Source organism: Ornithorhynchus anatinus, chromosome 19 (assembly GCF_004115215.2).
Source record: "Ornithorhynchus anatinus isolate Pmale09 chromosome 19, mOrnAna1.pri.v4, whole genome shotgun sequence".
Taxonomy (NCBI): domain Eukaryota; kingdom Metazoa; phylum Chordata; class Mammalia; order Monotremata; family Ornithorhynchidae; genus Ornithorhynchus; species Ornithorhynchus anatinus.
The window spans coordinates 9,021,091-9,093,179 of record NC_041746.1 but is presented as its reverse complement, the minus strand read 5'-3'; the positions used below and the strand labels follow the sequence as shown (position 1 = coordinate 9,093,179).

The 72,089-nt window shown below is 43.3% G+C and overlaps 1 long non-coding RNA gene across 1 annotated transcript; it reads left to right on the top strand.

Annotated features, from left to right (window-relative positions):
• Positions 1–50,320: 50,320 nt before the first annotated feature.
• Positions 50,321–57,579, top strand: LOC103171279. Its single transcript, XR_486697.3, has 4 exons — positions 50,321–50,552; positions 51,111–51,392; positions 55,935–56,221; positions 57,288–57,579. It is a non-coding gene; the product is annotated as an uncharacterized LOC103171279 (long non-coding RNA).
• Positions 57,580–72,089: the final 14,510 nt, after the last annotated feature.

The following is a 72,089-nucleotide window of genomic DNA, read 5'->3' as shown; positions in this document are numbered from 1 at the left end:
TAAGTGCTTGGGAGAGTACAATCTAACAATAGACAATAAACCCCTGCCCACAACGAGCACGCAATCGATACCGCCGACTGACTGGTTTGGAGGAAGGATTTGAGAGATCTCTGAAGGAAGGAAAGATAATTGTGACCGCGTTTTGGAGCTCCTCAAAAGTAACTGTCTTCCCTGTAGGCGAGCAGATTCAGTGACGACCGTACGTGGAGACACTTTCGAAGTACAGGATGAAGCAAGTGCAGGAAATTCAATGAGAATTTAGCAGAAACAGAGGTAACCATAAGAAACAGAAGCAACCACCCGCTTTTGCTTAGGCAAAAAGCAGCAGCTTTAATAATAATAATAATAATAATAATAATGTTGGTATTTGTTAAGCGCTTACTCTGCGCAGAGCACTGTTCTAAGCGCTGGGTAGATACAGGGTCATCAGGTTGTCCCACGTGGGGCTCACGGTCGGCATCCCCATTTTACAGATGAGGGAACTGAGGCCCAGGGAAGTGAAGTGACTTGCCCACAGTCACCCAGCTGACAAGTGGCAGAGCGGGGATTCGAACTCGTGACCTCCGACTCCCAAGCCCATGCTCTTTCCACCGCTAGAGCTCTATATACTAAGCGCTTGAGAGAGAACAGTACGATAAAGTTGGTGGGCGCAACCCGAGCCCTCAAGAAGCTTGCAATCTAGTAGGGGAGACTAACATATCAAGTGGCTTCAGACCCCAGCTCCTTTCACCCTCCGCCGCTCAGAACCAGCCACGGCCACCCCACCGCCCCGTCTCCTTCCACGGCATTTTCCCTCCACTGTCAACCAGCCGCAACCGCGCCACGGCCCTTTCTCCTACTCACTTGAAGCACATATGGCTGCATTGCAAGGACCACACAAATCATCCGGTAAGTTCATTTTTATTAGTAGCTTCTGCTTAATTAAGGAATGCATCATGCTTCATCAATCAGCTTCTGTGCATCCAAGTCTAGCTCCAGCCACTCGACTACTAATAGATGTAGCGCTTGTGCTAACTGCAATAAAACCTGGGCTAACTGCCTCGAAAAAGCCAAGAGGCAAAGTCTGACAGCTGTAGCCCGGCTGAGGCAGTTCCCTTCTCCAGGAGGGAGCCGCTCCAGCGGTACGGGGTTGACGACGCCTTGAATCTTACCCCTACGGGAAGATCCGGGGGCTCGGAAACCGAAGTCGGAGCTACCGGATTGGCTTCCGGTTAGCGGTTGCTTGATCTGTGAAGCCGTAATTCAGAAGGGATGTCCAGCCACGTTATAGGGAAACCATCCGAGAGCTCGGGGAATCTCATCTCTCCTTAGGTTGTTTCCTTCCTTTTCGTTCCCAGCTTTCTCCTCGTCTTCTCAGCCACTCCGTAGTCCTCCACCCTGAGCGTGACCCCTCTGAGGAAGCCGGACTTTTCAAAATCGATTGTTTAATGAGTCTTCGTTTCTTCCCTCGCCCGTGGTTTCCTGGATTTGGGAAGATTAGAACTCAGCAAGAGCAAAGCTAACTAGACACTAAGCTTGACTCTCCCCTCCGAGGTGAGGTGGGGGTCAAGAACTATTCACTCCCAGCCGGAGGGAAAGAAACCCTGGATTTTTTTATGTAAGTTCAAACAAAGAAAAGAAAAGATACCGGAGCATGGGGGATTGGGGCCCGGGGTAGGGTTGGAGGGGGGAGTTTAGTGACCTGGAGAGGATACAGGAAAGCCATTTGGCCACGGCTTGCCTCTGCCATCTTACTGCCCCTCAGAGCCCCTGCCCCTAGGTATCTGCTCTTACTCTTGTAATGATTCACACTGTGTGTGCTTTTACTAGCCAAGTCTGCACGGGGAAGACCTCGACGCGGGACTAGTAGAAAGGCTGCAAAAATGCTATTTTTCCCCAAAGCGATCCCTGTCGGTACGAGAACAGAATTAAATTTAAATTTGTCCTCTACAGAACTGTGTCCAAAGCGGGTTCTTCTACTGCAAAGATAGTTGCAAATACCTCTGTCCCGAGCAACCAGTCACAAGAGATTTTCTATCTCCCCCATTAATAGAATGGCTGGTCCTTTCCTACAGAAAAATAAAAAGAGTCCTTCCTTGGTAGAAGATACAGGCTACTGGCTTTTAAATTATGCTTCATTTTTTTTGTCACAGTGTCTCTAAAAACTCTCTTGGTGCCTGTTATTTTAAATGTACCTGCAAACCTCATTTGCTAGGGAAAGGGCTGGGGCCAAAGAGGGAGGAAAGGCAGAGGATGAAACTCTGCCGTGTGATCTTGGGTAAGTCACTTCTGTGCCTCAGTTTCCTCATCTGTAAAAATGGGGTTAAATATCTCTTCTCCCTCCCCCTTAGATCGTGATACCGCTGTGGGACAGGGGCAGGTCTCTGCTGATTCCAAGAGAAGCCGAATTGCAACCCATATTCATCAAGTTCTCACGTTTCACCAGATTGATTTTGAAATGGAAATCAAATCCTCCGCGATAGTAATTCGCAATCCCAGGGAAATGACGATCTTCTAAATATGGGTGGACAACCGCTTGCCACCACAAATGATCAGCTGTAACTTCTGGTCTGGCATCGTAGAACCGGCTCCAGGAGTATCAGGGGAACTCAAGATGAATCCCCAATCTCCTCTTCCCCACCCAGCAGAGGAACGGGAGCCTCCGGGAATGAGTTTCCGTAACCTCCGACTTTACTGGCTCTCACTAAGTGATTCTGGCTGTGTCAATAAATTTGTTCGCGGCTCTAATTGTGTTAATGAATTGAACATAATTAAACTTACAACACGCCTTGAGCTTCTTCTGGCAGGAGCCCGTAGGTTTCTCTGGAAGACCTCGATGGGAATGCAACCCCGTGTGGCAAGATAGCGGGGATTGCACGAAACCCGGCTCCCATTCAAGAAGGCGGTCCACAGTGAGTAGGGGCAGAAGCAGGTCGGGGAGACTGCTTACGATTTAAGTAGGAAGGACAGGTGCTGGACCCCCATTTTACAGACAAGTAAACCGCGCCCCAGAGCGGTCGAGTGACTTCCCCAAGATGACGCAGCAGGCGAGTGGCCGAGCTGGGATTAGAACCGAGGTCCTCTGCCTCCCGGGCCCGTCCTCTCTTCGCGAGGCAACGCTGTTTTCTTGGATAAGGAAACTTGGACACTGAGTACACATGTTGCTTGAGGGCCTGGGACTCCAACCCTGCATCCCAAGGTGACCTTCACCGCCTTTCTTTACAGAGGCAAAAACCCACTGGAAAGGCAACTGTTCCAAACAAAAATAAAAATGCTACCAAAAAGAAAAAAAGCCTTCTCCCCGAAGGGATGTGTTGTCACTCCTTCCTCCCACCATCCCTCCCAACTTGTCATCATTTAGAAATCGGTTTGCAGCAGGGTTCGGGTTTCCCGGAGCCGTCTGACACCCTGTGAAGGGGGGGGGGGGGGTGACAAGGGGACAGTTGGATGCCAGCCATTTCCCAACCCTCCTCCTGCCCTCACCCTCCTCCCCGCTACTCGACAGCAGTGGGAGGAAGCTTCAGCGGAGAAATGAGGCAGCGAGGCCTCTGGGTATTGAGAGAGACTAAAAGGATTAGAACATAAAAGGCATAATTGAGGGCAGATCGGATGGCAAAACAGCTCAGTTTGTCTGGGGAGACCAAGGGAAATAATACAAATTAGACAAGTAATCAATAGGATTCAGACATCTAAGTGAAAGCCGCAGCCCAGAAACCTCAAGGCCATTTAATTCTGTCTCGGGAAAGTTCTCTTGTGGGGTAAAGTGGAACAGCCGGGCCTGCCATTTGTAAATAGATATTTTCATTTTGGGTCGGAACTTCTCCCCAAAGTGTTGAAGGGAAAGAGCTGCATTCATTCTGAAGCTCCTTATGAGGGGAAATTGAGCCATTTCGGGAATTAGTTCTTCAGTGAAAATCTAATTATCGATTCTCCGTTCTTGTGAAGCTTCAGTGGGCTTATCCCGTCTCTTGGTACTGCAGCTAAAGAAACAGTTAAAGCAATGGTTCACTAATTAAGTGTGTATATAGAATTGTCCTTTGGATCTGATGGGTTTGCTCCGGATGGTAACGTTTTTATCCATCTGAGCAAAGGGGGTTGATGAGTCTTTCGCACGACCGACTGTCTCTTTCCTTCCATTGAGAAGCAGCGTGGCTTAACCTATCTTCTGATCCCAGCTCCGCCTCTTGCTTGCTGTGTGTGACCTTGGACGAGTCACTTCACTTCTGACCCTCGGTTTCCTCTTCTGTAAAATGGGGATTCAGTGTCTGTTCTCCCTTCCTCCTCAGACTGTGAGTCCCATGTGGGACGGGGACTGGGTCAGGCTGGATTGTCTTGTATTTACCCAGCTCTTGGTAGAGTGCTTGGCACGTCGTAAGTGCTTAACAAATACCTCCAGTAATAGTGCACCTCTTGCTGCGCTTATGCACCTGCTAGACTCGGGAACTGGAGCCACTTTCGACTCTTTCCCTCGGTGCTGAGGATCTTTTTTTTTTAATGGCATTTATCAAGTGCTTTCTATGCACCAGCGCTAAGCGCTGGGGTAGATACAAGCTAATCACGTTGGACTCCGTCCACATCCTACATGGGGCTCACGGTGTTAATCACCATTTTACGGATGAGGTAACTGAGGCACAGAGAAGTAAAGCGACTCGCCCGCGGTCACACAGCAGCCAAGTGGTGGATCCAGATATCGAAGCCAGGTCCTTCTGACTCCCAGGCCCGTGCTCTATCAACGAGATTACACTGCTTCTCAAGGTCTTCTTGAATAAATGTTATACAATAGAAGGGTCCTCTGCTATCTTGACCCACTCTTCACTTGCTTGAATTTCGCATACTGCATTTCCCTCTCAAAAATAGCAAAGGTTCTCTGACGGGACAGAAAAGGCAACTACCATACTTAGAAAGATCAATAACCTCGACCACACTTCTCTCAGATATTAACCTGGATGTTGGACTCCCCCAGCCCTGCAATATTTCCCGTGCCCAGACTTTAGAGTCGTTTCTAGAAGAGTCAAAAATATACCCGTCTGCACATTAAAATAAGTTAATAGCCCTCCCTCAGACTCACAACACTCATAGCCCCAAGCATCACAGATGGATCCTTCCTCTCCTGGATGTACCTTTATCCTGAGACCTTGCTTGGGAGCTGCTGCTCACATCACCGACCCGATTCCCCCTGAATTCCCCTTTTTCAGGTTTTTATTACTGAGCCAACCAATTACCCTTCATCAACTCTGATGGCTTTCAACGGTGTCTTGTTAAAATCTAGGCAGATGGAAGCCTGATAAAGTCAAAGAGTCATGTCAGAGCCTCGTCTCCTAATGCATCGTAGACATCTATATTTTTATTCCCTTACTCTCTTACTAATTCAATGTTGGACTCAGTGACGGACTTAGATGGCTACATTACCCAGTGACAATCAGATGGCTTTGTCTCAGACCCTCGAGCTCCTTTCTTGTCACAGAGACCAAACCACAGTCTCCTAAGGGATTAAAAATTTGATTTGTAGGGTTTTACTGGAGCCTAAATTTTTTTCCAGTCACAATAATATTACCCCTGAAAGCTCATATTCAAAGTGCCTGCACCTAACAGCCCAAATAAAGTTTCCACCAAACTAATATTTCTTTGTCTTTTGGCCTGCTTGAGGAATTCTCTGAATTCATTAGTCATTTCCTCGCAGATGAAAAACAATGGTAAAATAACAGTAAGAGTGCTGCCACTTTGAAAGAAGAAAAGAAAGGCACGAGAGCATAAACAAGGCAACTTTGAAAGCTTAAAAACAGCCTTCTTAGGGCTATTTATTCTCCATAAATGACATAGTCCCATTAATAAAAGCTCTTTCACGACCACTAGTGATGATCCTTCAACTTGAAAATTATTCTGCTTTGCTAGATTCAAGACCTATTACATAGCATAAGCAAACCCATCACTCTATTCTTCGATGAAGCTTCTGAATCATTGAAAAACTAAAGCCAATAATCAGGCTAAAAATGAAGTAGTATTATTCCCTTCGAAAAGACAACATTTGACATCAATTCCAGGCAATTCTACTGGACCGCGAAGATGATATCCACAGGCAGAGAGGGGGAAAATCTACACAACCCCCCGATTTTTATAATGAAAACATTGCTTCTTACCAAATGGATTATTTTAAGTTTGCACACTCAGTGTAATTAGTGCATATGGTCCAGCTGTGAAGCAATAGCTGAGGACTCCTAACTTATTATTAATTAGGTTCATTAAAATGCAAGCAAGACAACGTTGCCTAGGTAAACAATACCTTATGTCAAAAAGTCATTACTTGACAAGAGCTAGTCTTACTAACTGAAGTCATTACTGATATTTTGTGGAGTTGTTTTTTTTTAAGGCTCCATAGGTGCCAGTTAACTACTCTTGACTGACATCAAGGACAGACACGCAGAGCTGAAAGGAGGCAGAGATACATCGCGGCCATTCTTTGCACAGCATTTCAAAATACGTCTGGGAAGGGTCAGAGGTTGACAGTCAGATGACAGGCCTTCTTCAACTGCCGTGGTGTCACAGCAGGATATGTCAGGTCAATTTTCCTAGGCCCCTCTGAATTTCTGTACCTTCCTCCTCTCTCACACAGAAAGGGGTCGGCGGATTCGCGGTGCCCACTTCGGAAGGTACGTTGCGCGTGATCCTGGTCGGCAAGCAGGCGGGCCTTGTGGTGAGAAATCAACTCAGTTGAAGTGGTAGAACCCCCTGTTTTGCTTCTCCTAACAGGAGCTAGAGATCAGGGAGGAGAACTGTAGTGAGCGAAGGGGGTGTTGAATCCGCACACCCTGAACCTCATGAACGGCGACGCCGGCACCCCCAACTAGATGCTCATACTCCCCCGAAAATGAGTCGAAGGCCTCGGCAACTCCATCCACAGACAAGAAGAAGCGGCCTTGAAGGAGCTCCCTTTTAAAACAGTGACGTCCAAGGTGAACTGTTTTTCAGAATTTCAGAAACGTTCCTTGTACGCTCACCAATAGATCGCCCGCAGTACTGCACGCTCCAGTATAAATGGATCAGAAGATGATATTGACAGAAGCTGAAATGAGTGTTTACCTTAACTCCATGTCAACTGATAAGTTTCTCACCTAGATTTTTGACAGACATGAAGAGTTGTCAAGAAGCAATCATATTTACCAATAGTGAGGAGAAAGAGATATAAAAGAGATTTATCTTTATTTGCATACGTACATCTATGTACCAGGCTCCACTGCATGTTTTAAGGGTACATTTTATACTACTTTGAGCTCAGAACATGAAGTAGGCCAGGGTTTGAGAAAATTAAAGTTTGATCCAATGAGGACTGTCATCATTTCTTCTCATCGTGGCCAAAGGTAGACGTAGGGAATATGTCGTCATTTAGGGCAAAACCCACAAATTCCTCGAGTCACTTTTGAAATTAATTTTGAAATGAATGAAATTAAAACAAACCATCACTTCCCTGAAATAAAGTGTGTGATTTCTCCTCCGGACATCAAAGCTATCTGTGAGGGGAGGGGATTTTTGAAGGAGAAGTTGAACTCTAAATGTATTAAGCCTGTATGAACCCTGTAGTTGTGACTCCACGGCTGGCGGCTACGCATTCGCAGAAGTGAAGGAGTGTTTGCCCAGCTGAACAAGTAACATGTCACTTCCTTACTCTATGCTTTCCAAGTTTCTAGTTCAGAGCACCGCGCCGAATGAGAAGTAGGACGACCTAGTGGAAAGAACATGGAACTGGTAAACAGGAGGCTTGGGTTCTAATCCCAGCTCTGCCACTTGGCTGCTATGTGGCCTTCAGCAAGTCATTTAACTTCTCAGTGTCTCAGTTTCCTCATCTGTAAAATGGGGATTAAAGACCTGTTCTCCCTCACCCTTTAGACTCTGAGCCCCTTGTGGAACAGGGACAGCATCTGATCTGATCGTATTTTATGTGCCCCATTACTGGGCACGAAGTGCATTTTTAAGCACTTAATATTATTAAGTGGGTGTCGAGTAAATGTTCCTATTAGTACTACTATTTACTATTACTGCTCAGCCCCCGATTCTGAGTGCATCTGTTTTAGGGTTAGAATTTCCAGGTCCTCAGGATCACCTTGCGTTCTGGCTGAACTCCAGCGAGTGCAACAGGAAAACAGAATGCATCGGTGGACTCAGCCAACATTTGGGAGCCCTGTGTAGACAGGTGGTAGCCCAGGAAACCCCGGACCTTCTCCGAATGCCAGGTCCAAGGGCACCCGGACTGAGATGGACCGATGCCTACTTCACAGACCCCAAAGAGGGACTGGGTTGGACCCAGGTACGGTCTTTTAGCTGAACCATCCTTGGTCCCCAAAGGGTCTCGGGACCAGCGATGGACAAAGGGACATCCAGATGGGCATCAGGGAGAGTAGTAGCCACCCCACCCCAAGCCCCACCATAGACAACCCAAATGACCAATCCATTGGATAGTCTATTGAAAGACCTAATATAATAACAAACTCATTCTCTTCCCCTCTTCAAAACCCTACTTAAAGCTCACCTCCTCTAAGAGGCCTTCCCAGACTGAGATCCCCTTTTCCCTCTGCTCCCTCTGCCCACCCTTCACCTCTCCGCAGCTAAACCCTCTTCTCCCCCCTTTCCCTCCGCTCCTCCCCCTCTCCCGTCCCATCCCCTCAGCACTGTACTCGTCCCCTCGACTGTATGTATCTTCATCGCCCTATTTATTTTGTTTAATGAGATGTACATCACCCCGATTCTATTTATCTGCTATTGTTTTAATGAGACGTTCTTCCCCTCGATTCTATTTATTGCCATCGTTCTCGTCCGTCCGTCTCCCCCGACTAGACCGTAAGCCCGTCAGAGGGCGGGGACTGTCTCTATCTGTTACCGATCTGTACGTTCCAAGCGCTTAGTGCAGCGCTCTGCACATAGTAAGCGCTCAATAAATACTTTTGAATGAATGAATAATAATAATATTTGTGGTATCTGTTAACTGCTTACTATGTGCCAGGCATTGTACTAAGCACTGGCGTGGGTACGAGCAAATCAGGTTGGGCACAGTCCCTGTCCCACGTGAGGCTCACAGTCTCAATCCCCATTTTACAGATGAGGTAACTGAGGCCCAGAGAAGTGAAGTGACTCACCCAATGTCACACAGCAGACAAACAGCAGAGATGGGATTAGAACCTGACCTTCTCACAACCAGTGCACAGGCTGAAAGTAAATAAATCCCTCAGAAGATGGACTGAATCTCCATAGCCCAGCTCCTCTCGCCACCACAAAATCTGATTCCCCAAAAGCTTGGGAGAGTGACCAGGAATGAGAGGTGAGAAACTCCATCTCCTTTCTACATTCAGGCAGGTCAGTGACTCCTCTCTCAGAGCATCCTCTAAACTGCAAGCTCACTGTGGGCGGGGAACGTATCTACCAACTCTGTTATATTGTACTCTCCCAGATGCTTAGTACGGGCCTCTGCTCACAGTAAGCGCTCAATAAATACGACTGATGGGGTCCCAATAAGCAACAGGGTGACCCCATTGTTTGTGCTGAAATATCTAGGACATTACGTCCGAGAATCTGAGAAGGGAAGGACTTCGTAGATGGCAGAAGAGCTGGGAAAAATAAGTAGGTTTTTAAAACGATGATGATGGTGTTTGTTAAGAAGCATGGGAAGCAGCCTGGGAAGCAGCGTGGCTCAGTGGAAAGAGCCCGGGCTTCGGAGTCAGAGGTCATGGGTTCGACTCCCGGCTCTGCCACTTGTCAGCTGTGTGACCGTGGGCAAGTCACTTCACTTCTCTGGGCCTCAGTTACCTCATCTGTCAAATGGGGATTAACTGTGAGCCTCACGTGGGACCACCTGATGACCCTGCATCTACCCCAGCGCTTAGAACAGTGCTCTGCACATAGTAAGTGCTTAACAAATACCAACATGATTATTACTAATTATTAAGAACTTACTACGTGTCAAGCACTGCTAGGGTAGATGCAGTCAATCAGTCATAATTTATTGAGCACTTTATTAGGTGCAGAGCACTGTATTAAGCCCTTGGGAGAGTACAGTAATTGACCAGGCAATTGGCAGGATTGCCTAGTGGATAGAGCACAGGTCTGGGAGTCAGAAGGACCTAGGTTCTAATCCTGGCTCTGCCACTTCTCTGCTGAGTGACCTTGAGCAAGTCACGTCACTTCTCAGTGCCTCAGTTACTTCATCTGTAAAATGGAGATTAAGACTGAGCCTCATGTGGTACAGGGGCTGTTTCCAATCTGACTAGTCTGTATCTTCCCCATAGTAAGCATTTAACAAGTGCCATTAAAAAATGGACAGGCCCGGCATTAGAACCCAGCGCCTCTGACTCCCAGACCCCACGCTCTTTCCACCAGGCCACGCTGCTTCTGTTCAAAAGGCATTAAAGGTAGGAAAACCTCCGTAAAAATATTGAAAATGGAGCCTGTGATTTTCAGGAGAGGCCAAGATGAAAAACTTTCCAAGGAGGTTAGATAAAAGTGCGCAGTTGGAGTTGCCTCTGGGAACGTCTCTGACTGCCAACAGAGGCATGAAGCCAACACTGATACTGACGGGGAGGCGTGGAGTGGCTTTTGCAAGCACACATGTCCAGGTGCATCTGTTATGCGTTTCTAAAATTATTCACTCAAGTCAGAAATGCCCAACAAGATCCGAGCCTGTAGCTCAAGACTGAAAGACAGAGCCGCGGCGAGTTTGCGGCCTCTCAAGAGAGAGAGAGACCTATCTTGAGAAGATGCGTGGAACCGCGGGCAAACCCCATGTCGACATGACGGCTCTTTCAAGACTTGCACACCTGATCTCTAATCCCGAGCACCCCCTGAACTGGTCCTTTGCCCCAGAAATGAGAAATCTGTATAGCGTCAGGTTATTCTCCTGCCGTGATCTGCTTTCACTGGTCAATTGGTCCTTTTGATATTGCATTTCATAGTCATCCTGAGTACTCGAGTTGTCATTGTCATTATGCCGGTCTTCTCTGTTAGAGCGTAAGCTCCTTGGGGATCGGGAGTGTGTCTTTTGCTTCTGTTTTTCCCAACTGCTTAGGACAGTGCACTGCACCCGATAGCACTGAATTCAAACATTACCGCTATTCCATTTCAGACCAGTTTCATCTCCCCAGTGAAGCCCCGCTCTCACCTCATTGTTGCTTCGGAAAATCCGAACGCCTTACTCTTTACCGAAAGTACTTCCGACGCCCATCGATAATAATGTGGCGGGAAGCCTGGATCCGATACAACTTGATCACCCTCATTTCCTCTTCTCCCACACCCTTCCGCATCATCCTTGCCTTTGGATTTGCTCCCTTTCTTTCACCCCACCTCCATCTCCACGCCACTTATGCACATATCCTTAATTCATTTGTTCATATTGATGTCTGTCTTGCCCTCTAGACTGTCGACTCCTTGTGGGCAGGGAGTGTGTCTACCAACTCTTTTATATTGTACTCTCCCAAGCGCTTAGTACAGTGTTCTGCACACAGAAAGCACTCAATGAATAACATAAATTGATTGACTGATAAATGCTTACGGGTGGCTAATAAAGGCTTCGATAATGGCCACCATCTTTTTAGTTTTACTTAACATTACAAGTGCCCTTTCCATGTTCTCTTCCTTCAGGTTTAATTTTCCTCTCCCTTCACCAAAGTGCGATATCATTCATTCCAAATGCTCCACTTTCAAATGAAGAGGAAGGATTTATTATGAAAAGAGCTACTCCTTAAACTTTGGATGTTTGCTTAAATAAAAGAGCCTCTCTTCTGTTGGCTGCTCTCAAAAACGACTATTCTAATCTACAAATGGGGACAATAATGCCTGCCTCTCCCTACCTCACAGGGCTAAAATGCGTTATCTGACGTGAAAGTATTTTGGAAAGCGAAGGTCCTAGCTACGCTGAAGGTATTAGCATTGCAGAAAGAAAAGAGGTCCGGTTCAACGCGATAAGGGAACACGTCAACTTTGTTCTGCGCTCCAGATTGGAAACCGTGGTTGCTTCAGTAATCTTTCCCCTTCTCTCCTAAAGCCGTGAGCATTGTCGAAATACTCCCGTGACCTTCTCCTTCCCTTCCCATCACACACTGACACATACAGCCTAAATTTGCGTCTTGCATCACCTCAGGAAACTCATGGCTAATTTCATTATTTTGGAGAGAAAATGCAAATGAAGCCAGACAGCTGGTGCTTTCCTTGTGGCTAGGAGTGATGGAGGGGCCCGAGGCCTACCTCATCAGAGACTCGCATACCCTTTTGCTTAGACAGGCCCTGGCGGGAGGAGAGCAGGGAGGCTGCTGGAGCAGCAGGAACAGATGGCAAGAAAGGTAAAAAGATGGAGAAGCGAGGCTTGCTTTAGTTATTTAGAGGGAGGCTTAGTGTCAGTTACCTGCGTAAACAGGGATGGCATTCAGGACAGCGTGGAAGTGCTCACATCCTTTAGACCCGATCCGTCAGTTATTTAAGGTCAAACGGGCTTCTTAAATTCAGTTTAATTGCTACTGCCTGTCGATATCAATTATAACAGGGAAAGACCAGTGTCATCTCTCAGCTCTGGCCTACCCAGTGTGAAAATCCAAACTGGCTGTTGCCAGAAACGATTGCCCAATTTTGTTTATCTTTTAATAAAAAAAACTTTTAAAGAGGAAAATCTTCATCATATATTCTCATTAAAATAAAGCAAGAAAGAGACATTCTCTTTGAACTAGTGTGGTGGTTTCAGAATTATGGATCCAAGAACCTGCTGGAGAATACCCATTATTCACCTGTTTCTGGGTCATCAGGAATCTCGTTACACCTAAAACATTAGCCTTGTGGCCTAATGCAAAGACCATTGATTTAGAAGTCAGGAGACCCAGGTTCTAGTCCCAACTCTGCCCCTGGCCTACTGGGTGACCTTGGGCAAGTCACTAAGCTTCTTTGGGTCTCTGTTTCCTCATCTGTAAACTGGGGCTGATATGTATTCTCTCTAATTATGGTATTTATTAAACATTTACTAGGTACCAAGCACTGTTCTAGGCTCTGGGATAGACACAAATTAATCAGGTCAGACACACCCCCTTTCCCACATGGGGCCCACAGTCTAAACAGGAGGGAAAACAGGCAATGAACCCCCATTTTACAGTTGAGGAAACTGAGGCACAGAGAAGTGAAGTGACTTAGCCAAGGTCACCCAGGAGGCAGATGCAGAGGCAGGATTAGACTCTAGGTTCTGTGGCTCTCCAGCCCATGCCTTCCGCTAGGCCACGCTGCTTCCCCCTTCCTCTTCAACTGTGAACCCCATGACAGAGAGGGACCGTCTGTGATCTTTTATCTACTCCAGTACTTGTTACATAGCAAATACTTAACAAATGTCAACATTATTGTTACCAAACACATTTATGTAGAATTTTATAACTCTCCTAAAAGAATGTCTGTGATGAATTTCTTGTCCAGGTAGCCGCCTCGTCCAAGGAGCACTTTTCTATTGAAATACTCAAAGCATTTTACCGAGTTCGTCGCTCAGTAATGGAGCCACAGAGAAGTAACTTTTCCAGAATCTCTTGGAGACCTCAGTGTGGGTGAAAGAAGTCTCCAGAGCCACTTTCGCTCATTACAGAAGTCTCCGGATCATTCATGCTAGAAGGAACGCATCTCTTGTCATTTTCCCAGCCCTTCCGAGCTCCTTTCGTGCAGACGTTCAGTGGAGAGGACCTATGATACAGTTCTGAAACTAGACAACCTCTCCAATATGTAAGCCTACATTGTGAGCGTGTGCGTGCGTGGGTGTGTGTTTGTGCACGAATATGTATACGTGTGGGCCGAGTGAAATCGTGTGGTTGTGTGTGTGAATGGCCCGAGGAGAAACGCTAGGGCTGAGTGTTTAAATGACTATAAGAAAAGTGAACAAGTGTTTTTATGGGACTTATTATACAATATGTTATCTATTCTAGCCCATGATCCAGCCCCAGAACACAACTGTGTTCCATTCCATCTCAAGGAGAAAGAATGACAAGCGCACACTTCCTTCAGCAAGGGCATCGTCCACTCTGGGGATACTATTTGTTTTTAGCTACACGTTCACATATTCAGCTACCATCCATACTCCATGGAGAGGCCTTGGATGTTTGTGAAATATCAAGGCTTAAAAATGATTGCAAAAAGCAGAAAAGTAGAGACTTGTGATTCTTCTTCCTTGTTCTCCCTCTCCTTCTCCTATTGCTCTGAAACCGGAGTAAATGGCAAACATCTCGGGTCTGTGTACACCATTCTGTAACGTGGTCCAAGTCAGAAACCCGTTTAAAGTTTTCAGCTCCAGATTATTGTTTAGTTCCCATTATTTTATTTACCGAAACTCACCCGGTGGGTCCGTAGAGGCAACGGCAAGCTTCTTTCTTCCCCCTTCTGGATTCTCTGCTTGAAGCAGGTTGAGGAGGAATGCCTCTCAGTCATTCGATCCATCAGTGGTCTTTTGTGAATGCTGACCAAAGAGGCCTTCCGTGACGAACCCCTTATCTCCGTACCCTCCCTCTGCGTCACTTAGGCGCTCAGGTCTCTGTTTCTTAATTATTTTGATATCGACCCTAACCCCCGTCCCACAACACGTATGTACATATCCTCATATTCGGCCACTTCCCCTAACTGAAATTAATTTTAACGTCTGTCTCACCCATTAGATTTTAAGCTCTGTAAGAGCAAGGATCATGTCTGTCAACTCTACTGTACTGTACTCCCAAAAGAGCACTTAGTATAGTTCTTTACACACCGTAATTCCTCCCTAAATGCCACTGATCTTTGACTGAATACTTACTCCCTTTTCCTTCTTCCTCCTCACCGGAAGGAATTTTAATGTCTTTGTAAGCTCCTTGAGAGCAGGAGTTTTGCCCACTGATTCTTTTGAACTTTCCCAACCACTTAGTACAGTGGTCAGCACCCAGTAGGTGCTTCATGAATACCACTGATGGGTGACTCGAATCAGCCCGGGTCGTCAAGCCAGTGAGTGGCGGGGTTAGGATGAGACTTTATAACCTCTTCCAGCTTCCAGCACCTGTTTCTGCATGCAGTCCTCATGAAATCCAGCCCAGGTAATTAATAGGTAATCACCTAATAATTATGGTACTCGTCGAGCATTTATTAGGTGCCAAGCACTGTTCTAAACTCCGGAGTAGACACAAATTAATCGGGTCAGATTAGAGTCTAGGCGGGAGAACAGGCATCGAATCCCCACTTTAAGTTAAGGAAACTGAGGTACACAGAATTTTGGGGCCCTGCTCACACGGCAGACAAGTGGCGGAGTCCTGGACCTCCCAGGCTTGTGCGTCTTCTACTAGGCCGTGCTGCTCACCTATAGGCATCAGGAAACACTGAAATACTTGAAAAATGAACTCACCTAGCGATAAATGGGGAGATGAGTAGCTATCACGTGTTAAACACCAGGCTTCTACTTCACAAATAAAGGCAATGTCGAAAAAGCCCAGGCAAACTGAAATGTCATCTCTTCCCCCAGGAGTGACGGGACAAGGTTGTGTCAGGGAGAATTCAGTCCGGTCCAGCCAGCTCCACCGGTGGACCTCTCCCCTCCGTCACAGGGGAGTCCCCTCACCACATCCAGCCAGCTCAGAGCTCTGCCAATCACTGGCCTCCCTGCAGAGGCGGCCAATAAGAGCACCAATTAGCGCAGAATGTGATGTGGAGACTGGTCCGCAGAGGCCACCCGAATGGCCACCAGGTGTCAACAGCTTTCGATCACTCCCGACCCGAGCCGGGCTCCTTCCCCAGACCAAGGGCGGCTTCAGACAGTTGCTCGGAGCCCCTCCCCAGATGCCTCTCAGCCACCAAGGCCCCTCCGATCACCCCCTTGCCCTTCAGCGCCTCTGCTCCTCTCTTTAAAGAGGAACGAGACAGATGATGGGACATTTGGCTTTCAATCTGAGGCTAGGTTCTGGGACGAAAGGGTAAGGAAAGTGAACCGATAGATTCCCGGCCGTTCTCTTTGGTGCCGTGTAAGCAAGTGGAAGACCTTGACATTCGCAGGGACTTACTGTTCAGGGGCGCCATAGACTACGGGCAAGAGAATCCGCAGAGGCAGACGGAAGACTTGTTCGTACAGCTGAGGATTGACTCCGCGTGCTAACTGGAGAGAAGATTTGGCTGGACAGTTTCTCCACCCAAGGGACGGGTCGTGGACACACCGAGGACTGTCCCGTGTCGGCCACGGGAGCAGGCAAATAATATCAAGATGGTTCAGTAAAAGACTAATCAAGGAAGATACTTTAGCTTGGCTCCGGAAGCATCTTCGTTGTAATATTCCTGAAACGCCTTCCCCGGTGCAAAAGGAACTTTGTGGTCACCATCGTCATCATCTTCGTCGTCCTCAAAAAATTACGAAAATGCCTGTGGAAGCCAGGGGCCGAGCTAGGCACCCAGTGAACTAAATCAAAGCAGCCAATTTGTCCCTATCCTCTAGGAGCTTACGGTCGAAGAGAAGCCAATTGACATCCAGCTTTTGTCAGTCGATAGTATTTAAGTGTCTACTATCCACTATCCACTGTCCCTATCCTCTAGGAGCTTACCGTCGAAGAGAAGCCAATTGACATCCAGCTTTTGTCAGTCGATAGTATTTAAGTGTCTACTGTGTGCAGAGCACGACACCGGATAAGGGATGAGTTAGCCTAGTGAGCAAGGTGACTACGTCTCCGTGAAATAGGGAGGTTGCCTGATTTATCAGGGAAGTAGTCCAACACTAGTCTCCCAACTGGGTATATGTGGATAGGGGAAGGGAGTCAGAGTCCCCCAGAGCAGCAGATAAGGTTGAGGTCCAAGCCACTGACTGTTGCATGCCCTCCTACCACACTGGCTACAGACAGAACCCCGTGAGTCCTTCAGATGCCATCCAGGTCTTCGGATGGAAACCTATAAATCCGTTCCGATCTGCTCAAATCAAAAATTCCCACTCCTCGGTGCCTCGGTTACCTCATCTGTAAAATGGGGATTAAAACTGAGAGCTCCGAGTGGGACATGGACTGTGTCTGAGCCCATTAGCTTGTATCTACCCAAGCGCTTAGTACAGTGCCTGGCACGTAGTAAATGCTTCACAAGCACCATTTAAAAAAAAATCCAGTCAACGCCCCCTTCCCCTCCAGAGTTCCCTTGTACCCTGTTGGATGTTTCTTGGATTTCCACGCTAGTCATCCGAGTGCACTGATGGGAAATGCATCCATCTTGGCTCAGATTTCCATTTCCTTTAATCCAATTTCAAAGGGGAAGGCACTCAGAGTAACAGGACCGCTCTTGATCTAATTCCCATAATATCAACGTGATCTCCATATTAAGTAAAGCAGAGGTACCGACCCAAGATGAGAAGCTACCTCGCCGATGCAACTTGTATCTGTAATTCTCCCTTTTTCGTAAGTCCGGCCGCTGTTCTCGGCGGGAAACTCCGGCACTTTCCATTTTTAATCCCCGGTCACAGTGCCGCACCCACAATTTGAAATCTCATTCAGAGCCCATCTGTGTACAACTCTGTTTTGTGCAAAGCTTTGCAAAAAAAAAAAAATCTTCTCTCATTTGACCATGAACTTTAGATGATCTAGTTAGCGTTACTGTCAAGCATCCCGCCGTCTTTTTGAAAAGCAGGACTTGTCCGTGCTGCCCTCTGGCCAACTTCAGTGGGACTAGAGCACAGGCAAGAGCCATCAAACTGCCTGACAGCTTGTCACCAGTGAGGCTCCATTAATTTACACACATTTTCCACTGTTTGGCATCTACCATGATAACTCTTTTCTCTTCCAACCAGCTCCTGTTTGCATTTAACACTTGGGTTAATTTTCATCAGAGTTTAAATTTAGCCATCAGTTATTTCAGGGGAGCTGTCAGCCAGCATATGGAGAGAGGGGAAAAAAATCCTTCTGAATTTATAATAAAGCGGAATCTGTTGAATGTGAAACAAAAACCAACTGCAATATACGGCAGGGCCCTGGTGGGGAGACCAGGTCAAGAAGGAATTGCAGAGTGGATTAGCCGTTCTATTCGCCAGAGTGGCATCTGAGCACCTCAGGAGCTTCTTGATATATCAAAAAATGATGGAAAGACACAGTTCAATTTGTCCCCCTTTTATAAAGGATAATTAACCTGTCAGTCTTGCTACTTTAACAGCTTCATTAAATTGGAGTGGAAATGGGTGCCAGGAACCCTAAAAGCAACACGGGGCACTTGTTTAAATGGTTGGAAGGAAAGAAAAGCCCACACACGCGCACATACCCTGATAATATCGTCTGGTTACCAAAAAATTGAACAGGTTTCTTCCAGTGATGTAATAATCCTGACTTTACAATGACCCGCTAGAAGTCATTTTCTAAACTCGGAAGGGGGAGAAAATAATGCGACAACCCACCTCTGAAATCAAAGCACACTGCTCAAAAATTGAGGTTACAAGGTTGAAAGTGTGGCTGGACTGAACTCTTTAAGAACCCCAGCGGCAGCTCCCAAAGGTGAAGTGCATTTCACAACTAATAAAGGAAAACAAAACCTCGGCTCCTACAAGAGGACTCTGGAGTTGTCCAACGAAACAGTGAAGTCCTGTGAAGCCCATAGCAGAGAGCGGAAACTCGGTTTCCGAAAAGGGCAACTTGACTGGGAAACTCGAAATCGTTTAAAGGGATCCTTTCTCGGCTTTGGGGAATCTGAATACAAATGGCAAAATAGCACATCTCTTGGCAAATCAGAGAAGTCAATGATTGACTGCCTTTCGGCAATTCATAAAAGAAGAGTACGTTCATTTTGGTTTCACAGATGCGGATGTGTCACAGAAAGAGACAAAAGGGTTTTTCTTAGAAATCGTTTCTTTCGCATGAAAAATAATTTACAATATTAAAACACCGCCTTATCCTTTCTTATCACATAAAAAGTAAAATTATTTTCCAGTGACATATTGTGTTATGCTTATGGCATTTTTCCTATCCTTCAACTTTGGGCGTCTTAATTATAAAATTTTTCAAGATTTTTTTTTCCATTTCTGAGGTCGAAGAATACAAGCTACATTCAGTACTTGAAATTCGTTTACTTTTTAATGTTGTGTCTGGGAGGTTTTCTTCCAGAAATTTTAAAAATAAAATTGACATCTGTACAACTACAGCAGATATTACGCTTTTGGGCCAGTGGCCAACATATACACATAAAGATTTGATTACTCAAACTGTATCTATGGGTGACTACTGGAAGGAGCAGAAAGAAGGGGTGGGCAGTTAGTTATTGGCAGGAGCTCAGCGGTGAATAAATGCAAGGAGGATGGGATTAAGACGAGACTACAACTAAAAATTACAGTACTGTGGCAAGTTATCCTTGCAAGTCAAATTTCACTTCATTCATTCATTCAATCATATTTATTGAGCGCTTACTAGGTACAAAGAACTGTACTAAGCACTTGGGAGAGTACCACTGAACAATAAACAGACACATTCCCTGCCCACAACGAGCTCACAGCCTAGTTCTTAGAGCTTACTTGGGTGTCTGATATGTCAGAATTCATTCCAACCAATCTCATTTTGATAATTAGCAAGCTTATCTGATGGGGAAGTATTGAGAAATTCCAATTTCTTTTGAAAGATTTCACATAGCTTCAATTTCTTCTCCATGGTCAGAAACTGTAGGAAAGAGATTAAAAAGATATTGAATTGAAAGAGTGGTTTTTCTTCTGGGAATGCAGAAAGAGAAATTCAAAATTATCAATTAATGGAATATGCTTGTTCTGGCCAGGGAATCTTTCTACCAAGTCTGTTGTATTGTACTCTCCCAAGTGCTTAGTACAGTGCTCTGCGCATCCTAAGTGCCCAGTAAAAACCACTGATATCTAGTTACTGGAATTTTTTTCAAAAAGTTTCTTAGAGAATCGATAGTAACAGAGGGGATTGGGCCAAATTACAGCTATGTGCACCTGCATTAGTAGGGTCATATTTTTTAAATTAAAAATAACTAATGATACCAGAAGACAAAAAAATAGATAGAGCTTCTTTAGGAAGGACCGTTTCAGAATCTGAAGATTTCCATGACAGTCCCTACCCTCACACCCACCTCCCCACCCCACTACGATCCCTCCCTTCTGCACCTGCTTCTCCACGCTATGCAGTAATGGTTCTGGCATATGTCGATTCGCTCCAAACAGATCACTGCCGGCATGCATCTGTAGACGGAAACGAAGAGCTTGTTTATCTCTTTTCTGGCATTGAAAAAAGAAGGAACACGATTCAACATGGCAGCTGTTCTTGCCACTGGTGGTTTTCCAACTTATACTCCTCCTCAAAAATCTAAGCTGTAGACGTAGGCTGTCACCGATGCGTCGGAGCACTGACGGCCTGCCTTTTTATGTAGCCTGGCATGCGTGTTTGACGTTTCTCTAAAGGAGAGGCCCAAGGGCCGTTGAGATGAGAAGGATCTTCAGTTGTGTCGACCTCTCAAGCCAGTCTGGTGTCGTTGGTACTGCGCAGTCAGAAGAGTAACTGACTCTGACTCCCTGCGAACTAATCTTGGGCATTTGGAAATGTTATGCGGGAAAGAGGTATCTGTCAAGGTTTATTGGGCATCCATTACATATAAATAAAATAAAGCAGGTGTAAAGCAGGCTGTTTTATGGAAGAGATCCTGCATTATACTCCCAGTGTAGAGCTGTACTGTTGGGCTTCCAAAAGAGTTTACTGTAACAAACCACAGAAAAATTAGTTAAAAAAAGAAAAGAAAAGTGAACACCCATTCCTTGGCCTTGGCAGTGACAATATACATAATTTCATTCGCTAGTCACTGGCCAAGCTAGGAATGGAATGGGTATGTCTCTGTTTGACCCTTCTTCCTGTAGTCGAGGCTGGAAGAGTACCGGAAACTCCAGGTGCGACCCTGAGAGGATCGATCTAAATATAGATGACAATATAATGATTTTCATCTCCACCGATTCACTTCTCGTTTTGTCTTCCTCGGCATTAAATTAAGCTTCGGAGTCTGGGCGCTGAGTGTGTGAGAAACGTCCGGTGCTACATTGAACTTGTTTCAAGCTCCTCCCCCAGGAGGGTGGACTGGAGAGACTGAATAGGCCAGCTCTTGCTAGATTGGCAGGGGATTGTAATGACATTAAAATGGCTTGGAATCGTGGCTTGAGACATTTTTAAATAACTCAGAATCCAACATTCCCACGAAGGTTCCGAATAAATATAGAATGTTCTACAAAAACCTCTTTCGAAAAATTCAGCCTGTCCCAGCAGACGTGGTCATTAGCCAAAGCTGATGCCTGATTTCTTTCTTTTAGTGAATCCCCATCTACCTTATTTGTCACATTTTAACAGTCCAATACATCTCTTTCTCTCTCTCACACACACACAATTTTTCTCGCTATAATTTTCAACCAGAAGATTATTTTTTAATGTCTTGCAATTCTCTGAAATGCAACCAGGAAAAGTACTACCATCCATTTCAACCCTTAAGTGGGTTCAATTCTGATCCTTTTGGAAAGCCAAATAAAGAAAATAAAATCAAAATAAAATATTCAAAATAAAACCTATAATTGCTCTGCTCTTCTCTGTGCCATTCACAGTATCCTTGACAGATGTAGCAACACTCACCATCTGAAGAGCTCCCTACTCTCAGGAACAGCTATATCTTCACTATTCATTCAATCGTATTTATAAAGCGCTTACTGTGTGCTGTACTGACAAAAACAGCCAAAAAAATGACATGTCTCCAATTAGTCAGTAGCTCAAATGTGTTTTTAGAGTTCACTGCGGAAAATCTATCGGCCCCAGGGTAGGTTTGGGGCTACTTGACTCGCCTAGAGAAGTTAACTGCTAGATTTGTGTTTTCTTAACCTCCTCTCCTTAATCTTCGAGGCTTTCACACATCTGGCCAAGTAATGGTCCTTAATTTATATCCCTCCTTGCCAACAAACTGTTACTCTTTCCTTATTATTTTGCAATTTGGTAATGCATAAGAAAAACCCACATGCAAAACACTCAACTCATCCTGGCACCTCGTCCAACCGACCAGTCCCCAAACCATTCGTGACAGGCGCCGGGATGGACGTCATCATTTCAGAAAAACCTCAGAAAGAACAATCATCTGACAACTTTGCTCATTTCCTAAGTCAAGAGGCTCTACTTGTTTTCCCGGTGAAATGAATCCCTTCCACTGAGGTGAAGAAATTATGCCTTCTTAAGCCATGCAGGGCTGCAGTTCAGAGAGAATGCCTCTCTCTCTCCCTGAATAAGGGGAACCAAAGGAAGGCACCTGTGGTGAAGAATGAATATTCTAATGCCTCTGAACCTTTTGGTGAAGGTGAAGGGGGCTTGTTGAAAACATTGCTGTGAGCAGATGGACCCCTGAAACCATCTGCTATCGAAGCAACTAAATGTTCAATGATGCATTACGAAATTATTTAGCTCTCAAAGAGCCTGAAAGTAGTTAGTAATGATGGCATCTGTACTGAGAGCAAACAACCTATTTATATATGATCTATCACTTCATGAACTATTTGGAAAGCCTCTTTTCTTAAAGAAGCAGTATTTGGGCTGATGCTGGGTCTAAAACCCTTGAAAAATTAGAAATGATATTGTCACAGATGGTATCTATTTAATATCGCCTTCTCGTAGTAAACTTTTTCCTCGAATAGTAGTCTACCTAGAGAAGTCATTGATTCATTTTCATAACGGACTCTCCAGTTTTCCGCTGGACAGTTTTCAGTTTTCCCCAGTCTGGTAGAGATATGGCAGTGGACACCTTTATCCGTAGCATTTTTACTTCAAGTGCCAAGCCTTGGCTCTTGAAACTGACTTTCACGGCTTGGAAACGAATACTGCATTCAGAGGGCCCAGAGAGGGACACAGAGGCTACGAAGCAGAACAAACACACAACCGCCTCCCCAACCCCGATCCCCACCCCACACCCCATCCCCCTGCAGCTAGGCAGCCTTGGGCAGAGGACTGCGAAATGATGTCATTACATTTCACTGCATTACCCAATGTCACACTTGTGACATCACATCCATCTGTGTAGCCAATATCTGTGAAGGCCGTTGTCGGTAGCCACCCTAAATTTGCTTCACTTTTTTTTCCTAACTATATTTCGCCAAGATCCGCCCTTTCCTCTCCACCCAAACGGCTACCTTACTATTACGGGCTCTCGTTATATCCCGGCTAGACTACTGTGTCAGCCTTCTCTCTGACCTCCCTTCCTCCTCTCTCGCCCCGCTCCGGTCTATTCTTCACTCCGCTGCCCGGCTCATCTTCCTGCAGAAACGATCTGGGCATGTCACTCCCCTTCTTAAACAACTCCAGTGGTTGCCTATCGACCTCCGCTCCAAACAAAAACTCCTCACTCTAGGCTTCAAGGCTCTCCATCACCTTGCCCCTTCCTACCTCTCCTCCCTTCTCTCTTTCTACCGCCCACCCCGCACGCTCCGCTCCTCTGCCGCCCACCTCCTCGCCGTCCCTCGGTCTCGCCTATCCCGCCGTCGACCCCTGGGTCACGTCCTCCCGCGGTCCTGGAACGCCCTCCCTCCTCACCTCCGCCAAACTGATTCTCTTTCCCTCTTCAAAACCTTACTTAAAAATCACCTCCTCCAAGAGGCCTTCCCAGACCGAGCTCCTCTTCCCCCTCTACTCCCTCTGCCATCCCCCCTTTACCTCTCCGCAGCTAAAGCCTCATTTTCCCCTTTTCCCTCTGCTCCTCCACCTCTCCCTTCCCATCCCCACAGCACTGTACCCGTCCGCTCAACTGTATATATTTTCGTTACCCTATTTATTTTGTTAATGAATTGTACATCGCCTTGATTCTATTTAGTTGCCATTGTTTTTACGAGATGTTCTTCCCCTTGACGCTGTTTAGTGCCATTGTTCTTGTCTGTCCGTCTCCCCCGATTAGACTGTAAGCCCGTCAAACGGCAGGGACTGTCTCTATCTGTTGCCGACTTGTTCATCCCAAGCGCTTAGTACAGTGCTCTGCACATAGTAAGCGCTCAATAAATACTATTGAATGAATGAATGAATATTTCAATGCTACCTCACACATATTTCATATTCAGGATAGCTAATATCACATGGACCCTAACAGAAGACACTTCTTTGGTCAGTGGCTAAAATTACTGTTCTATACAGGGATTACAAATATCCCATTTTACTCTGTAGAATCAATCCCCCCAGGAAGATGTACCTAGTTAAAAAGTATGGTCTTAATGTTTGGATGCACATACAATTTGAATACATTCTCTCGTGTTGGTATTATAAGACAAGAGACTTTCTATTTTCAGGGTATGCAGTGTGTGCATTGTTCTTTATTGATCTGTTTCTTTTTGACATTTTATCCAGCTATGAGTTATCTTCAGGTTGTCCCTTCCCTTGGTTTGGTTTGCAAATATTTTGCTAAATAACTGTGATATTTGTTAGCACTTACTTTGTGCCAAGCACTGTAATAAGCACTGGAGTAGATACAAAAGAATTAGATTGGCCACCGTCTCTGTCCTACAAGGGGCTCACATTTACAGGGGAGGGAGAATTGACTGATTGATTCATTCATTCATTCATTCAGTAGTATTTATTGAGTGCCTACTATGTGCAGAGCACTGTACTACACGCTTGGAATGTACAAATCGGCAACAGATACAGTCCCTGCCCACTGACGGGCTTACGGTCTAATCGGGGGAGCCAGACAGACAAATATTTAATCCCCATTCGACAGATGAATAAACTGAAGTTCAGAGAAGTGAAATGATTTGTCCAAGAGCATACGAAAGGTGGAGCAGTGATTGGAACCCAGGTCTCCTGACTCCCAACCCTAGTTCCATCTAGTAGGCCACACTGCTTCTCTAAATATATTTCTTCCCTTTCTCATTCACCGTAACATCCAATAAATCAGATAAAACACTACAAAATAATTGAAAGCTCCTCTAGGGCAGGGAATAGGTGCTTTGATTCTGTTGTACTCGCAAAAAGCTTAATATAGTGCTCTGCATTCAGTAAGAACTCAGTGAATACCGTAGATCACATGACTGGTGATTGATTGATTTAGCACTGTGCAAATAGTAGATTTTAAAGTTGTTTTGTATTTCAAAGACTTTTTAACATTTAGTACAGAATAATGAATTGTCCAACCATCACCATCTCAACTTCATGACTAACAATTGGAATTTTACTAAAATGACAACTCAATCCCAACCCTTCAAAAACACTGAACATTTGATTTCACAGATGAAAAGAAAATTATAATGCAGCAATATATTTGGAAAATGAATTTTTGCAAGTTCTTCTCACGGATCTCAAAATTCAACTCTGAATATCCAGTTTGAAAGATTGGGACTCTGCCATCCTTTCTGCATTCTTCCGCAACTAAAGCCCTGGAAATATGGGTTGAAGTGTGGGCTCAGTGAAAAGGGAACACTCCCTCATTCTGCCTCCCACTTGCTCCAAAACACTCCAGGAGTTAAGTGAAAATCTCTCATGTCTTGCTGACACATGCTACACCCCTTTCCTCTCTTTCCCACCTGTCAATCAATCACTAGTCAATCACAGAGCAAGAAGCACAATCAGCAGCTTAACGACAGCCAGATGGCCCTTGCTTCTCATGGACCGTAATCCTAAATCGGAGCCAGGGCCCGAAACAAACTGCATCTCCAACCTAGTGCAATAATGAGATGTTTTTTGTATTCAGGGTGAGTTGTAATGGCTCACACCTCTGACAGGACCCTTCTGTGAACAGAATATTGTGTTTCATATACATCAATTGGTTCGACTCAAACAAACAAAGAAATCAACGGAGCTCTAACGACAACAACGGAAACCCTCCCCCCCCCAAAAGAAACCAAACCAGATACTCCTTACAAGCTCTCCTCAATTGTAAAGTCAAGAACAGTGATACTATAATTAGCTTTGTTGAGTCGAGCTACTTTGGGGAGGAGGGTTGAAGTATTCATTCCGGAGCTCAGCATTTCACAGATAGAGCACGGTGCTGGCATCTCCATACAAACTGATGTGATCTCCTTCACACGGGCTCGCCAGTGCTTTCAACCTTGACCTAAAGAGAACACCTTTTCTCGCAGTGACAGGTAATTTAGCCTTCTTGCTTAGTTCTGGGGCTCTCTTGTGGTGAATTATGTATGGTGCTTCTAGGATACAGACATGTCCCCACAGAGGACCAAACCAAAACTGAGAGATTTCTTTTAAAGATCATAGATTAGCTACTAACTACTCCTCCCAACCCTGTTCGATATTTAGCTATATCGTCAGTCACCTATCAGTCTGATAAGTGGGATTTCAAGCATTCCTGTAGTAAGAGGAGGGCAAGATAATTAGCCTTTCCCTTGGGAGACTATTCCACAGGTCATGTTACAATTCTCAGTCCAAGGTTCTCCTCAAGGAGTTGGGGGTGGAAGAGAAGGGGAGGGTGTGTACATTTGTGTGTGAATTTGAGGACTAAAATCTTCTCCACAGGGTGGACAAGTGAGTGGCATTCCAGTATGAGAGTCGGGAGCCTCCGAGAGATGGTTTCAGGCTTGTCCCCAGTTTATAATAATAATCATGTTGGTATTTGTTAAGCGCTTACTATGTGCAGAGCACTGTTCTAAACGCTGGATAGATACAGGGTAATCAGGTTGTCCCACGTGAGGCTCACAGTCTTAATCCCCGTTTTACAGATGAGGGAACTGAGGCACAGAGAAATGAAGTGACTTGCCCACAGTCACACAGCTGACGAGTGGCAGAGCTGGAAATTGTTTATGTGAGTTTGGGATGGTAGCAACTATTTTCAATAGCGGATGCTGTTCCCGAATGGGGGGGGGGGGGGGAGGGGACAATAAAACAATAGTAGTGCCTGTCCTTTACTTGTTCCCAGGACCAAGGTGTTACCTGAAATCTTATCTAAATAGAGGGTTGCATAAGGTACGGTGATGCTCATGCTGCTTTACGGACAGCAATCCTCCCGTTTGGCGAATTCCTGAAAGACCGATCAGAGCTAGCCGGATCATGTACCCCGTATAGATTTACTGGGTTGGGTTTATGGATTGGCTTGAATCTCTGTTAGCCACAGAAAGGCAGAATTTATTAGTGTTAACTCACAGAAGCAAGAGATTTCCCCAGGGCTATCTCCATTTTCCTATCTTGTCAGGGAATTTCACAAGATAGTTTGAAAAACACACAAAACCCCCCATTCTGAATGGATCCCACCTGCTGTGCCATGGCCCTCTCCGTAGTTCCAACTTTATTTTCAACCCAACAGAAGGGAAACTGATTGGTAAGAGCACATTTTATTGGTGTTCAGGACAGGCCGGCTTCTGTAGAAATGCTCCCTGTAACTCCCTACTCTATTGTTGCACTCTCCCAAGCACAGTGCTCTGCATATAGTAAAGTGCTCAAGAAATACCACTGATTGATTGATTGATTAGAAAATGCCATAGGTCGGGGAAGGGTTCTAGTTTGGCCCCGGGGTCGGCACAGCTTTCTCCCACCATCATCCTGACATTTACCCCGGATAGACTTGGCAAAAATAGAGAAATTTAATCTAGTGTAGACATAAAAGAGTATTTGGTCAAATATTTGATACCATTAATCTAAGAGAAAGGAGTTCCGTAGGAGGCAGTTAAATCATATTTGGAAAGTCCGTGCCTTGAAAGCAGTTTCTGGAAAATACGTTTAATATCACTGCTTAATATTTACTAAGTAGCCACCGTGTTCATGGCACCAGGAAAGTATGAGCTTAATACAGGGTTCTGCAAACAGTAAGTGCTCAATAAATATCATTGATAGATGAGGGAATATTTTTACTAGCATTATGCTCAAAGTTCTTGTAGCTTGGTGAAGGACTGTGCGTCTTAGAATCGACTACATTGAAGTAGTTTTCTCTCGGGAATATGAAACTGAAGAAAGAAGATGGAAGATATCTGGGTCTAGTTCTGGCTCGGCCATTTGCCTGCTGTGTGACCTTGGGCAATTCATTTAACTTCTCTGTGCCTCAGTTTGCTCATCAGTAAAACGGGGATTCAATATCTGTTCTCCATCTCCTGAGACTGTGAGCTCCATATGGGATAGAGACTGTGTCTAACCTGATTATGTTGTATCTACCCCAGCAGTTAGTGCACAGTGCTTAGCACACAGTAAGCATTTAACAAATGCTATATTTAATTACTAAGAACCCGTTCCTCCACACCTCCTAAGCTCCCTTTCCCCTTGGCCTGGGAGTCAGAGATCTGGGTTCTAATCCCCGATCGACTACTTGTCTGCTGTGTGACCTTGGGAATGACACTTAACTTCTCTGTGACTCAGTACCCTCATCTGCAAAATGGGGATTCAACACCTATTCCCCCTACTTAATAAAAATAACAATTATGGTATTTGTTAAGCGCTTACTATGTGCCGAGCACTGTGAGTCCCTTACGGGACAGTTACCTTGTAACTACCCCAGTGCTTAGTACAGTGTTTGACACACAGTAAGCACGTAACAAATACCACAATTATCATTATTACATAATTCTCCTTCTGGGTTGCTTTGTCACTTCCCTTCCCTCTCAACCCTATGGCAGTTTGAGAGTGAAAAATGGCACCCTTAAACTCAATAGTAATGGCATTTGTTAAACGCTAACAAGGTGTCAAGCACTATGCTAAGCACTGGGGTGAATACAAGATAATCATATCACATAAAACCCTTGTTCCACTTGGGCCGCCCAGTCAAGTAGAAAGGAGAACAGGGATTGAATCTCCATTTTACAGATGAGGAAAGGGAGATCCAGAGAAGTGAGAAGCAGCGTGGCTCAGTGGAAAGAGCACGGGCTTTGGAGTCAGGGCTCATGAGTTCGAATCCCAGCTCTGTCACTTGTCGGCTGTGTGACTGTGGGCAAGTCACTTCACTTCTCTGTGCCTCAGTTCCCTCATCTGTAAAATGGGGATTAAGACTGTGAGCCCCATGTGGGACAACCTGATTCCCCTATGTCTACCCCAGCGCTTAGAACAGTGCTCGGCACATAGTATCCAGCGCTTAGAACAGTGTCCAGCGCTTAGAACAGTGTTCTGCACATAGTAAGCGCTTAACAAATACCAACATTATTATTAAGTTACTTGTCCAAGGTCAACACCGCAGGCCAGGGGTAGAGCTGGGATTAGAACCCAGGTCCTCTGTTCTCCCAGGCCAGTGCTCTTCCCAGTAGGCCACCTGGCTTCTCAAGGGCAGGCAAGACAGGTCTGCATCCATTAAAGATGGGATGCAAATGGTAGACATCTCCCATGGGATGAACCACTCCCAATCCTACCCCTGTGCTCTCCTCCCTGTTGCCGGAGTGCAGATGGAGAATCTCATTAGGCATCTAATACAATAAGGGCATGTAGATCCTGGGAAGGGGCTTGGAGGGGAAATCAGATTAGCTTCATTATTTTATTCTGCACCTCACAGCGCTTCTGCCACCGGACAATTGCATTAGATCAGAGAGGAGATCAAAAGGCAAAAACTCTCCTGAAATGTTGCTATTCATTGTTTGAAGCAAGAATAGGAGGTGCAGAGCGAAGACCGGGAGGGGGACTAAATTGGGTTGACCCAGGACATGAATTTACCACACGTGCCCACATTCAGCCCTTTTCTTTGCCTTTCCTTTGCCAATCCAACGTCTGTAGCTGCCTTTTCTGGTTGCGAGTGGGACGCGCAGAGGGGAGATTTTAAATGGGGGAAGAGGAGAAGGGAAAAAGGGAAGGGAGCTTTGGTTTCTGTCTTACACCCAGATCGATGTTTCCGTCTTAACCGCCACTTGAACTACAGGAAGTTTGAACTTCGAAGCAGCTTCTTGAATTTGAGGTTGCCCTTGGAGAATGAACATCGCTTCGAACTCACACGTCAGCGGCTAGACTCATTCCCTACAGTTTGTTTGCGGGTTGTGGCTATAGAAAAGGAGGCAGAGGAGACAGAAATAGACAGGGCAGCCACATCCAGTGATGCCCGGTTTCTCTACTCAGAAAATCAGAGTTAGTTCTCCTTGAAAGGTACAAGAGTTGAGAAATTAACTCCAAAGTAAAAGAGGTTTCCCTAATTGGAAGTGATTGAAAACTAATTCAAAGAATATTTCCTTAGATCCGAGCCCCTTTAGGATTGCCAGCAAGAAACAGTGTGACCTAATGGAAAGAGCACTCACCGGAGAGTCAGAGGACCTGGATTCTAATTTCGGCTCTGTCAATTGTCTGCTGTATGACCTCAGGAAAATCACTTAACTTGTCTGTGCCTGAATTAACTCATCGGTAAATTGGGAATTTAGACAGTAAACTCAATGAGGAACAAGGACTGTGTCTAAACTAATTATTTTATACCTACCCCAGAGTACAGTGCCTGGGACAGAGTAAGCATTTAACAAATACCATTAGAAAGAAGAGTAACAAGGAGTTGCAACCCACACAGAATTAGCCAAACTGAACCTCCATGTGATCATTTCAGACAGATGGAAAGAAAGTGCAGAGTTTCCCATTATTATTCATGAACTTCTAGGCCAACTTTTTAAAAATGGGCTTCAGGAGCCTAGTCTCGGATTTTTCTCCTAGAGGCAAGAAGAGGTATTTATTGTCATTGATGATTCAGTCGCTTTCTCTGCATACTCTTCTTATGTGCCACACAAATACACATACAGACACACTCATGCTCTCACCTAGATTTTCCAACAGAGCACACTTTTCCTGTGTGACAAATCCCCACAGGATTAGTTATCTTTGTGTTTCGCAAACATATTCTTCACCTAGGAGCAAGGCTTTCAGAGAATTTTGATAAACCACCATCTGCAAAGTATACTTCCAGCTCCAGGGGGAAATCTCTGAAATACATAACTAGCATAAAAGAAATGGAAAGATGAGTATTATTGATTTCGTAATGTATTTTGTGCATCCCGCTTCTGTCCCGAGCAAGGGAGTTGTTCATTTAATATACAACTGGGGCCACCTTTTCTTTATCTCATTTTTCACTTTCGTTCCCTCCCTGTGGAAGCCCTGTGATTTAAGCAAGAAATAGTCATCCAGATTGGGGAATACATGAGAACAACTAGTGATACTCAGTCAATAGATCATTCCCTCCCATTCCAGGATGAGATGGGTTACGAACCTTTGTCAACACACTCTGCCTTCTGCTCCTTGGGAATTAAAACCCTCCAAAACTCAAGTCCTATTTTTGCCAATTCAAATACGGAGCCAATTCCGTTTCTAAGTGTTTCTCTTCCACACTCAAGGGACGCTGGGACCGCAGGGGTAGAAGAAAATGTCATCGTTATGGGCTAAATAATAATTTAGTCCCGGATTTTCGAGCCTGCAATTTTGTGGCGAGGAATTTCTGGAGGAAGGCTGCAAAGGTATTTTTCCCACTTTATTTGCAAGGCCTAGAGGATCTTTTACTTCTTCCTGAACATTCATTAGAGTTCTCCCATTAAAATGAGAAGTCTCTGTAGGCTGGGAACATGTCATTTCATTGCTTTAAAATCCCTACCCGCCTTGTATAGTGCCTTGTACCAAGAGAGGGCTCAACGAATGCTACTACAACTCTAGAGCTTCAGAAAGCAATCAATCAATCAATCCACAGTATTTATTGAGCATTTTCAGTGCAGAGAACTGTACTAAGCAATCAAATCGATCAGTCATATTTATTGACATCTGCTGTGTGCAAAGCACTGTATTAAGCACCTGTGAGAGTACAATAAAACAGATACATTTTCTGCCCAAAGTGAGCTTGCAGCCTAAAGGAGGAGACAGGCATAAAAATAAATAAATGAGTCATGGATATGTACATCAGTGCTGTGGGGCTGAGGGGTGAGGTGAATAAAGGGAGCAAGTCACGGTGACGCAGAAAGGAGTGAGAGAAAAGGAAATGAAGGTTTAGTCAGGGGAGGAGATGTGCCTTCAAATAAGGCTCTGAAGTGGGGGAGAGTAATTGCTTGCCGGATATGAGGAGGGAGGGCTTTCCAGGCCAGAGGCAGGACATGGGCAAGAGGTCGGTGGCGAGATAGAAGAGAGAGAGGTAGAGGGAGTAGGTTGGCATCAGAGGAGCGAAATGTGCAGGCTGGGTTGTAGTAGGAGAGTAGTGAGGTGAGGTAGGAGGGGGCAAGGTGATTGAGTGCCTTAAAGCCGACGGTGAGGAGTTTCCGCTCGATGTTTAGGCACTCGGGAAAGTACAGTACAATAGAGTCGGAAGGCCTGATCTGTGCCTACAAGGAGCTTTCGGCCGAACGTTGAAAAAAATTACATTTAGGGGAAAAAAAGGATATTCACATTAGTGCCGTGAGGCTGGGATGAGTATTAAAGTGCTTAATCAATTATTTCATCAGTCATATTTATTGAGTGCTTGGCTGTATACAAAGCACTGTACTAAGCGCTCGGAGGAGGGGAGGGGCATTCCGGGCCCGGGAGAAGGCGCGGGCAAGAGGTTGGCGGTGAGATAGATGAGATCAAGTTACAGTGAGTAGACTGGCATTAGAGTAGATTGACATTAGAGGAGGAAGTGGGCAGCCTGGCTTGCCGTAGGAAATCAGTGAGGTCAGGTAGGAGGGGGAGAAAAAGAAATCCATTCGTTAAGGTGATGGACAAAATATCCACTGAGTATTCCATTCATTCTTTTGTCGGCACCTGAAAAGAATTTTCTAGTATCAGAGTCAATATCTGCAAATTTTATTCTGTTCCTGAGAATGTCCCCCTTCCTCTGAAGAAGTTGGTGGCTCTTGAAAATCTCCTCCTCATTTTCCCCTCAACCTTCTTTTCACCTCGGAAAGGCACCAGTGGCAAAACCACTCTCCTCCATTTCCCTGCCTGTTAACTGCTGAGCTGCCATGGTACAGAAAGAGTTTAAAGGGGAGATGAACTGACAAGGAGAATTCCTTGTCTGGAGGCCTCAGCCTATGATGCCCTTAATTAAAAATGGTATTGATTTCTCTCTGCTCTTAATGACAGTCCCTTGGTCCAGGGCTTCCCATTGTTGGGAGCTGACAGTTTAAGTAGTGAAACAAAGGGCACTTATACAGCACTTAATGCAAAATTATGACTGATTAAAAAGTGATTTATCATGAGAACTGTATCCGCTTAAGCTTCGGTAGCTTGTGAATGCGCTTGGGCTTGGGATTCTGCAGTGTGGAAACTGGGGTTACTCGCTGGTTAGGTAAATCTTGTCTCCATTTGTTGAAAGTCTAAGCAAGCTATCGCTTGTAAATCCACCTCGTTCCCTTGGGACTCTGGTCAACTTTAAGGAAACACTAATCAGAATACTCGGTATTTAATGAGAGCAAAAAAATCATAGCCAAAAGGATTTCTTTTAATTCTCTGGATTTGCTGCCACATCTTCCATGTCCTTGCATAACTGTAAGTGTTAGTCAGTCAAAGGTTATTACTGAGTACTTACTATGTGCACAGTGCTGTACTAAGGGACTTTGGGAGAGTGCAATAAAAGACATCCCTGCTCTCAAGGAACACTGAGTCTTGTTGTCAGAAGCTAATTTTACTCGACATTTTGTGAGTGTCTACGCTTCTAGATGATGTGGGCTCATGCTGGCTGTAGAAGGTCATCCACAGACTGAATTCAATCAATCAATCCATCGATCTATTGTATTTATTGAGTGCTTCCTGTGTGCAGAGCACTATACTAGATGCTTGGGAGAGTATTATATAACAGATTTGGTAGGTATGTTTCCTCACCACAAGGAGCTTACAGTCTAGAGGGAGCCTAAAACTTGCAACATATTAAAGGCAACTTGCTAGAATGCATAAAGTGCTAAATTCTTGTTTATTCCTGCACTTTGGTAAAAGTCTTAACAGGCATCCACCTGAGGAGGTGAGAGGCAGAAGAAACCACCCAAGCTTTCACTTAAAAGCTAGACCGTAAACTCGTTGTGGGCGGGGAACCCCATCTCTGTTATTCTGTGCTTTCCCGAGCTTAAGTACAGTGCTCTCTACACAGTAAGTGCTCAATAAATACAACTGATTGATTAAAATTAAAAAATGGATCGGAAGAACATTTTGCTAAAGAACTTAATTTTGATTCTGTTCATCTCTTGTCTTGTTCTAAAATGGAGGAAGAATCGAGATCGTCAGATCAAACAATAGACTAGAACTGTGGGGAAGAGACACTGTATGGATAAAGCAGAAACATTCCATTAGGAATTTTTTTTCCAGCAAGATCAGATTCAGCTGCTTAGTTCTGGTTTCTTCATTCCTCAAAAATCACTGACACTGGCTTCTATCTTCTTCTTTCCTTTATTTTCTCTCCCCTTCTTTTCCTTCCTCTCCTCTTCCTTATCCTCGCCTCCCCTCTTCCCTTGTCCCCTTTCACTTCTCCTTTTTGTCCCTTTCTCACCTTTCTTCTCCTCTTTCCCCTTTTATTTTCTCTCTTCCTTTTCCCTTTCCTTCCCTTCCATAATACAAATTCCAACTATCAATGCCCAGAGGGGAACCGACACTGCTTATTACGGCCCAGTTTAGTCATAGCTTTGACTGCGTAAAGATCTGATTCTCTGGCAGTGCAACTAAAAAAAACAACAAAGAAAGCTGTTCTCACTTCCCTCTTACATCGTCTGCTAATTCTGCTGGATTGTACTCTCCCAAGTGCTAAGAACAGTGCTGGGCATATAATAAGCACTCATTAAATAACCACTGATTGACTGATAGTATTAACTTACTATCTTAATTAGAGTAATTAACTTTATTTTTAAAGTTAATGAAATGATTTTCAAAATATGAGGGGAGTATGAGAAGCAGCACGGCCTAGTGGAAAGACAATGGGCTTGGAAGTCACAGGACCTGGGTTCTAATCCCTGCTCCACCAGGTACCGACTGGGTGACCTTGGGCAAGTCACTTAACTGGGGCCTCAGTTTCCTCATCTGCAAAATGGGGATTCAGTACCTATTTTCCCTCCTACTTGGCCTGTGAGCCCCAAGTGGGGCCTGGTTATCTTGTAACTACCCGGCGCTCAGTACGGAGCTTGGCGTTTATTATCACCCACTTCTAGGGCTGACAGTGAGTGGCCTGATGCCTCCAAGTCAAAATGAGTCTGGAAGAAGACTCCAGAAAAGCTGTTTTTCTGGCCCTTGAAAACTTAGTCACTATAGTAACCATCCCCTCACCCTTCTCTCATCCCTCCAATTCCCTGTTAGGGGCGATTTAGGCTTTGGATGGAAGTCAATTCCCACGGGATCAGTCGGGACCATCCAGGCCTGGTGGCCCGGACCTAACTCTGACATGGATCTCAGCGCCCCTTAAGTCCGTCACTGGCTAATATTAATGGCCTATAGGTCTCTGCCTACCCCAGATTCTAAAAGGACTGACAGATGAATAAAAACCGTAAAATGAATCCTCTCTTAGTGAACTGTAATTATGTATATTTTGTATGTGGTGCAGAAACCTGCCCGATAAATGATGACAGCTAATTATATACAGCCCTCCTGGGTGTTATCATCCGTCTCTCTGACAGGAGAGTCGTCTTGAAGGCCGCTTTGTGTCTTCATGCAGCGGGCTGCTCCCCACGCTCTCACACGCTGGCAATCAATGATACCGGTACCTCCGCACTCCCGAAATTCAAACTTTCATTTTTAGGGCAGAAATCCTTGCGGCAATCTGACTAATTTCCCCATATTGTGACATGGACTTGGCTCTCCTGAGAGTCCCTGAAATTACAGCAAGGAGTGGAAACAGCGGATAACATTGTTACCCTGCCTGCAGTTCAGCAGAGACAAGCCAGATCCATAAAGCTATCTGTGAGTGCTTCGAACAGGAAATACACCGAAGGGGCCAGGCTTTCCCTTGGCAGGCCAGAGAGACCATCGCCGAGGAACTCGTGGGACCCACCACCGGAGTCAGGAAATTGTTGCAATTGCGTTAGAGCGTCACAGGAGGGGGAATGAAATACCTTCAGTTTTTCTCTCTTTCAAAGAAAAAGGGATAAAACGACCGCTCTGATTTACAGGCCTCCATATGGAAGGTAATTTCCTTGATGGAAATGTGTTACAAATTCACCCGTTGGTCTTTCTGGATGGAAAGCTTAAAAAGACTTGTGAAGAGAATTAATTAGAAAATAAGGACTGGGTAAAGCTGCTACGGTTAAAAACAACAACAACAACCTCAAACGTGATTTACAGTGCAAATAATGTTCTCTCATTTTTGATTGATAGATTGATTTGGACTTTCATCTTCGTTTCATTTATTATGAGAAACCAATCAACCTGGTTTCATGCAGGGCAGGGGTCTACCAGATCTGTTATGGTGTCCTCTCCCAAGCGCTTAGTACAGTGCTCTGCACACAGTAAGGGCTCAGTGAATTCGAGAAGCAGCATGGCCTACTGGGTAGAGTACGAGCCTGCGACTCAGAAGGACCTGGGTTCTAGTCCCAGCTCCGTCACTTGTCTGCTGTGTGACCTTGGGCAAGTCACTTCACTTCTCCGTGCCTCAGTTCCCTCATCTGTAAAAAACGGGGATTAAGACTGTGAGTCCCACGTGGGACATGGACTGTGTCCAACCTGATTACCTTGTATCTATCCCAGTGCTTAGAACAGTGCCTGGCACACAGTAAGCACTTAACGAATACTATTAAAAAAAATACGATTGATTGATGATCGGTGAACAAATCTGGGGAATCTCCAAGTGGGCTGGGATGGGTCAGAGGAAGGATGGCCAGTCTTCTGGCTTTATACTGGACAGTGGGTTTTTCAGCCGGTCTCTCTCTTGTCCAGTGTGGATTGAGCACTGGGCGCCTTTATGTCCAGCATGGTATTTTCAGCGCTGAGTCTGGCTCTTGCCACTTCTGCCCCTGCCTCTCTCCCGTCCCTGCCTCTACGCCCCCCCCCGTGCAGAGTGCCAGCCACGTTCAGAGGAACCTGGGCAGGGAACATGCTAATTCCGGAGGAATTGGAGGAGGGGAGTCAGAGCATCCTGGAGATGCATTCTAGGTTCAGGTGGATTTGGCCACCATGGATGGATTTCTGCAAAATAGCTTCTGAATGGCATCATCATGTTATGCTGCATCCCTCTGTAACATGTGTGATGTCATAAACCCTCACTTTCTAATGGCATTTAAGCTCTTACTATGTGCCAGGCACCTCTATTAAACTCTGGGGTAGCTAAAAGCTAATCAGGTTGGACACAGTCCATGTCCCACATGGGGCTCACAGTCTTCATCCCCATTTTTTAACAGATGAGGTAACCGAGGCAAAGAGAAGTTAAGTGCTCAAGGACACGCAGCAGATAAGTGGTGGAGCTGGGATTAGAACCCAGGTCCTTCTGCTCCCAGGCCAAAAACTGCTTAAGAATTGTATTCCCTTTTCATTGACTAAAAACTAGTCTAAAATATAACCCCATAGTTCAGCCACACGACAGTTGGGATTTACTTAAGAAAGTAACCGTAAACCTCCCGGGCGTATCATCTTTGGTAACTCACACTGGAGGAATTACCCAGTCAGATTAGTAACCATAAATCCAATTCTTCTCAGGGGGTTCGGATGCATGACTCTTGGAGAGACAGAGGAGAGTGTGATCTTGCTGTGTCCCTTTTGTGGTCCCACCCTTGAGGCGGGTGCTTACGTGTTCATTGCTATTGTTTTTGTCCGTCCGTCTCCCCCGATCAGACCGTAAACCCGTCAAGGGGCAGGGACTGTCTCTGTCCATTCCAAGTGCTTAGTACAGTGCTCTGCACATAGTAAGCGCTCAATAAATACGAATGAATGAATGGATGAATGTCTCTGCTGCACCTGTTTCTCCGGCAAGATTGCTTCGCTCACTTCTAAGGTATCCCTTGGAAAACCAGACAGCCAACCCAGTGGTCTTCGGAAGCGTGGCCGTTCACCTTGGAGTTCCTTGGAAAGAGCCCAACCCGATGCTTCGGTCAGGGGACCGAGGACTCATCATCATTGCCAACATCATCGATGGGATTTATTGAGCACTCACTCTGGGGGGAGCACTGTACTAAACATCTGGGAGAGTACGAGAGAGTTGGCACACACGCTCCCTACTCACAGGTTTTCAGTCTAGCATACTCCAGAGCCCAAGCACACTGACCCAGCATTCCAGAAGGATCACGGGAAGGTTCCTGGAGATTTCTCTTTAAAAAGGTGGAGAAGGTTGACACAGTTCTTGTGCGAATATTTAATTTGTAACCTGTGAGAGTCCAATTTCCCGATCAGTATATATCTGTTTTTTACCTCAGTATTTCCTTGCTGAAGAAGACTGCTGGCTGGCAGCCCCTGGCTCTGTTTTAGAGCAAGAGATGCAGGTGTTTCCATGACTTTTTTTGTTTGCTTTGTGGGTGGGAGGGCAGTTCCAATCCTACCGCAAAAGGGTGATGAAGATAACCTTGGAGACAATCAATCATTTAATGGTATTTATTGAGCATCTACTGTGTGAAAAGCACAATACTTAGCTCTTGGGAGAGTGGATTAGAGTAAATAGGTATGTTCCCCTCCCTCTCCTCAGCCTCCTGGGCTCCGGCAAGAAAAGTTCCTGCCCTGAGGGCCAAGCCCTCAGGAGAGACGAGCCTGATTATTTATTTTGCCCACCCACATTTTAACTAGTGAAAGCACATTCCAATTGGCAGCCAGGACTTAACTGCCAAACCAAGTGTTTTTTACCTCCATTATTTTCTCCCAAGCATTTGGTTTAGTGCTCTGCCCCGCAAATATCTCAGATAACCCTATCTCAGATGTTAACCCCAGAGACGCGATTTCGCACCATCATAGTTCATGGCAGCCCCTTCTTCTCCTTTGCCTCATAATTTTCCTTAGATCCTGGGCATTTAATTAAGACACCCAGATCCGAGAAAAAGTTGCACTTGGCAACTTTCTTACTCCTCTTCAACCCAATCCAGCTTCACCTAACAGACTCTAAACCTGCCCAAGATAGGTCCTTATGCACACAACTGCAGGCACCCGATCTAGCGTAGCTCAGAGGAGAGAGCCCGGGCTTGGGAGTCAGAGGTCATGGGTTCGAATCCCTGCTCTGCCACTTGTCAACTGTGTGACTTTGGGCAAGTCACTTAACTTCTCTGTGCCTCAGTTCCCCCATCTGGAAAATGGGGATTAAGACTGTGAGCCTCACGTGGGACAACCTGATTACTCTGTATCTACCCCAGCGCTTAGAACAGTGCTCTGCACATAGTAAGCGCTTAACAAATACCAACATTATTATTGTTACAAGCCATTGTCTTCTAATAATAATCAATCAATGGTAACTATCGAGCGCCATGTGCAGAGTACTGCTTTAAGCGCTGAATAGTTTTAAGTTTTAAGAGAGTACAATACAACAGAATTAGCGACACATTCCCTGCCCATAACGAGCTGTGATTTTTGTCAAGCGCTTACTAAATGCCAAGTACTCCACTAAGATCTGGGGTACAGCACAAGATAACCAGGTTGGACACGGTTTTATCCTCTTTATGGTTGCTCTCTTGCTTGAACTGGATGTGCTTCGCACAGAACGTTGAAAGGGATGCCGGAGACTGAGGAAAAGTAGTTGAGGACAGGAATTTACATGGAGACGCTACACCGCTGAAGGGAAGGGGGCCCAGGCTCCGGGCGGGAGAAGGAAGCTTCCTTTCAGAGTGTTGCTAATGACCTGGGGAGGAACAGCACAGCAGTCATTTCGCAGATACGATGGCAGGTCACCGCGACAGATGTTACCAACATATGTGGAGAATTAATTACCCACTAGTAAACAAAGTCTGTGATGCGGAGAGTCATTTTGTCCAAATTTCTTTCGATTTTGCTGTTATTAGGAGCTTAATTTTTCTTGATCAGCCAGACCCACTCGAATTAAAGCACTCCTTAATGGGCTCAGCTGAACGTGCTCTGAAGGAGCACTGAGGGGAAGGAGCACTGCTTTGAATGTAGGGGAGAATGGTCTAAGAAAGGGAAACGGGTGGGGGAAGGACTGGGTTAACTGGACGATCTGATTGTTGAGCTGCACCACCGTGAGTGATTAGTAAATTATTTGATTAAAATGTTGGATGCCACTCATATGTTGTTTTAATATTCTAATGGTTAACTCCCATTCAACAGCATTTACACGTAATTGAACTAGGGGCCCTGGAACAGCTGGACTTTCTAGGGAAAATGACAGTGTTCTGACAGAAACGGGCTTTGGGAAAGGTTCTGGCTTGAGGTGCTGTCGAGGTCTTCAGTGTGAGATATTGCCCGAGTCACCAGACGGATACGTGGCTTTTCACAGAACCCCCTCCTCCTACTGCCTCGGTCAGCCCGAAGAGTTGCGCTGATTTTCAGAGAGAGAATACCACTAGCGTCCTGGAGACCTAGCTACCAGTTTTCCCTTTAAGGTAATTATAAATACAACGATTTCTAAAACTGCAAATTTAGAGACCCTGGGCCTTAATTCAGCCCCCTTTCTCAAACTGGCATTTTAAAAAACCACTCTGATTTAAAGAAAAGGTGGAATAATAATAACAATAATAATAATGGCATTTGTTAAGGGCTTACTATGTGCAAAGCACTATATTGGGGTAGATACAATATGGACGGTTTGGACACAGTCCCTATCCCACCTGGAGCTCACCTTCAAAGATGGGGGGAGAACAGTTATTTTATCCCCATTTCACAGATGAGGTAAAACCGAGACACAGAGAAGTGAAGTGAGTTGCCCAAGGTCACACGGAAGAAAGCGGCAAAGCTGGGATTAGAACTCAGGTCCTCTGACTCCCAGACAGCATGGCCCAGTGGAGAGAAGATGGGCCGGGGAGTCGGAAGGACCTGGCTTTTAATCCCGGCTCCGCCACTTGCCTGCTGTGTGACCTTGAGCAGGTCACTTCACTACTCTGTGCTTCGGTTACCTCATCTGTAAAATGGGGATTAAGACCGTGAGCCCCTCGTGGGATAGGAGCTGGCTCCGACGTGATTAGACGCAGGTAGGTGAAATGACTGGTCCAAAGTCACAAAGCCGACAAGTGACAGAGCTGGGATTAGAACCCAAGTCTTCTGACTCCCAGGTCTGTGGTCTTTTCACCTGACCACAGCCGCTCCCACTAGGTAAAATACCAACAGTTTGACTTTTTCAGTTCAGAGCTAATACATGATTAGATCCTAGCTGAACATAACACGGTGTACTTGGTCAAATATTTAGAAGCAGACCAAGACAGGCTTAGTTCAAGAGACAGCTGTATAGTCCTCAGCTGCAGTGATTTATTATTCCTTGCAACAAATGATTAAACCAATTCTCTGATTAATCAAAAATGTACTCTGGAACCAGTCGTGTGAGACGGGAATTTCAAATCACGTTATGCCAACTTTTCCAATACCAAGAACAAAACTGAAAAAACAATTTTATAAGAAAGGTTCAGCGAATACATCTAGTCTTTTTCAGACGTTTCATGGTCTTTGTTAAGAATTTACTATGTGTCGATCACTGTTCTAAGCGCTGGGAGACTCCACTATAATCGATCAATGGTATTTACTGAGTGCCTATGTGCAGAACATCGTATTAAGTGCTTGGGAAAGTCCAGTACGGCCCATTGGGTAGATGCAATCCCTGCCCTGACAAGGAGCTTACAGTCTACAGTGGGAAACAGACATGAAAATAGATCATGGATTTTGGAACTAGTAGAGTATATATACACAATATAGGAATCTTAATGCTAGTAAAACTTTTGGCCTGAATTTTATCTTCTAAAGCAATATTATTCTAATCAAACACTGGCACAGATTAAGATCGTGAGTCCTATATGGTTCGGGGACTTACAATACCCTCCATCTCATCCATCTCGCCGCCGACCTCTCGTCCACCTCCTGCTTCTGCCCTGGAATGATCGCTCTCCCCATCTTCAAAGCCTCACTCAAGGCCCATCTCCTCCAAGAGGCCTTCCCTGACTAAGCCCTCGTTTCTTCTTCTCCCACTCCCTTCTGCTTCGTTCTTACGCTGGGATTTGCTCCCTTGATTCGCCCCTCCCTCAACCCCACAGCACTTATGTACATATCCATAATTGATTTACTTATATTAATGCCTTTCTCCCCCTCTAGGATGTAAGCTCATTGGGGGCAGGGAATGTGTCTCCCAACTCTGTTATATGCACAGTCCTCTACCCACAGTAAATGCTCAATAAATGCAATTGATTAATTGCGTCTAGCCCAATTATCTTATATCTTACCCCAGTGCTTGGTAAAGTGCCTGGCACATAGTTAGTGCTTAACCACTATTTTAATACATAATGTGCACTTTGCAAAGTCCCCAGAGCTCCCTTTATATTTACAAAAATCCCCTGGAAACAGCAGCCACGTTTTTGTAACCATTTTCATGTTGGATTCCTTGAAGGAGAAATTATTTACAGAAACAAATTACTTAGAAGCCTCACAATTTTCTAATTAGCCAAAGGTTCAAATGCTACCAGCACCGCTTTATGCTTCGAGGCATAAGCTGCCTCAAATTAACCGAATAAACTTATTATAGGCTTTTAATTGATGGTAATTATAAAATGGGCAGGAGAAACCTACCATTGCAATTGGCCAAGAAGAATTCTAGGCTTTTAAATTAATTTAGCTAAATTCCCCAATCTAGAAAATCTGGCCTCCTAACTAAATTAACGTGTATTTTAAAATTAAAGGCATTTAGAAGAATGTCAAGAGAACCTTATGGAATGCTAATTTACATCAGGTTGCATTAATACCAATCACCTAATTCCAAGTACAGATTCCTATCCAATCCATGTATTAAATACAATTTTTAAACTTTTCAAAATGGGATTCGTGCAAATTGAAGTTACGAGGATACCAAGATCGGAATATCTAATGTCTAGCAAAGAAAGCGGAGATTTTGCTATACTGCCAACAAGTCACCATCCACCTAACTCCTCCGTGCCTCTGTTTCCTCATCTGTAAAATGGGGATTCAAGACCCTCCCACTTAGCCTGTGGGCCCCATGGAGGACAGGGATTGGGTCCTATCTGATTAATTTAGAACAGTGCTTGACACTCGGCAAGTGCTTAACAAATACCATTAAAAAACCCAAAACACTCGATGTTCTCCCATCTATTCACTGTTCACAATGAAGTTCAGTAGCTCTGTTCATTAGCTATGCTTTGCAGTGTGAAGTTTCTTTAAGATTTATTACAAAAGAGAGTATTCGATCTATTCCAAACTCGTGCTCTGATTTTTATTCTTCATTGCACCTCAGATTTGCTGTGGGACTATAAACTAATTACTTAAGTTCCTCTGTTTCAGTATACAATACCAACAACTTATAGCATTTGTGAGGGGGATAGTTTGGCTAACCGTGCTGACCAGGACATCAGAAATCTCTCTGTTGTTTCCAATTGTCACCTGTATTAACCATTCATTTTTTGGCTTTTTTTTCCTTATCCTGACCTCCCCCTGTCCTTCTCTGACCCTGACTCTACTCACCTTTCTCTCCACTGATAATAATGATGGTATTAAGTACTATGTACCAAGTACTGTGCTAAGCACCAGGGGAGATACAAGGCAATCAGATCGGACACATTCCCTGTCCCTCATGGGACTTGCAGTCTAAGGGGGAGGAGGGAGAGAACAGATATTTAACCTCCATTTTACAGTTGAGGAAATTGAGCCAGGGAGAAGTGACTGGTTCAAGGTCACAGCAGGCAAGCGGGAGAGCCTTTAAACTTGGATCCATGTCCCCTCAATTTTAGGGTGCTCTCTCTCCCCCTTTACTCCAACTGCTCGTTCCAGGCTCAAATCTGCCTCCTTCTTTTTTTTAAACTGTCCTGCCTTTTTTGCCCTATTTCTGTACATGTCCCTACCATGCTAGTTCCCTCCAGTCCTTACCTCCTGGGGCCTGGCAGTGAAATACTACACGAGACAGAATATTTGCAGACTCATTCCATTCACCTAAAATTGGCGTTGCCTACTAGGAGGTGAGTGGTAGCGTCTGGGTGTCTGAAAAGAGGGGAGGATGATGGTTCCGACATTCCGGTCAACATTTCCACCGGGGAGAAAAATGTTTCGTGGCAAACCGTCCCTGTGATCGTACCAACTTCTCTTCCAAGCAAAATCAGATTTTCCGACTAGATCAGTGGACAAAATCAGCGTAGGAAAATGCATTTGAATTATTTGCGCATTTTTCATTTTTTTCCATATTGTATTTCTCATTTCCCTCTGAAAGTCCATGTGCCTAATGTTATGACTTCCTGCATTTATCATTCTCACCATTGACATTTCTCCACATACATCATTTTAGAGAAGGTGATTGGAGAGTGGGGATGCAGAAATGGACTCCCCAGTTCAATACCAATTGAAAGGCAGGGACAAAGTTTCCAAACCCTCTCGTCATACACTCTTGCTTCTCATGGGACTGGAGGAAGAACCTTTCTCAAAAGTCAGGTGATAAGAGTAGCACCATTTTGGGGAGCATTTGCAAATATCATGGAAATGGTCTTTTTTTCCGCCCGTCAGATATTCGGTTTACCCCATGAAAACCCATCTCGGCCATCTTTTCCCTAAACTTTCTGGATTTTACTCAGATTCCACAGCTTACTGCAGACCTTATCTGCCAATGTTTTATTTAGAGAGCAAAGGTAAAAAGGGTGCTTAGTTTTGGGGGAGGAAAGAGAGCAAGGTGTGAGGTCATGGAAGGGCAGATGGGCTCCGAAAAGCTTATATTTCAGAAAGATTAAATTTGGGGTCCCTTAAGCTCTTGGACGGCAGTGTGGCCTAGTAGAAAGAATTTGGGACTGAGAGCCAGGAGGTCTGGATTGTGGTCCCAGCTTCTCCACTTGCCTGCTGTGTGATCTTACCCAAGTCACTTAACTTTTCTGTGCCTCAGTTTCCACATCTACAAAATGGGAAGACAGTATCTGGTCTCTCTCCCTCTGAAGACCGTGAACTCCAGGTCAAACAAGGATGGGGTCTGATCTTATATCTATCTTGTACCTACCCCAGGGCTTAGCATAACAATAATTGTGGTTTTTGTTAAATGCTTACTACATATTCATTCAATAGTATGTATTGAGTGCTTACTATGTGCAGAGCACTGTACTAAGCACTTGGAATGAACAAGTCAGCAACAGATAGAGACAGTCCCTGCCGTTTGACGGGCTTACAGTCTAATCGGGGGAGACAGACAGATGAGAACAATGGCAATAAATAGAGTCAAGGGGAAGAACATCTCGTAAAAACATTGGCAACTAAATTGAATCAAGATACTACATATCAAGCACTGTACTAAACGTGGGGGTGGATGCAATACAATCAACTCAGATATGGTCCCCGTCCCACCTGGGGCTAACAGCCGAAAGGGGAGAGATGAGGAATTTTATCTCCATTTTACAGATGAGGAACTGAGGCCGGAGAAATGAAGCGACTTGCCTAAGATGACCAGCCGATAAATGGCAGAGCCGGAAAGAGAAGCCAGGCTCTCTGACTCCCAGGCCCGTGCTTTATCCACTAGGCCATGCTGCTTCCCTGTTATGCATACTGTAGAGCTGTTTTTAATTAGACTATGTTAATTGCCTTAGACACAATGATAAGCATGCTTTCCACTAGAGTCTCTGTCCTTGTTCCAGAAAATTCTAAACATTTTGGACAAGCAATATGGAATGCTAGTTTTAATAATCCAGATCGGCATTCCCTCCTAATATTTTATTGTAAATTTAAACTGTCAGTTGATATTTACTGCTGCAGTTGAACGTGGTTACGACTATGGTATTTGTTAAGTGCTTTCTTGGTGCCAAACACTATGTTGTGTAGCGAGCGCAGAACAAACTGCCTTACAAGTAACTGTTTGTGATCCTGTGAACAACGACAAGGAAAAGACTGAAGTAGGTACTGACGGGCTGTATTTGAGGACAGGTGATTGCTGGCCTGTGGGGGCAGAGCTTGGAGGGAAGCATGGCTTTCTCCCCCTGTTCTACCCGGTTAGGGGCCTGGACCAATAAATGACTGCCGGGTAGAGCCACAGCTGTGACACCTAAGGCAGATAAAAGGTGGCTGTTTTGAATCATGAGGGAGTATGTGGGGCAGAGCACACTTAGAAGCAAGGAGGAGAGCAGGAGTGAAGCACCTGAAGCAGAAACAAGGAGCAGAGCAGCAGAAGGTAACAGCATTTGGAAACAGAAAGATGAAGCATTGACAGAATGGGCTCCTTGGACCAGCAGATGGAGATTGGATCCTTGGTGGAATGAGTGAGTTTGTATGTGTCACTCCCTTGCAAGTTGGTTAAACTAAGTAAAAAACTTTCCACAGTAACCTTGGTGGTCAGTGGTGTGGCTTGAGTCTCCTATGTATCCCTGAGGTTCACCAGGTCCAGGAAGGTCCTGGCTGGTATGAGCCGGTGGCTTGCAACCCTCAGCACTGGGATATCTGTCAGGTACTTATTCTAAGTAGGAGGGAGAACAGGTATTTAATTCCCAGCTTACATAGGAAGCTGAGGCACCGAGAAGTTGTGACTTGTCTGAAGTCACAGATCAAGCAAATGGTGGATCCAGAATTAGAACCCAGGTTCCCTGACTGCCGGGCCCGAGATCTTCCCACTGTGTCATGTGGCTTCTCTAAACTTTGGGTGGAGGAGAGGGGAGAAGGGGTTTGTGGTGGTGAAGCTTTTGGCTTGTAGCTAGAAAGGAGCCATTCAGAAAGGAGACATCCCCCTCCAGAGGTTGGGGCAGGGTGGCCTGCTGGATAGAGTAGAGGCCTGGGAGTCAGAAAACCTGGGTTTTAATCCCAGCTCTACCACTCGTCTACTGTGTGACCTTGGGCGAGTCACTAAACTCTGTGCCTCAGTTACCTCATCTGTAAAAGGTGGATTAAGACTGTGAACCCCACATGGGACATGAACTGTGTCCAACTTGATTAGCTTCTATCTGCCCCCAGTGTTTAGTACAGTGGCTAGCACAAAGTAGGGCTTAACGGATACCATTAAAAAAGCAAATAATGAGCAGTGAGCAACTCAAGTTACTGACGTCAAGTTGGGAAAATGAGAAGAAATATTTTATTGTTTAAAAACACAATTCTGTCTTAACAGAACAAATACTCTTTCTCCAGAATTTGTTTTACTGCTTTGAAATGTGTTGAATTAAGCTGCAGGTTTTCCAAGTTTTTAACTGTTTGAAGCTAAAGCATTCTAAGAAGGTATTTAAAAGGTTGAGAAACTTGACCTGCACTGACACTCTGGATCAGTCTTTTTCACAAACCAAGAACACAGGTTGGGTAGGTGAATAAAAAAGGAATGTCAAAGATTCTTCTTCAAAACTAAGGACAGGATTCAGAACGTAATAGCCCAACTCCACTGTGCCTGGTTCTACTCTGTGCCTTCAGAAGGATGGAGAGACTGCGTATCTGTCTATCAAAATAATCCATCTCCACAGCTCCACTTATAACAAGTAAAATGATGATGACTTGAATGATTTCTCAGTAAATAAATAGAATGAATAAATAACGTGGCACCGTGGCATTTGCAAAAAATACCTCTCTGTACACGGCGAAACACTTAGGGATTGAAATGAGTGAAAAGCAGTTTTTAAGAATATGGGCCGAGGCGTAAGTACCCGTCACCTCCTTCCGATTCCCCCACGTTCCCTACCATAAATCAAGTCCTCTTTCCTCCACCCCCTCCCCACAAGCCCGCTTCACCCTTCCCGTCCTGATTTGGGATCACCGAATGTAAATCTGTGACAAGGGTATCTATATATAATATTAATGGGGCTGAGGAGGGCGGGCGTGAAGTGCGAGTGCTTGCCAAGAGAGGAGTGATCATAGCAGCACCGTTCATCCTCTACAGTGTGCTCTACATCATCTGCAGGACAAATGTAACATCATTAGGCAAAAAAAAAAAGGGGGGGAGCCATTCTGCAAGGAAATGGCTAAGTTGGAAGTACCAATCAATCTAGCCAAGCCAGGTTCCTTGTGATACTGTCAACGGCCACAGACAAAACAGATTGCAGTATAGATCACAGGCAACCTACCCTCTTTCTTCCCACCCGCCCCTACACACACACACACACCACACACACACACACAAATACAACAACTGTGTTATCTAAGATTTACTCCTCTAACCAGTTGTTGCTGTTTGGAAGCCATCTACCAGACAGCACTACTTGACTGCTTTATTATCAAAACTGCGGGAAGGGGCAGAGATGTTTGCTTTATAATTTAATAAAGGAATCTAGCCATCAGCACTGTAGGAGCACTTTATTAAAAAGTCAATAAGCATGACTTGTGGGTTTTAAAAAATTCATTGGCGGATTTCTGAGACAAGGTTACAAAAAAAAAAATCAACCGGCACAGTTCAAGTTACCATCATTAGTGAAAGCCAAATGTCCATTCAATCATTTTCAGAGATATTTACCAGTCGCATTGGCTTTTTATTTTGATCAATATCCCAACTGCTCTTAAGGTGCATCTTGCGCCCCAAGGACTGAAGCCAAATGCCAGGACATCATCCTCTCTGCTCATGGGAAGGAGGACATCAAGTCTTTTGCTCTTGGCATGGATTCAAAACTTGCTCACTCCTCTGACCCCAACCCCCACCAATTCACCAAATCCTAGAGGTCAGGCCTCAATTCCAAAGCAAAATGGGAAATGGTGGGTTTGTGTGCTGGTTTTTTTTTTTTTTCCAAGTAGTATTTGTTAACATCTACTATGTGCCAAACCCTGTACTGAGCAGTGGGGCAGGTACAAGGCAATCCCATTGAACAAAGTCCATGTCCCACATGGGGTTCAGTCATCATTCTTATTTTACAGATGAGGTAACTGAGGCAGAGAGATGTTAAGTAACTTGCCCAAGGTCACACAGCAGACAAGTGGCTGAGTCGAGGTTAGAGCGCAGGTCCTCTGATTTCCAGGCCCATGTTCTTTCCATTAGGCCACAATACTTCTCAACACAGCGTGTTTGTGTTTTCGGTCATTTGGATAAGCATCCATTTGAGTGCTTGATGGCAAATGAGGGGTCCTTTGGCCTGAATAACCCAGATAACTGTCATATTTCTCTGCTTCCCCTTGGCAGTGACAACGTGGACAGAGTGGCAAAAATATCTAAACACTGTTATCATTATTGAGCTCTATTTGGAGTTGCATTCATTTTGTTTGGACTTATGATCAAATTCCCCACCCCCCACCCCCATTCTCGTCACAATTTCCTGTTTACCTGCCACAAGCCATATTTAGTTGTGCAAATGTTTCTAGCATCCCATCTTGCATCATCCCAGGCCCCTGTCAAGGTGAGAGTAAATGGGTAGCCCAGTTTACCATTCTGCAGGCTTAATAAATCTCCCCAAAGGTCAACATCCGCAAACCATTATCAGCCAATCTGTTTTAATTCCATTTTTAATATATAAACATCCAGGAACATATAGGAAACACCAGGTGGGTTGTTAAAAGACATTTTTTTAAAAGTAGCTTGTTCTAGGCAGTTCATTAATAGTTTAAGTAAAGGAAATCAATAAGAGCATTAGAGGTGCTTACTTTCAACACTTCTCTGTTTCTAAGAAATATCATAGATTACAATCAGAAAAGGTATTTCTGCAGTGATGCATTTAATTATGTCTAGTTTCATTTATAAAGCTGTATGGTCAGCAGATTTGATGGAATATTTCAATCAATCAATGGCATTTATTGAGTGCTTACTATGGGCAAAACACCGTACAAAGTGTTTGAGAAAGTACAATGCAATAGAGTTGGTAGATACCGTCCCCGCCCAAAAGGAGCTTAAAGTCTAGAGGGGGAGATGCAAATTAAAATAAATCAATGATACGTACATAAGGGCATTGAGGTTGGGGTGAATATTCAAGGAATTCAGATCCAAGTGCTTAGGCATTGCAAAGGGGAGAGTGGATGGGGAAATGAGACCTTATGTGAAATGCTTCTTCTATGATTTAGATCAATGTACCTACGAATTTCTCATATAATGACACTAAGATTTTAAAAAGACTATAAAAATGTACAAGATAAAACAATTAAAAATAACTAACTTCACTTCTGAAGCCTGGAGATTATTTTAAAAGGGAATAAATCAGACAGTAGATTAGTGGCATAAGAAAACCACTTCACTTAAAATTCTTCAGTTATGCTATACTCTCCCAAAGCACTTAGTACAGTGCTCTGCACACAGTAAGTGCCCAATGAATATGACTGAGGGATTAAAATGTCCAGTGAAATGTTCCAGGAATCATGTTGGTTTCTAAAAGTCTCTGCTGCTCTATTTGACGGTGGCCAAATCTCAAAAATTTTACTACCATTCTTGTAGCTGGATAGCCATGTATCATAAACAATTCAGGCAGGAATAAACAATTGAGATGTGTTTGTAAATGTTTACACTCTATAGTGTATATTATTCAATAGACTGAAACACAGCAAACAACAAATAGCAAAAGAGGGTCACCGAAGAATGAGGTCCCAAAATGCAGCCTGTCCGGGCACGTACAAGGAATGTTCATTGCAACACAGCTTTGTGACGTAGGATGTGTGAGAACGGATCGTGACGGGTTATTCAAGCAGCTCTTAGGTGGTAAACTAATACCGGAGCATACGCAAGCAGGAGCTAAAGAAACGTAATCTAGTGATGGAGTGACGCATAGTCTCAGACTCTGTGGTGGAGCAGAGGACTGTCTGAAGACAACCTATCCAACCTGCCACAGTCAGAACTGAGATTTCTCTGCTGAAGATTGGAAGAGCAAGAGGCGGGGGCTGCAACTGGTAAATGAATGAGCCTGGCAATGTGTTGTCGCCAGGGAATGTGTCTGTTAATTGTTATATTGTACTCTCCCAAACTCTTAGTACGGTGTTTTGCACACAGTAATATGATTGAATGACTGCCATTCCTTAAAAAGCACGTAGGGTGAAATGGAGAGTTGGCTCCTAGGCTTTCTGCCCCATTCACACCATCTCTAGATTGTAAGCTCATTCTGGGCAAGGAGTGTGCCTGCCAACTCTTGTATTGTACTTTCCCTAGCACTTAGAACAGTGCTCTGCACATGGTGAGCGCTCAGTAAATGCCACTGCCACATGGCTAGAATTTTGCAGTCAGCAGGAGTAGCACCGTATTTGCAGCACAGCTAGAAACAGTTGCAGGAAACACTTTACAAGTAGATGGAATGACTTAAGGAGAGATTCTAGGCCAATCTATTTCAGAGATTGAGGCCCGATTGTTTTTTTTTCCAACTTGATCCTTCCAAAAACAAGGATTTATATTGCATCAAGTGGGGCTGCTCTTAACTGGTTCACCTCTGAATTTTAGTTTCACTCTTAAATCAGCAGCTCCTGGGCAGATGGAAGAAGGAAAATGTCTCCCATCAAGAAAAAGAGGGCCCTGCTTGAAAGTCTAACTCTCCCCTGTGCCTTTTCTGAAGAACTTATAATTACACCGAATACCTTCACTGCATAATCTTTGCACAGAGAATTTATGTTGACATCAATTGCAGCCCAGCATGAAAGAAATGCATTATACACAGCCTAAATCCACAAATCTGGTGGAAGATCTACAGAGAACAGCTAAAAGGTTTTGCCTTAAAATTGTAACAGAGATAGGGGCAGGAGGTGGGTATGAGAAAAGAAGCCTCATGGTTTAGTGGATTGAGCATGGGCTTGGAGCCAGAAGGACCTGGCTTCTAAACTCATCTTCGCCACTGTGCTGCATGTCCTTGGGCAAGTCACGTAACTTCGCTGCACCTCTGTCATCTGTAGAATCGGGATTAAGACTGTGAGCCCATGTCCTATATGGACTGTGCCCAACTCGCTTAGTTTACACCTAGCTCAGAATTTAGTACGGTGCCTGGAAAATAGTAAATGCTTAACAAATAGCCCCAAAAAAGCACTTCGGAGTCAAATGATCAGTCTGTCAGGATATTTCATCAAGTAATGCGGGACTAGGGTGAGGATTTGCTAAGGGACACGAGCCTTTGTAACTTTTCCGATATTAATAACATGCTTTCTGCTTATCGTACTCTCACAAGCGCTTAGTACAGTGCTCTGCCTAGAGTAAGTGCTCAATCAATTCCACTGATTGATGCTGCTTTCTCTGCATATTTGTCTCATTTCAATATTTAATAATTTTATTTTTTGAAATTATTTCTCAGCTATTGTAATGGTAGCACTGTATTATTCTACGTCAGAATACGGCCAATATGTCTAGAATGCTAAAAAGCTGCAATATCAAAGGCTGTTCTGGACAGGGTTGGGGAGAAATGGAAGCCTCCGGGAGCTTAGGACTGGAAAAATGTTTTGAAATTTGTTTAACACGAATTCCATTCGGGTGACAGAAAATTAGTATCACTTGGATAAGGAGACGAGTAGCGCGTCTGTGGCTGTGATGGGTCACATTTCAGGGTCAGGCTTCGGCATTCCTTAGGTTCCATTTTCTTCCTTTGGCTCTCTCCAAATAAACGTTAAAATGAATTACAGTTTAGGAAGAGTTCATTTGTGATAAGAGGCAACGTTATGGCCTAGAGAATAGGGCATGGGCCTGGGAGTCAGGAGGAGCTGAATTCTTAACCCGGCTCCGCCATTTGTCTGCTGCGTGACCTTGGGGGAGTCACTTAGCTGTGCCTCAGTTGCCTCATCTGTAGAAATGGGGATGAAGACTGTGAGCCCTATGTGGGACAGGGACTGCGTCCCACCTGATTAACTTGTATCTACCCCAGCACTTGGAAGGATGACTGGCACACAGTAAGTGCTTAACAAATATCATAATATTAATAATAAAAACCCTAGCCACTTTGTCAAGATTCCAACATATGTGAATGAAAGTGGAGTTTTCACAAGTTAGGTTGTGCTCTCCAAGTAGTGCATATAGTTAGGAGATAGTTTCCAGTCAGTGGGTTTAGCTACATCAATCTGGGGCATGGAGTGACCGTGTACCCCGAAGGATGCTGGGAGATTGGGCTAGTACTGTGGGGGAAGCCACCAGACTGGAAAGTCAGTTGGAAATGTAGAGTTGGGAGAAGAAGAGGTCAGGAAGTTAGGGCAGGATACCATGGAGAGGAAACAGGAAGGTCAGGAGAGCAGCCTAGCCCATGAAGAGCTTAGGTCACTAGCTGGGAAAGACAAAAAATGGTCTATAAACTGACTGGAACGTCCTTGTGGTCAGGGAATATGTCTACCAACTCTGTTGTCTTGCACTCTACCCAGGTGCTTAGTACAGTGCTCTGCACAGAGTAAGCACTCAAATACCATTGATTGATTGATTGGCCTTCACAAGAGGGTGGTGGTACAGCCTGGAGCTGGTGACAGCTACCAAGACCAGCAGCAGAAGAAAAAGATAAGGGGGATCTGGGAAAGGAAGATGAGGAATCAGGAGAAGGGGAATGATGGGGAAATCAGGGGAGAACTCAAAAGCAGGGGAGGAGGTGAGGAAGAGGTAGATGACCAGGTATTTCTACTGATATCATCCTAAGCGACCAACTAGTAAAGCACAGCAAATTATTCTCTACAAAACAAACCGATGGAATAACAATTTCAGGGTGAGTCAGGAGATTAAAGCCAAAGCTAGGAAGTCTAAAATTTACAAGTGTTAGTCTCAGTTCTGCGTCTGATTTGCTACGTAACGTTAAGTCACTTAAACGTGTTTTTTTTTTTTAATTGCCCCCAAGACTGGTGAGATTCAGTAAATGATTGAGAATCCTTTTAAAAATACCAAGAGCTAATGAAATGATGTCTTATATTTCTTTCTTTCTCATGATCCACATGAAGTTTCCTAATCCAACAATGTTGTATTCTGTTGATTCATAAAGTGTATTTTTGCACACTGATCATTACAATTACCTTATCTCAGGGAAAAAAAATAATCACAAACTGCTTTGAGAAGAAGTAACCTAGTGGATAGAACAGAGGACTTGGAGTGGGTTGACCTAGGGTCTAATACTCGATCCACCACTCGTCTCCTGTGTGACCTTGGGCAAGTCACTTAACTTCTCTGTGCTTGAGTTTCCTCATCTATACAAATGAGGGCCCAATCCCAGTTCTCCCTTCCAATTAGACTGTGAACCTCGTGTGGCTCAGAGACGGTATTTGACTTAATTGTATTATATTGTACATACCCCAGCACTTGGAGTTCTGCTTCTGTCTTAGGCTTGTGGGTCCCATGAGAGTCTGATCTGATTATCTTGTACCCACCCCAGTGCTTGGCACATAGTAAGCACTTAAATTCAACAATTGTTACCAACTTTCAGGGTAATGTGGGTGGCAACAGCAACCAAGTAAAAATGCTAGTCAGACGAGTCCTTGAAATGAACAGAACATTATATGCAGGGGTTGTCTTTTCACACTGAAACATACTGTGGAGTCCGGAGAAGAGATAATAAATCTAATTGATTCCCCATGTGTTATCTCCACACTAAAGTCAGACACAAACTGAACCGCAATATTTAAATGAACACAACACAAAGTCAACATGATGCCAAGGAAAAGAATAGGGCAATATTCTTAATTCTGAAAAAAGGTATTGATAATCAATTGAAATGCGAGAGCCATTGAAAAGCTGTCCAATTTTCAATTGCCATATAAGTTGGGAAACAAGTTGAAAATAATGGCTCATACAAAGAGTTTTTGAACCAGTCAATATGGACTTCATGTGAAGGACAAATAGGAATTTGGCAATCTCTGTCCTGTTCAGCCTTTGTACCTTAGACATTATCTTCAGCACACACCAAAGTGGCCCACCTCATATCAAAGTGGGAAATCTTTCAGCGTGACTCTATTGAAACGGGATCTAATGGGATATTCACTTGGAAAGCATTTTCGGTGAATATGTATTAACGGTACTGTGACATTGCTATTAATATATACGATCACTGGAATGCATTTTGCAAACTTACTTTACATATGTGGTTTACTGAACTGATTCCCATTTGCAGTGTTTATTTACCTTGTAATATCCTTTATTATATGACAGCATTACATGAGATTGTTCATAATACTAAAGATAAACTTTCACAGACTGCAATTCGTTGCAGCAAAAAATAATTTTCTTGTCCACTGGATAAAATAGATTTAGAGAAGTTTTTATTTCTGCAGGTTTTTTCCCCGGAAATTAAGCACGCCGACAAGGTTTGGCACCACAGCTTTAGGCTAACACAAACTCTGGCCACTAAAGAAATTAATTATATGTGGGGATAAAAATCAGATGACAAACTCCATCTATTCATTAATAGTCAGTCAGTGGTATTTATAGAGCACTTACAATGTGCAGAGCCTTGTACTAAGTGCCTGGAAGAGTACAATCGAGAAACTACGCACAATCCCTGACCTCAACAAGTTTACAGTCTAGTGGCTGTTGTAATCTGTTGTAATTTCAAGAGCAAAACAGTTGCATTTCCCATCACCACTGAAGTACAGCAGGGCTGTGTAGAAGGCCTAATTTACGTTTGAGGATGAATGAGGATACTGAAAACTTATATCAGAATATCCCTCCAATATAATGATGGTGATGATAATAAAATAATACTTTTAAATGCTAATCAGGTGCCAAGCACTACTAAACACTGTGATAGATACAAGATAGTTTGGACTTAGGCCCTATCCCACCATCCAAATAGGAGGGAGAACAGGTATTAAATCCACAGTTTACAGATGAAATTGAGGCCTAGAGAAGTTAAGATCTTAGACTGTAAAATGCAGTACTGTATAGGCTGCAGACTGTAAACATGTTGTGGGCAGAAAACATGTCTGCTAACTTTGTTGTACTCTCCGAAGTGCTTAGTATGGTGCTCTGCACATAGTAAATGTTCAATAAATACCATTGATTGATTGAATACATAGACAAAGAAGTCAAAATAAAACATGCCTTTTGGAGACTAACTAGTGACAGTAGGGCAGCAAATTTCACACCAAATTGAAAGCCTCTAAAACTCTGGAGGCAGCCAATTTTCTATATGGCTACTAACTCTCTGGTGCTCTCCCAAGTGCTTAGTACAGTGTTCTGTCAGAGTAAGTGCTCACTAAATATACAAGGGGACTTACGTTCTTGATGAACCTTATGTTAAGGAAGACTTTTATTATTAGGCAAATGCCTGGACCAATGAGGAAGCTCAACACTGCATCTGTGCACTTATCTTTTTCTTCTTTCACACTGTTTCTATCCAGGTAGATTCATATTGTCGGAAGATTGTTCTCTAATTCCCTAACACTGTTCCACCCAAAATGTGTGAAAATGGATGTTAAGGAAGAACTGAGGGCACTATATTTTCATTTGCCATCTAGAAATTTTCAGACAATTTACAAATAATTTTAACTGCCGGAGGTAAAAAGTTGAGAGGTGTCTGGATGAATTTGAGTTTAGAAACACTGCTGCTTCTATGAAGCACCTTTGACTTGAGACTTGTTTTATTTGCTATCTTCAATATGCATTGGATTAGAGTTTCCTTGATGAGGTAAGTGTATATTAGAGAATTAGATAATTTCCCTTTATTGCCCAAGATTTGTATATATTATTTCAATAATATTCAATAAATAATATTATTTCAATAGAATATGTATAAATCATATATGTATCTTCTATAGACATCAGTGGTAGTTCACCTCTCTGTAGAGCATACAAGAACGTGGGGGTTATTCAGATACAAAAAGAAAATTAGTGCTCTGCACATAGTAAGTGCTGGATAAATACCCTTGACTGATTTAAAAAAACAAAACCCAAAAAACAGTTTGAAATGTGCTGTGAGAATTTTCACTCCCTAGCTAGGTTTTGCTTCTAAAATATGAAGGTAGATGTTCCACATTTAACATACATTTTTCATATAACAGTCTTAATGCCTCATCTTTAGATTTTGGAAACAGTGAGATGGGGCAATAATGTTTGGGCCAATTATTAGGGGAGAGGGGGACTATTAAGATAAATGTTTTTGACTTTAATTATCCAAATATACTATCTTCACAGCCCAAACTGATGAAATAATTGTCGATCCTTCACATCTACTTCGTGCTAAATACTGACTAGCTAGGACAAATCTAAATTCAAAGAAAGACTTGCAACAGTAAACATAATTTTAGTATTAATGAAATATAAATTCTGAAACTCTCCAGCTCCCAATATTTTTAAGTGTTTTTTTTCCCTGGAATCATTTTGAAACAAGGTTCATTTTCCATGAAAGAATTGGCTGTGCTTTGTCAGTTGATTGCTTATGACATAATTAGCTGACAATCTGGCACCAGAATATGATGTGCAAGTACGGCAATAATGCTGTAAATTGTTGAAAGGTTAACCAAATTACAGGGTTTGTACTTCTGAAACCTTAGCAATGATGACAAAGACTTAAAAAAAGGAGAGATCATCATCCTCTGGTGTTAATCTTTTAAACTAAATCAATTTGATTCATTACGCTCCTTAGAGAAGAAATGAGAATTAACAATTTAGCTACTATCTGATTAAAGAATTTTAACATAGAAATTGCAAAATCTCTGTTGTGACATTTTATTTCTTCGCTTTCTGCGGTTTAGGAGGAAGCAAAGAATGTATAAGCCAGTGATATGCGCAATTAAAGAGTTTGTATTGAAAAATTCATCCCACAGAGAATCACATCATATCTTCCAAGATAATGTAACTTCCAAAAAGCTTTGATGATGTCTTTCTCCCCGTTACTTTCTATTCGCAGAATACCATATTCCACAAAGGTTTATGTAAACATAACATTGAGGTGAAAAAAACCAGCAAAGACTGCATGTGACTAAGCAGTGTTGCCAGCCCAAGAGAAATTGCTATTATGCTCAGAAATAAATAGCTTAAAATGTCTTTTGTGAGTCTGTGGTGACACTTCAAATGAAGTCCTTTTTTTTGAAGGTGAATAAACCGCTCAGTTGCTGCCATCTTATGTCTTCCCCAGCAGTTTTTTTTTTCTTCTCCCTTTTCAGGGTATTATATAGAAAAGAAAAGAGCTATGTTTTTTTTTCTTTCTTTCTTTCCTTTTGGCTGTTGGATTTCTAAGGAGACCTGGAGGGAGAATGCTTGAAGAACTTGTTAGTCTACAGCTGCCTATCTGTCGAGGACAGTGGGTTTGATTAAAGGGGAGCTCCCTCCTGGATTTCACACATCACATCAATCACATTGATCAGCCCCCAGAAAGGCAACATATTGTCTGGGAATAAGCCAAAGAGGGATATCAATTTCACAATAGCACTTATGTCTTTCAGCCAAGAGCCAGTTTATTTTTGGCTACCGAAGTCTGAGACTCACTTTGGAGCTGCTTTTATGTTCAAGCTTTGTACGATCCTTGCGGGGATAAGTTCCACTCTGAAATGTGTAGAGAAATTTAAGTACTTTTAGAAAATGTATTTATACCAATCAGGTTTCCTTCTTTTTTATAATTTGTAAGATGAATATTGGGCAATGCTATTTTCTTTCATCTTTCATTTTTATGTACCAAAAATCCTCTATCATGTTGCTATATCAAACTACATTCTCCCACCGTCTACTTTTCTGACAAAATTAAAACTTCCAAGGTGGACTTGGGTGTTATTTTTTTTTATTGTGGAAATTGAGTTAAAAAAATGCAGCTTTAGGATCTTCAGTTTCTGAAAAGTGAATTCTGAAAAGTGTCAGCTACTAAAAAAGGGAATTCAAATTCTGAGGAGAGGCAATTAGGCTTTTAAATGGGTTGTATTTGTAATACATATGTATCATTTTGCCTATTAAACATTCTGTCTGATTTTCCAGCATTTAAGGCAATTTTTGTCACCCATAACTACCACTGGTGATTATATACTTGACATTTATGTTTGTCATACTTAGTTTCTTGAACTGAAAACTTTTCAGATAATACAGTTTATTCTGTTTTCATCTACTGTGCTATCTTGCTTAAACGTTAAACCAACAAAAAGTGAAAGAGCAAAATGAAAGGCATGCAATCATTTAAAAAAATAGGGATTTAATGTTTCAAAGATGGTAAAGTTAAATGTCTATCATAATACTTCAAATTAGTGCAAAACTTTACTTTCAAAATATTTCTACTCAGTAACACGAATTAGTCACCTATGCAAATTGATATTCACCTGCCATTAATTGTTGAATTAAAATATTCAGTTACACTCCCAAAATAACATCTACTTCTGTTTTTTCTTTAATGGACAAAAGTCTAAATTCTGAAAACCAAAGTCAAAAGTTGCCATTAAAAATAATGAGAGTAATAAATTGTTGTTTCAGTTTATCAATCAACTTTTTTGTCCTTAAAATTTGTTGGAAATATACTTTTATAACTAATCTTATAACAAATGTTCACACATCTATAGAAAGCTGTTTTTTTTATAGATAGCTACTAAAACTTCAGACATTTAGAATACAGTAATTGTAACTTGAGCTTCAAAAATCAAAAGCCAATATCGCTTTAGAAGGTTTTGTCTATATAAAACTAAGTTGCTCTGAAGAACTGTTTGCAAAATGCTATTTGATAATACTTTTTTCTTTTGAATCATCAGAGAAGTAGAAGATACATTTTTTTTTTCAGTTACAGTATTTGTTCATAGAGCAAACTATAAAAAGAAATCATTACAAAATGTTCCTGAAAATCAACTAGTTATGTATGCTTCTTTTAGTGTGATTATATTACAGACATTTGGAGCAGTAGTAAGTGCTGACACCTTATTGTGTTTAAATGAGGAAAATGTGTTAACTAATGTCAGCCAAAGCTATCTTTGAAATGTACTGCAAGATGATTTAATTATCTTTAAATATTTTTTCTTAAATGATTTGAAACTGTTTCTTTTTCGGTTTCTGGGGATATTGATTGTTTTTCTACTTCATGTTCCATGTTTGCAGTTTTTAGATCAGCCAATAGTTTTATTTTTAATGCCTTTTTAGCAGAAGTACCACTGATCTATTACTACTCCTTTCTATGGCTCCAGCACGCTGCAAACTAATTCTCGTGCTTAGTATTTATCCAAAGGGAGCTGTGCCCCGCAATCAAGTTCGTCATGAATTGAAGAAATACTGACTTCTTTGCTTAAAAGCCTTCTCTGCGTGAGCGTGTCTATCCTAAGGTCTGAAACTGGTTTTCATTTGTGATTGGCGATAGGGCCCTTTAACCGGGTCTCATATACTAGAAGGATGAATGGTTGATTGTGCTTATTGGTATTATCTGTCATTGTTAGATATGCTTGCAGGTACATCTGGTGTGGAATTTCACTGGCATTTTGATAAGATGAATATTTTAAGACACAATCCTAATTACTTACATTTACAAAGCTAGAACATATTTTCACCTGGAAACTCATAATGTTTTTTTCTAGATAAATCTTAGAAATAGCATGTAACGTTAAACGCAGAGTAAGGCTATTATTTACCTAAATGAGTTTTACAACCTGTGATAATTTATCATAAATTTCACAGGGCTGCTTAGCTTCCTTCGACTTGATCTTCCTTGTTAGATATCCACTATTTTAATACGTAGCCAATATTATCATACACTGAACTAAGTCAGCAGTTTTGACGTCTTCATTTCGATGTCCTTTTCTGTACCTTCGGCAATGTTAATGTTACAAATTATAGGCGGGTATATTAATAGCCATACCCAAGAAGCAGAAAGAAAAGTGCATTTTTTTAAAACTAAGTACTAACTTGGGATTTCCCGGGCCCATTGTCAAGTCAGCCGAACCCACAGCTCCTCCATTGTGATGATAATGGATTCCGTGTTGTTGGCTCAAAGGTCACGGGGTCACCGTAAGCTCCTTAATGGACTGTGAAATAACTTTAACTGCATTAACCTCTCCAGATCACATGGGTGGCACCAACATCCACTCCTGAAATTTTCATTCGCTTATAGAGACAATACCATTAGATTATTATATTTTCCATTTGGAATAGCAGTAGGCTCAAAGCAATTATGCAGCTAAGCATTTCCATTAAGTGAATAGGACCTTAAAGAAGATTAACTAGAGCATCTTTTGCATCTGAGAGAGGGGTGGAATCAGTCTGAAGATTTCACTGGAGTCCACATACCTTAAAACTCTAAGGGTGATCCCTTGTGCTTTAGAGTTATTAAAGTCATTAGTTGAAATGAAAATGTCATATCCCTGCAAGGCAAGACAGAGTGGATCTAGCTAGGCGCCTCATCTGATATTTATTTTGGGAAAAAGGTGATCTTTCCCCCAATTATTTTATTGACTGCACATATCAATGCGAAAAAAATGAGAGAGAGAGAGAGAGAGAGAGAGAGATCAGTATCCAAAAGCCAGAAGAAAGGCAGATGGCCAATTGGGAAGCCATTTCTGCATAATGACTTCCCCCTGATTTGTGAGGGCCATTCCACTTAGCGGTCAGGGAATAGCAGTAGTATTTATTAAACGCAAAGGACTGTACTAAGTGCAGGGAAAAAATGTACAGGAGAGAATTAGACACGGTCTCTGGTCCTCCGAGGACACACAGCCTAAGAAGAGAGGGTGGTTTGGTGACGATATATAAGGAAGGATGAAAACAAAAGAAATCTAAAAACAATATTAATAAGATGAGACGAGGCTCAGAGTCCAACAGGTCTGGTAGTGAAACAGAGTGGCGGGGGCCACATGGGGCTACCATAACCAAAGCCTTCCCAACGTTCAAAAATTTGTAGCAGTCAGGAGTTAGAACAGCTTAAATTCCTCATAGCCCCACAGGGGATCAGGCATAGCCACCCGGCAGCTACCTAAGCTTCCTCCAAATAATTTATGTTCCTGTTTTCTATCTCTGCCTCTCAATAACTGAGATTAGGACACCTTTAAATTCTTGGGATTCACAGATTTTAAAAACTGATTTCCTGGGGAATAACAGTAAGGGCTAATGATTACTGTGGATACCATCAAGCACACAAGTGCAAAATAAGGAGTGTTGGATTTGTATCATTTCTGGGTTTAATAAATGACATTGTTAGTTTTATTATATGAGCACTGACATTATTATGCCCTCTGTTCTTTGTTTCTCCCAGCACTGTTGAAAGACTTGCTTTACCGTATCCTTTGCCTGGTACAGTGTAAGCTCCTTCTGGACAAGGAACCCATCACATCTCTGTTTGGTACTTTACAAGTGCTCAGTATACCAATGGAAGCTCAATTAATACCATTACGACTCCTGCAACTAGTATTTCTTTAAACCACCTTACCCCATTTCAGCCGGCCATATCACTAAACCGTAAGCTCCTTGAGGATAAGGATCATGTCTACCGACTCCCCTGTACTGAACTCTCCCAAGCTTCTAGTACAGAGCTCTACACACGGTAGACACTCAAAAAATATCACCGAGGATTGATCAGTGCCGATCGGTGTCCAACAATTATTCATCTGCTTGCTTGTCCTTCCCAGTTGTGGTACTGTTAACATCCCTGCTGTGGAGATTGGCAGCATCCTAGAACCTCACTGTCGATGTTGATGCCTTGCCATTTAATGTTCGTGTGGGCCATAAGGGACACTGTTGGAATAGATCTAAACACCAGATGTGATGACAGGTTCAAGGCTTAGTTCAGTCGTATTTATTGAGTGCTCTGTGTGTGTCACAGAGGAGGCTGGACACTACTGTCCCTGGAAGCAGCAGCAGCAAGGCCTAGTGGATAGAGTATGGAACTGGGAGTCAGAATGACCTGGGTTCTAATCCTGGCTCTGCCACTTGCCTGCTGTGTGACCTTGGGTGAGTTACTTAACTTCTCTGGGTCTCAGTTGCCTCATCCATAAAAGGGACTGTGTCCAACCTATCTTGTACCTACCCCAAGACTTAGTACAGTGCCTGGCACATAGTAAATGCTTAACAAAGACCGCGATTATTACTATTCTTGAAGTCTTTCAGCATCACCTGGTGGGAAATGCATCGTCACACTGTGTCTGATAGACTCTTGGAAGTCATGCTATCTGTAGTTCTTATTTGGGTTTTCTACTGTAGATGCTAGATTTCTTAATAGGGTTTTCTACTGAAATTAACTGTTCTTCTCATGTAACCATATCTGATGATAATCAATTGTAATTGAGTGCTTGCAGTGTGCTGAACACTGTACTAAGCATTTGCGAGAGTACACTATAACAGTATAAAAGACATATCCCCCGCCCACAGTGATCTTACAGTCTAGAGGGGGATAGCTTTTCGAACAGTATTGCCGATTAAAAAATACAAATTAGTTGAATTTTCTCCAGATGGAACTGATTTTCTGCTAACGTATTTTGGGCTTCATCTTTATTCTCCCAGGGTTTTCCATCCTTTTGACTCTAAGGGTCCTCTCTCTTCCTCCCGCCTTCCTCCTCCAAATATTTTCCACATGTGTGTGACTTGTGATTTTAAACTCACCCAGAGGGTAAAGAACGATTTGCTCCTCTTCTTCATTAAGTAACAATCTGCTAAAAATAGCAGAAGGAAATGCCCTAAAATTGAACACAAAGCAACTTTATGGAGAAACACTGAAATTGATTTATCTTCCTAAGAAAGAAAAAAACCCCATGTGCAGTAATCTAAAACTGTCCTTGATGAAGTTTAGTTAATTTAGGTTTTAAGATGCTCTAATATTTTCACTTGCAGCATAAACCATTCAAGAACAGTGGCAGAAGGCTCATAGGTCCTGCTCCCATTAGTTCCCACTGATGATGGATTTTTAATCAGCATGGGCATCTTTCGAATATTAGAAGACAATTTTTAAAAGCCCGGAGAGACCTATATTCATTTTGCACTCAAGGACAAGCTTGTCCCTCTAGACTGCAAGCTCACTGCGGGCAGGGAACGGGTCTATACTTTCTCAAACGCTTAGTACAGTGCTCTGCACTCAGTAAGCGCTCAATAAATATTACTGATTGGTGGATTGTAACTTCTTTAGGACCTGTTAGTATTTCTTTTACTAAGCACAAGTGAAGGCTTGAGGAAAACACTGATCCCTATCGCTAACTGAGTCCTCAGACTTTTGGCTGTGCCAGCTGTCACAATGTTCTTCTTGGTCCTGGAATCTTCTACTAAAACAGGACGTTAACTAACTACATTTCTTATCTTTGGTATATTGGTTCCTGTCTCGGGGACGTGATTCCGGATATGAAAGCAACGTATTTCTCAATCAATCACACTCACTGAGCACTTACTATGTATAGAAAGAGCACTGTGGATCTCAGTAAAGTTTGAGGCTAGAGGCTAGTAAAGTTTGAATAAAGTTACCCGTATCTATCATCCACTGGCTCTCTTCACTGTGCAATGGAATTGCTCTGGAGAGAAAACACAGCTAATATGGTGAGATAGGCAGGAAAGGGAGTCAGTCGGAGAGATCCAGAGATCAGCATTTGAAAGCCACTGCTAGTGGCTTTAGCTAGCCATGCTAAACTGTCTGCAGTAAAGGTTAGGGAAGACATATTCAGTTTCTAAGGAAGTGAAATCACAGTTTCAAGGGGCAAAACTTGTAGAAATCATTATCCTTGCAAATTATTTCCATCAGATTCTTAAAGGTCTCCCAGGAAGTAGATTCTGCAAAATGCTCGGCAAATGACATAAATGCTGGGCAAACGACATCACAATGCATTTTCCCCATTATCAAGAAGCTCTCCATCTTTCTTTGTCTTCATCTGGCTCTCTCTCTTTCCCATTCTCCTCTTCTCTTTCTCTTCCAGAACATAGCTTATGGATCGTACTTGCTGATATAAATGTCCGCCTATTTCACAAGATTGCAAGCAATTTTCCCCCAAACAGCTCTAATGGACAATCTATGAACACTGTTTAAAGAAACCAATAGCCTATATAATCAATATTGCTAGATGCTAACATCAATATTCCTTCAGGACTAAGGACAACTCAGGACTGAGAGAATGTAAGTCCTTTTCCTTATAGCTTATGAATGGTATTTCTAGTCCGGAACATTTTAGAATATAAGATCATACCCTACACAAAAGAAAAATTCTTGTCATTAAGTCAGTTTAGTCATATACACCCTGGCTTAAAAACATTCCTATATCTACTTATCTACTTTAATATGACCACATTTTTAAATAGTTCATATCTTTCTAGATTTATTGTCACTAGCATATATTGTCCTTCATATGCAAAGATGCTACAGCTTGTAAAGTTGCCATCCATGAATGGAGAAGTATGAAACAATCAATAAATGATTCCCAGCTCAAAATAAAAAAGAGATTCAAGGACTCTGAACCTCTGATGGGAGCGGTGCCGGCTCCTATTTAAAACTCAAACTCTGTGAGCTGCTAGTGCAGGAGGGAGGGGGAACTGAGCCTTGGCCTCTTTAATTATATTCATACCAAAAGGAAATATTGTTCTCACCAGGGATAGGTAACTGTCAATTCAGCAGAGGCCATTTCAGGCCAGCTCAAACCCACTGAGGATAGGGATGGAGGCGGAGATTACCTGTGGCAACGAGATCCGTGTGAGTAGAGGATGAGGTTCATTCATGCAATTATATTTGCTGAGATGAGCGTCTTCCCTGAGATGCAAACCAGTCATTACAGATTTCATAAACAGATCGCTTATTTATTTAGCAGATTAAACTATTTACCCGTGAGCCTTCGTTAGCTCTATGGTGCACAATTTTCTGCATCTCTCAGGTAATTCCTCTCCTAAATGGCTTAATACTGTACTATGCCAACTGAGAGACAGGGGATTGATTTTACTGTGACCACCAGGGTGGGGGCAATCGTTGTCATCTTTGTGGAATGAGGGATTCTCCTCCACTTGGCATTGGTGCCCAACCAGAGACCTAAATAGGCTTTGCTGGGTCTTCTAGATGAAATGAGTTCAAAATATGAGCCCACAGCTGTCTGTTTGGGGTATTCTGACAGAAAAAAATATTCAACTATAGTTCCAGGGAGAATATGGCTTCAGAAATGCCCAGGCTTGAAGTACTTAGTGGTACACAGGAGTAAATAGGCGACTCTTTCCATATCTTGAAAGGAATGGAGGTGGGATTATCCAGGATATTTCAGAGGGATTATGCAATGACCTTCCCATCTAACATCCGGGAAGGCAGTTGGACCCTTCTTTAAGAAGGCCATTCATCAAGGAACTCCCACTAAAAATAGGCCTGCTCAAAGCAGATAATTGTTCTACTAGGTTGGAGAACACCAATATTCGTCCCGATTCCTTCCAGAAAATAGTGATATTCAAACATTGAACACTAGTGAAAACATTCCCCTCCAAACACCCAAAAGAGCAAAGTTGTAGTAGGGCTGTGAATTGTTTCCGATTTAAGGCTATAGAAATAGAACCTTCGGTCATTTTAGGGTAAGAACTGTATGAATTCCTTTTTCTAAATGCCCACCTCCACAACGCCTGGGAATGTTTTTCTCATCCACGGGCAGTTTATATGGATTGTTTAGAGTTCCTAGAGTTCATGTTCTGAGTGATTTTTATTAATTTTTGTCCCTAATAGTTCACTGGGAAGTACATGTTCCCTTCTCATTTCCTCTCTAATGCACACAAAACAGGTTGAAAATTAATTTCTGAAATTCTCAGGGAAACACTGTGGCTGTTGAACAATAGAGGGTTAAATTATTTTATGCAGGCATACGGACACACATGTATGTTCATATGTAAATTTGACTTTTAGAGTGAAACTGGAGGGCAGACTATAAATGGATTAAGTTTGGAAAGACTAGTCTTCAACAAACAGGCAATGAGAAGTATCCTGGACTAGCCGGGAGAACGCAGGCCTGGGAGTTAGAGGACTTGGGTGATAATCCCGGCTCTGTCACTTATCTCCTGGGTGACCCTGGACAAGTGACAACTTCTCTGGGCCTCAGTTACCTCATCTATAAATTGGGAATGAAGAATGTGAGCCCCATTTGGGATATGGACTGTGTCCAACCTGATTAGCTTGTATCTACCCCAGCGCTTAGGACAGTGGCTGGCACATAGTAAGCGCTTAACAAATACCATTAAAAAATGTTGCCATTAGCACAGTAAAAGTCTCAGGAGACCAACAGACATATGCATTTGCTTGCATATACCCACACAGAGCTGAAAGGGAAACATTACAATGCTCCAGATGGTTGGAGTTTTACACCAGTTACTGCTTCTTGGACCAAGGGCTGTAACTCTTGCATGGCAGAGGAGATAGGACCTGGGGCTGGAAGTCAGAAGGACTTGGATTCTAATCCTGGCTCTGCCACTTGTCTGCTGTGTGACCTTGGACAAGTCATTTAGCTTCTCTGGGCCTGAGTGACCTTATCAGTAAAATGGGGATTAAGACTGTGTGCCCCAAGTGGAACATGGACTGTGCCCGACCTGACTAGCCTCTTTCTACCCCAGTGCTTAGAGCAGTGATTGACACATAGTGAGCGCTTAACAAATACGGTTATTATATCATTGGCCCTTCTTCTGACATTCATCTCGGAAGTACAGGAACTTCCTCTCCTCGAATCTAACCTCATTTATAGTCTTCCACAAGTGAGATGACTTTTTCCAGAACAGGTGAAGCACTGCTTTTTTCCACAAAACTCACATTACCAATACATCGAATCACTATATAGTTAATATGATGGACTCGGAAGAAAAAAAAATTAAGCTTCCCAGATTCCCAGATTTCATGACATCTTCAATCCAATGGATTCCCAAAATACCTTCCCCCTTGCTGATCCCTCTTCCACTTCCCTCCCACACTGTGACTTCTGCCTCGGTATAGTTCAGGTTTCTAAGACATAGAAAAATCAGAATCTCTCTTTACTTAGATGGCCCCCTTTTGTTATTATTTTTTGGAGGGAGGCGGGAGGTGGGGTAAGGGGGTTAATGTGCTGCTGAAGAGAAAGTGTGGGTCTTGTTATTAATGTTGTAGAAATACAAATATGTCCACCTCAAAAAGGAGTCTTCATTAACTCCCACGGCCCAGAAAATTAAGGCACGCCTCATCAGGATCCGCGCTTGCTGTCGCCTAAATTGCAAGGGACTAGTTGGGATGCCGGGGGTTCATAATGCTGATAGAGCGGTTTCCACGTGAATGAAGGATAAACAGCGATTAATTTCAGCCAATAAATAATGGTTTGAGGCCCACATTGAAAGAGGAACAATTACTTTTCCATTTTTCCTGCCAAATGAGCTGATAAGAGAAAACAGGGGAGTTGGCCACGTAAATCAGTCTTAATTTTATCTTCCCCATTAAAAAGCAGCCATTAAGACCATCTTCGGCTCATTTCACCCTCCTCTTGTTTCACTTTTTCAATTTGCACAAAAGGGGGGAGTTTGCTCGTCATAAAATTTCACTTTGGCCAACCTATCATTTGCATCTGAGCCAATAAATAGCAATTAGCATAAACATTTAAATCAGGAACTGGAACAAATTCTTGTTCCCTTAGCAAGCTGTTAAATTACAGTATTTTACCATATATACGAAGCATTCATCCCAGGATCTGTTGGGCCCTATTATCCTCTTGAACAGGACAGGCTTGAACTAGAAAAGATAACTTCAGCCAAACAAACTTTTTGTCCAGATCCATTCTGTTCACCAGACTCAGGCTTGGCTTTTAAATAAATGCTTTCACTTTATGCTTCAAGTTCCATCGGCAAGAATGGGTTCGATATTTGATTCTTTGCTGGTCTTACTGTCATCCCCTGTCAGTCCTAGAAACATCTATCTTCTCTCTGGCTCTCTTTATGAGCCAGACACTGTGCTTTCTGGGAAAATGAACGTTCCTAAACTCCTTGGAGAAGGATCTGTGGTTGTCTGTAAAATCCTTGTGGGCAGAGAACATCGATGGGTTAATCAATAGTATTTATTGAGCACACTTATCGTGTGCCTAACGTTATACTAAGCACCCGGGAGAGTACAATACAACAGAATTAGCGGACACGTTTCCATGTCTACCACCTCTGTCTCACTGTGCTCTCCCAAGCACACCGTACAGTGTTCTGCTCATAATAAGCACTCGATAAATACGACCGATTGATGGCTTCGGCAAGATTGCGCAGCTCGGCACTAGCCGGTTCTTCCCCATTCTACCCTGACCCCAGGCCTGATCCTTTCGATCAATCGGTGGTATTTATTGAGCCCTTACTGTGTTGAGAGCGCCTTAATAAGCACTTGGGAAAGTACAAAATGTTAGAGTTGGAAGATACAGTCCCTGCTCACAAGAAGCTTACAATCTACAGGGGAAGACGGACGTTAAAATAAAATTCAAGATAGGGGATGTAGTAGAGTAATAGTTGGGACTCTGGTGCAGGAATTGAAATCGGGGCCTCTTACCACTGGATAAACTTTGGTCACTGCATCGATTTAAGCACGGCCCAGTTGTTGTGGCAGACAGGAGCGTGTGTAGAGATAACAGCACTCATACCCTGGTGAGGAAGGAGAGTGAAGAGTGACCTTTGACACTGGGATGTCCCCTGTACCTTTAGACGGGCCTCAAGTGTAATGTCAGTACATAGAGATGCATAGAGGCGAGGTGATTCTCCCCTTCTCTAAAGCTCCTAATACACGGCAGGATACCCGGGGCAGCCACGGAACTAGAGAGAAACCTTGCCCTTTGGTACCAGGACTGACTGAGCAGAAGCACACTGCCTCAGGTGCTGCTTCTGCTATAATACGGGCAAGTAGAGGAGACTAAAATGGAGTTAGTACGTACGGTCCATTCAGGAGTAGGGTGGGACACTTATTTAATACATAGAAAAAGGAGTACCACAGAATAGAAAAATGATGAGAAGCACTTAGGTTCTAAGTCATAGAGAGAAATAACTCCGATAGTCCTTTGGGGTCGAAGATGAAAGTTACCGGTGGCAAGATTTTTACTGGTGTGTGGGAATGTCGGCGCCTTCCACTCTACATGCATGTCGGTACCTTTTCATTTTTCCCTCCGAGTCTTCCGACTGCTAATTATGGAGTACCGATAATTGTTATTTGGGCACATGCGTCGTCAAGACAGTCAGTCTTCTGCTGAGCTTCCAGCATATTCTAACTCTGGAGAAGCAGCGTGGCTTAGTGGAAAAAGCACAGGTATGGGAGCCGGAGGACATGGGTTCTAATCCCGTATCTACCACTAGTCTGCTGTGTGACCTTAGGCAGGCCGCTTAACTTCTCTGTGCCTCAGTTACCTCATCTATAAAATGGAGATGAAAACTGTGAGCCCCAGGTGGGACAACATGATTACCTTGTATCTTCCCCAGCACATAGAACCATGCTCGGCAAAAAGTAAGCTCTTAACAAATACCATAATAATAATAATGATAATTCACAGGAAGGATATGAACTGCTTACTCAGTACTGATGATGATGGATTCTCTTGTCATAAATAATTGGCAAGCCTTGGTTCAAGTACAAAGACTCTGGGATTAAGAACCTTCTACTGTGGTCCTCTGTGGAGTCAAGGCACCAGAAGTATTGCTTATACTTTGTTCTTTACTATTTTTGTTATTTTTGCAATCCCTCTTCATTTACTAAAATGAAGATTGCATGAGTGCTTTTAGGCACTACAGATACAGATGTCGATCCCTGGGCCAAGACAAAAGATTCATTTATTCATTCAATCATATTTATCGAGCACTTACTGTGTGCAAAGCACTGTATTAAGTGCTTCTAAAGAAGCCCCAGGAAGTCAGTCTCAGGAAGGACTGGCCCTAACGTAAACCTTAGAATTTGGGGTGAATTGGAGTCCGAATTTCCTTTAGCACCCAGGGTGGATCAGTAACTTAACCCAATGGTCATCTCAGTTTTTTTTTTGGCTCTCTGTGTGGGGTTCAGAGTTGCTACGGTACAGTTTCATGATGCCCACCAATGGATGTAGTACATTCAATGCTTATAATTTACAGTTCTGTTACTCTGTAACCAATATTTCTGAGCATCTACTCTGCGTAGAACACTCTGGGGAGTTGCACAGGCAATAATATATGCAGAAGGCATATATTAACCAGAGGTATCCCCAAGAGTAGTTGAAGTAGTTGGAATAAATGGAATTATGGTTCTTCACTCATTCATTCAATCATATTTATTGAGCGCTTTCTGTGTGCAGAGCACTGTACTAAGCACTTACATAGTCATGACTTTTGAATATTACTTTGATGGATGGAATTTAAGCTCCTCTAGGGTCAGGACCCCACTTTCCCACTGCATTTTCCTGGTAGTCCCTCAAAAATTATTGAATGGATTAAGCTGAGAAAGCAATGGATGATTTTGTTGCAGCAGTAATTAACTACATCAATCAATCACACTTACTGAGTGCTTACTGCGTGCAGAGCACTGTACTAAATGATTGGGAGGGTACAATACAGTAGAGTTGATGAGCAAGTTCCCTGCCCACAAGGAGCTCATCATTATCATCATCACAATTATTTATTGTACACCCACTACGGGCAGCAGCTATTCTAGATTCCTGGGAAATGACCAAATAGGTAAAAGACTACTCCTGATCCTCAAGAAAGTTTATCTATTGTCCCAAGAGGAATACTTTACCTTACCACTTACCCAGTGGAGACATAACCAATGACTGCAATGTGACAGCAGCATTTATTTTGAAAATTCTATCTCGTGGCAATTATTTGCATATATTAATGAATACATAGTTATTTCTGTGTGAATCAGAGGGTGGGTTCTGTGCTAATTGCCTTTAGATTTACTAATTATAATTAAATCTTGCTGCTCTTATGGTCACAGTTGAGGTAATTGGTAGGACTCACAGTCCAATGCCTGTGAGGGTCTTTATTGAAAGACTTAGTGGAACTTTGAAACAGAAAATTTCACTGAAAATATATTCTGTTTTCTCCTACAAAAGGGTGAATCTTCTAGATCTGTGGCTATAATCCTCAGGCATTTATTAAAAGGTAAAAAGGAAAATAAAAACAATGTCACTATGGGCAAATAGTTAAATTTAGCTGCATCACGAGTCAGAGAAACATAAATCTTGAAAAGATCTCCAGGTGTTGACAGGACCAGAGCTCTGGGTCGAATAGACAAATGCATAAACTTTTCCGATCAGGTGTGTTATTTCCCTCTCCATTTTTGGCCAGCAATTTCAGTGGAAATCGCATCCTTACAATAGGTTTTTGATACTTAGAAACTAAAGTTTCTAAAATTGAAAATTGATTGTACCCAAGTAGAAATGTGTTTGTGCATAAATCATTTCATTCATTCATTCATTCATTCATTCATTCAATCGTATTTATTGAGCGCTTACTATGTGCAGAGCACTGTACTAAGCGCTTGGAATGTACAAATCGGTAACAGATAGAGACAGTCCCTGCCCTTTGACGGGCTTACAGTCTAATCTGGGGAGACGGACAGACAAGAACAATAGCAATAATAAATAGAATCAAGGTAGCAATATTAAAACCGGTGTTCTTTATTCCATCATTCACAATCTCTATTTTCAATCCATGGAAAGTTCTAGGATTCT